General features: G+C 48.0%; 1 protein-coding gene across 1 annotated transcript; it reads right to left on the bottom strand.

The window, feature by feature from the left end:
• Positions 1–13,631: 13,631 nt before the first annotated feature.
• On the bottom strand, positions 13,632–64,727 carry LOC144669269 (beta-1,3-N-acetylglucosaminyltransferase lunatic fringe-like). The gene is made up of 8 exons (XM_078531596.1): positions 64,205–64,727; positions 29,905–29,953; positions 25,564–25,666; positions 24,523–24,676; positions 21,703–21,788; positions 19,722–19,887; positions 17,758–17,843; positions 13,632–14,322 (listed from the first exon to the last, which is right to left on the bottom strand). Exons 1-8 carry the CDS (start codon positions 64,619–64,621, stop codon positions 14,271–14,273), a joined length of 1,113 nt encoding a protein of 370 aa, XP_078387722.1. The 5' UTR covers positions 64,622–64,727; the 3' UTR covers positions 13,632–14,270.
• Between the last annotated feature and the right edge of the window lie 7,362 nt (positions 64,728–72,089).

The raw sequence follows: 72,089 nt of genomic DNA, 5'->3' as shown, positions 1-72,089 counted from the left end.
CTGTTGGTGGCGAATACCACATGTGTTGTTACTGCATAGTAGTAGTGTGAAACAGCTAGCTTCTTCACCTGCTGCTCAAATTTTTGAGGTACCTTGCACTTCCAGGGTAATCTAAAGTAGACTAGGCACTTTTCAGAGCCGAAAGTGGCGGCTGTAGGCCCATTCATGAGTTTGTGTAATATACAGCATGAAGTGATCTGATCAGGTTAGCCATTATCCTATAGGGTGCCTTGGATGTGCCCTATCTCAGCATCAAGCTTGCATGGTGAGCAAATGAGCTCGGGCCCTATTTACAAGGTTGCTGATAAGACCAATCATATAACGTTTCACTGGCAGATCATATCAAACAGCATGTCTTAGCCACTGTTTGCAACAGGCAGGGTAGAGACTGTTACCCAACCAGCCCATGCTTGCAAAACTCAAAGCACAGTGTCCAACATTAAATGTGATTCCACGATTGGGCAACATGTGCTAAGTACTCCTCAATGTGCTAAGAATTTAAGGTTGTCAGTCAGACTCGCAATATGGCTCATTTGCATGTACTGGAAGCTACATATATTAATACACAGGGCCCTGTTCTTTGCAGACAGAAAGAACATGTACATACACTGTTTCAGCCAAACAAAATAAGTGCCAGCCATTCACTGACTCATTCCTCAGGGCAATGCCTTGACCAATCAGGGCCAAGCTGCCTAGTTTAAATTTCAAACAGTGCTTGGCAGTTAACTGTCAGTCACCATCAGTGATGCATTCTCCATGGCAATGCCGCTTGCCAACCAATCAGCGCTCTCTTTACATACAGTATAAATTCATGCTTTCTTCCTTATATTGGTATTCTTGAATGTCCTGATGAGTGCAAGATGAAAAGATTTGACATGTCTCTTTTTTCGGCAATATTCAAATTCTGTACTACCAAATGACTATTTTTAAACAGTGGCTCCTAGTTCTAGATTCACCCACAAGAGGAAACATCCTCTCCACATCCACCCTGTCAAGATCCCTCAAGATCTTATATGGTTCAACCAACTAACAACAGAAAATAATTCTCCATCTTAAATATATGTTATTATTAACCCTCCAGTACCTCCCAATCTATCTATTCATATTCCTATCTTCAGGTTACACTGAGGTCAGTGATGAAAGAGTACTGCTTGGCTGCTGGCACAGATGCCCGCTCCTTTCAATGTTCATTTATAAGAATGTGGCGGACATTCTGCAACATTCCACATGTTCGCAGTTTTACACCAGATGTCAATTCCTCTCCATGGGAGTGACACTGGCAAGGCTGAAATTAACAACTGTCAAGAAGATATAATAATTCTCATAACGTTACTGGAATTTATTGTAAAATAGAGTAACCATGGGATGTGTCTGTGTGTCTATATGTGACTGTGAAACTTAATTGAATTAATCTGGTGCTTTGACCTAAGAAGCGAGGTTAGGTTTGAAATGCTAATTAGGTAAACATGGGGAAGTTTAGAACCATAGGTGTCAAGGGGACATTTGCATTTTGAAATAAACCAGACTAGATTGTTTTCAAAGGAGGGGTGAAATGTATCACTTAGCCAGGTGAAGTTTAGAAACAGTGTGTTTATTTTTCCCAAATATTACTGGTAAAACTTAGTGCTATGAGAGCGTTTTATTATTAGAGGGATAAAGTCCAAAGACATAGTGAAACAATGGGTATTTGCATTCAAAGGGGAAAATAAGTATAAAGGAGCAAGGGCTATGTGTAAGGGAAGACATTTTTAAGATCTCACAAGTGTGTGAAAAGCCTTCAGCATCTATGCCTCAGGTTGCTGTCTTCAAAGGACAGAAGTTAAGGAAACTCACTTGGAATTCCACTTGTTCAGGGCATCATGTTTCTTTGCCAGGGTCTTTTAAAATCTGTGTATCTTACTGTTGCCTTAACGAAAGTGTAACTGGGAGTTAGATTGATTAGGGGATTTAGGAGTTAAGGTAGTGGTAACTTGTGTATGTATTTAAAATCATTTCTCTTATTAATAAATGTTTAATCTAGTTTTGTAAAAACCTATAAGACTTGGTGGTCTTAATATTTACTGAATTCTAGGCATGCATCTCGAAATGTATACAAAAATTAGTTGTGACGGTTGTTTCAAGTTTCCCGCTGGGGTTTGAACAGCTCAGCATTTACCATCGGCTGTGCCATAAGACAACCCTTTAATAGTTTCCCCGAGGAGGCAATGATGAGGAGTGTCCTTGAACATCCCACCTTGTGCACCCACAGTAGCGTTAGGAAGGGGACTCCGGGAATTCAATGCAAAAGGGAACGATGACGAATGTGCACGTCAGGACCATGTGTGACTTGGAAAGGAGGAGATGGGATTTGGAGGTGATGACATTTCCATGATATGTCCTTCTCACAGTACCGGTTGCGGGACTGAGAAGAGCTGTTGAAGTGCAGTTTACCCTTTATAGCGGGGGTGAGGAACCGGATCCGGCCTGTTGCTCGATTTCTTCCGGTCCATGGCAAGCTTTCTAAAGATATAGACCTATGACAGTAGCGCCTTCAAAATAGCATTTATCATCACTGCTACGAATTTGCTTTGAATAAAAACGTTGGGTTAAATTGTTACAATAACACTTAACCATATGATATTCAAATTCACCCATCGCATTAAAACAGCGGGTGAATTGGAAGTTTCTGTATTCGCTCTTAAAATAACTAAATGAAGTTGATTTTTACGTGTGTTTGGCCCGCGACTGGTTTTGCCTTCGTGTGAATGGCCAGTCATAAGAAAAGGGCTCACCACACCTGCTTCATAGAGTACATACTCCAGCCACAGTGCACCGGCCGAATAAACACTGAGTTCAGTGGCATGGGCACCAAACAAGAGGGCTGGCTTGGACTGAAATAGTGTTGCAAAAATCAATAATTCAGTCACCTTCTCAGAATGAATTTCAGAGTAACCTCGGGACAGCATTCAGTAATGAGATGGCGGGCTCCATTATTAACTTTCCATATGCTTTGGAGATTAGCTCTCAGCAGGTAAATACGATGACAGGACACCAATTACAAGGCTGGCGGGTCAAACAGATAATAGGATCTGACACAGCCATTTTTTCTAATATTTGGAAATAATCAGCATTAATCAGGAAGCAGCAGAAATGCAAATAGCTTCATTTATGGGAGATCAAACACATTATCTGGGCTGAGACTCTGCTTCCATTCTCAATCAATTAGAATAATAGATTGAGTATTAGAACATACTTGGGGCTGGTAGTAGTAAGCTGCCTGGATGAGAAAAGCATTAGGTCCATTTTAGTGGCAAATCTTGCAGATTAGTGCTTAATTTTAAGGAGTCCACATCATTAATGATAAAGTTATTAAAAGGCCAAATGTATCTCACTTATTATTAACTCCTTGTCCTCTTAGGAACACAGGAAAATGTGCACTATTAAAAGTTAATTTGGCTGTCAACACTTCCATTGCCCTGAGACTAACGAAGAATTCGATAAATCTGAAATTAAGTGCTGGCATTAGTGACAGTGGCCATGAAGCCATCAGGTTGTGGTAAAACCCAACTGGTTCACTCTACTCCTCTAGGGCAGAAAAGCTGGTGTCCTTACTTTTTTTTTATTCATTCACATGATGTGGGTGTCACTGGCTGGGCCAGCATTTATTGCCCATCCCTAATTGCCCCTTGAGAAGGTGGTGGTGAGCCGCCTTCTTGAACCGCTGCAGTCCCATGTGGTGTAGGTACACCCACAGTGCTGTTTGGGAGGGAGTTCCAGGATTTTGACCCAGCGACAGTGAAGGAACGGCGATATATTTCCAAGTCAGGATGGTGAATGGCTTGGAGGTGAACTTCCAGGTGGTGGTGTTCCCATGTACCCGCTGCCTCTGTCCTTCTAGGTGGTAGAGGTCTCAGGTTTGGAAGATGCCATCGAAGGAGTTCATGTGTACATACATCTGTATGTATGTGCACAATTGTTATTTAGAGGGGAACCTCCAGGTGATGGTGTCCCCATCTATCTGCTGCCCTTGTCCTTCTAGGTGGTAGTGGTTGTGGGTTTGGAAGGTGCTGTCGAAGGACCCTTGGTGAGTTCCTGCAGTGCATCTTGTAGATGGTACACACTGCCGCTACTGTGCGTCGGTAGTGGAGGGAGTGAATGTTTGTGGATGTGGTGCCAATCAAATGGGCTGCTTTGTCCTGAATGGTGTCAAGCTTCTTGGGTGTTGTGGGAGCTGCACTCATCCAGGCAAGTGGGGAGTATTCCATCACACTCCTGACTTGTGCCTTGTAGATGGTGGACAGGCTTTGGGGAGTCAGGAGGTGAGTTACTCATCACAGGGTTCCTAGTCTCTGACCTGCTGTTGTAGCCACAGTATTTATATGGCTAGTCCAGTTCAGTTTGTGGCCAATGGTAACCCCCAGGATGTTGAAAGTGGAGGTGTTCAGCGGTGGTAATGCCATTGAACATCAAGGTGCAATGGTTAGATTGTCTCTTGTTGGAGTTGGTCACTGCCTGGCACTTGTGTGGCGCGAATGTTACTTGCCACTTGTCAGCCGAAGCCTGGATATTGTCCAGGTCTTGCTGCATTTGGACATGGACTGCTTCAGTATCTGAGGAGTCGCGAATGATGCTGAACATTGTGCAATCATCAGCGAACATCCCCACGTACTTGGAGTATGTGTGTACGTGGTTGACTTTTCACTACCCTCTGTGATGGCCAAGTGATCCACTCAGCTGTATCCAACTGCTACGAAAAGAATAAAACTGGCAGACACCCCATCCTCAGCCGCACACCCACCCCCCACCCTCTCAAACCCCATCCCATGCTTCTGACGATCAAATTCAGATACAACAAAGAGATCCCCAGCCCTGGGGGCCCTGCAAAGTCCTTCCAACGTCTGTGGACTGGTCTCACAGATCAGTTCGCAATAGCCCGACATAGGTATACTCACCTTCCAGCTGGTGGTCTGGGCCTACAGCAGCTCACCAAGGTGCCCTCGGCAGCACTTTGCAAACCCACTACCTCCACCACCTAGAAGGTCCAGGACAGCAGGTGACCCTCCATGTCGCACACCAACTCCACTCGGATGTTTATCGCTGCTCCTTTATCATCACTGGGTCAAAATCCTGGAACGCCATACCTCCACCCCGCAGACCAGGGAGATTTAGGAAAATGACTGGCTACCACCTTCTCCAGGAAAGCTAGGGATGCTGGCCTTGCTGGTTATACCCACTTTCCAGGCCACATCTTTCCAGAGGATTGACCTTACACCAAGCCTGGCTTCTCAGCATCTACTCAACTCCACTGTGGGGAAAGGCTTTTCTTATCTCTTATCTTACTCCTAACCTTACTTATGGCTTGTGAATGTTGCACTCATGTCCTCAGGTTCTTAAGTCCTGCAGGGCTAAAGGATATATAACATGATACAGTGCTGATAATGACCAGAAGATCCAAGGTTCAGTCTCTGGGCTGGGTCAAGTGAGCTGACCTCCTGTTTCAGGCAGTAGTTGTGATGCCTACAGTTACACTCGTCTGGACAAGAGGTGGTGAAAAAACTGTGAAATTGGTTCTTTGGTAAACTGTAAGTCACAGATGTGAAGGGCAGGGATGGTAATCTTTGGAATATTAGGGGCAGTCTGTCAAAAAAAATGAGTACATTCGTGTGGCAGCCACAGAGAAAGTTTGCACTCATTACAGCATGCCAAGGGCTTTATTTTATTCTTTCATGGGATGTGGGCATCCCTGGCCAGCATTCGTTGCCCATCCCTAATTGGCCTTGAACTGACCTTGCTAGGGCAGTTGAGAGGCAACCACATTGCTGTGGGTCTAGAGTCACATGTAGGCTAGGCCAGTAAGGACGGCAGATTTCCTTCCCTAAAGGGCTTTTTTTTTTACCTTTTGCCTTTTTTTAAGTGTAGAGCATTGTGGTACAAATAATTTTAGATCCTTGGAGTCCTGAAAGCCATTCCTACTGTGTGACCTGCAGATTGGACAAAGTCCAGCAGCTCCTTGGTACCTGGTTCCACCTCAATCATCTCTTGATCCACAGCAGAAACCTCTGGGACATAGTTATCTCTCCTCTCCTTCCTGCAGTTTGATAGAGATGCCTCTGACAGACCCACACTGAATATGCTTCATTAAGTGTGTCACATACCCTGCGATTTTGTTGTGAAGTTAGTCAACCAGATTGGTTTTCATGATAATTGATGGTCACTATCACTGAGACTAGCCTTATATTCCAGATTTATTAACCAAAGTCAAATTATACCAGCTGCCATTTGAACCTCTGTCCGCAAAGCATTAGTATGGGTCTCTGGGTTACTAGTCCAGTGAGATTACCACTACGCCATCATCTCCCCTAAACACATGCAGAATTATGACTTGCCAAGTCTCGTTTCTGTTCAGTAGTAGAAACAGCATAAAAATAACACAGAGATGCGCAGGAGATCAAGAGATTTTTTTTTAGGTGAGAACCTTCACTAGAACCTGCAATAGTTTAGTTCCAATGTTCTCACCTTACTCATAGGATCATAAAATGGATGCAACACAGAAAGGGGCCATTCAGCCCATCTTGTCCGTGCCAGCAACTCATCTAATCCCACCCCTCTCCCCACCTTTTCCCCGTAGCCCTGCAATTTTCTTTCCTCAGTTAGATGTCTTTCGACAACCTCGATCGAATCTGCCTCCACCTCACTCTCAGGCTGCGCATCCCAGCTCCCAACCACGCTCTGCATGAAAGAAGCCTTTCCCCATGGTGCCTCTGACCTTACTCAAGAGCTGGTTGTGGGCAATGGAAGGCTGGTGCAATGAGATTGGGTAAATTTACTCTCTATCTAAGCTGCCCTGGGAGTGGTGGATGCGGATACCAGGTACGCTTCAGATGGACAACACAGCAGTCAATTCCTTTGCCTTTAATAGCGCCAAATGTCGCCTCCTCCAATTCCAATTTCTCCTTCCGTTTGCTCAGGGAATTCCATTTCTGATGCCAGGACTGAACAGGATGAGCCAATGGATGATTAATAAGAGGTATTATTTTGGCTCATTTAGATGAACAATTAACAGACTAACATCTGCAAAAGGGAACAGGGGCCATTAATCCATATTTTTAATATCATTCATGAACGAAACTGCAGAGCGGTAAGATGGCTTTTTAAATTGGCTGATAGGTAATTCTCCTCGAACCAATATCCTCCAGCCTGTCTCTTGCTGGAACCTTTCCTGTTGGAAACATGTACTTGAAAAGGGAAATTTAAAAGGCAAATGTGGGAAACACAGAGGATTGTAATTAAGTAAAAGCAAAATACTGCGAATGCTGGAAACCGGAAACAAAAACAAAAATAGCTGGAAAAACTCAGCAGGTCTGACAGCATCTGCGGAGAGGAACACAGTTAACCTTTCCAGTCCATATGACCCTTCAACTGAACTAAGGAAATAGAGAAATGAGGTGAAATATAAGCTGGTTGAGGGGGGGTGGGACAGGTAGAGCTGGATAGAGGGTCAGTGATAGGTGGAGGCAAAGAAGAGATTGCCAAAGATGTCATAGACTAAAGGACAAAGGGGTGTTGACGGTGGTGATATTATCTAAGGAATGTGCTAATGGGGACATTAAGGGTAGCAAGCAGGACAGGCAAGAGGCAGATGGCCCTAGTGGGGGTGGGGTGGGGGGAAGGGCTCAAAATGATCAAAATAATTAAGTAGGTAGCTCTTTCATAGAGCCAACAGGTACAGATAGGCCAAATGTTACCAGATTCTATGGCCAATCCATTTATCCAATGCTACAATGATCATGAATCTCTGTACTTTCTCTTGTCCCCATAGCATTAGATGTGTCGGCCTACTCATTCTTTAATCTTGAAAAAGGCTGTATGTGCTCCACAATCTCAGAGGCTGAAAACAACTCGTAACATAGTAGGAACACAATAACATTTTTTTTGATTCATTCATTGGGTGTGGATGTCGCTGGCTAAGCCAGCATTCATTGCCCATCCCCAATTGCCCTCGAGAATATGATGGTGAACTGCCTTCTGGAGCCGCTGCAGTCCATGAGGTGCAGGTACATCCACTGTGCTGTTAGGAAAGGAGTTCCAGGATTTTGACCCAGCCACAGTGAAGCTACAGCGATATAGTTCCAAGTCAGAATGGTGAGTGACTTGGAGGAGAACTTGCAGGTGGTGGTGTTCCCATGTATCTGCTGCCATTGTCCTTCTAGATGGCAGAGGTCATGGGTTTGGAAGGTGCTGTCAAAGGAGCCTTGGTGAGTTTATGCAGTGCATCTTGTGGATGGTACACACTGCTGCTACTGTGTGTCACTGATGGAGGGGGTGAATGTTGAAGGTGGTGGATGGATGCCAATCAAGTGGGTTGTTTTGTCTTGGATGATGTCGAGCTTCTTGAGTGTTGTGGGAGCTTCACTCATCCAGGCAAGTGGGGTGTATTCCATCACACGCCTGACTTGTACCTCGTAAATGATGGACAGGCTTTGGGGAGTCAGGAGGTGAGTTACTTGCTGCAGGATTCACAGCTTCTGCCCTGGTTTTGTAGCCACAGTATTTCTACGTCTGGTCCAGTTCAGTTTCTGGTCAGTGGTAACCCCCAGGATGTTGATAGGAACAGGAGGAGGCCACTTAGTCCCTCGAGCCTGTTCTGCCATTCAATGAGATCCTGGCTGATCTGCAACCTGACTGTACCCCATATCCATTAACTTCCCTGCATAACAACAAACTAACCATTTCTGATTTAAAATTAACAACCAATCTTGCATTAATCAGCATTTGCGGAAGAGTGTTCTAAATTTCAGCCACCTTTTGTGTGTAGATGTGTTTCCTAACCTCACTCGCTTTGGTTCTAATCCCTCGCCTTATTCTTTCTCAGGGAGTCATAGTTGATGAACTCGTTGCCTCCCTCTGTTTTCCTTTCCCAAAACACTCTCCCAGGTTTCAAATGCAAGTTTGGTAAGTCCAGCTGTTTGACCTGCTAACCTTCTCCTCTACCCCGAGAATGGAAGAGAGGTGAAGGAGAAGGACAGAGCTTCAGGGCATTGGTAATCTGTTCTTGATCTCTGCTATTCTTGGTATCAGGGCTAAGTGGGGCCACTTGCTAAGGAACGTCACAGGATCACACAATTGTTACCTTACAGAAGGAGGCCATTCGGCTCATCGTGCCTGCACCAGCTCTCTGAATGAGCAATTGACTTAGTGCCATTCTCCTGCTTTCTCCCCATAACCTTGCACATTCTTCCTTCTCAGGTATCAGCCTAATTCCCTTTAGAAAGCCTTGATTGAACCTGCCTCTACCACACTCTCAGGCAATGCATTCTAAACCTTAACCACACGTTGCATGAAAGAGTTTGTCCTCATATCGCTATGGCTTCTTTTGTCAAATACGTTAAATCTGCACCCTCTCATTATCGATCCTTTCAGGAGCGGGAACAGTTTCTCCCTTTCTACTCTGTCCAGACCCCTTCATGCTTTTGAATACCTCTATCAAATCTCCTCTCTACCTCCTTTTCTTAAAGATAAACAGTTCCAACTTCTCCAATCTATCTTCATAACTGAAGTTCCTCATCCCTGCAACCATTCTCGTGAATCTTATCTGCACCCTCTCCAAGGCCTTCACATCTTTCCTAAAGTGCGGTGCCCAGAACTGGATGCAATGCTCCAGCTGTGGCCGAACCAGTGCCTTATCCAAGTTCAACATAACCTCCTTGCCCTTGTACTCTATGCCCCTATTCCATCGGTTTCATCTTTAAAGGAAGCAGAGCTTCTCAGTGCTTTCTCATTGTAGGTGTTTATTTAATTAATCTGTAAGATGGCAGCTTACAGATTTTGTCTCATGGCAGAGGTCACCTGACTCCGGCAAGCCAGATAGGACATGTAGCACTGTAGCATTTCAAAACCCAAACTCCATCTAATCGCTGCCCAGGCTTAATCTCTATTGCCTATTTTTGCCTCTCCTAAAGGCACAAATACAAGCCAAGGCACAATTCCTTGAGTGGAAACAGATGATATTTCAACAGAACATCCTTCTTCATAAGTGAACCTGAGGAATGACTGTTAGTTGGCTATTTAACTATAGTGTGCATCACAGCCTAATATCCAGTTGATATGTGTGTATGTGTGTGTATTGCCCTAATTAACCTTAGAATTTTCCCCATAGCCCTGCAAATCTTTTCCCTTCAGATAATTATCACATTCTATTTTGAAAGCCACAATTGACTCTGCCTCCCTCGGGAGTCCATTTCAGATCTTAACCACTCGCTGCCTAAAAAAAAGGTTTTCCTCATGTCGCCTCTGGTTCTTTGGCCAACCCCCTTAAATGGGTATTCGCTGGTTCTTGACCCTTTTCACCCACGAGAACCATTTCGCGCCATCTACTCTGTCGAGATTCCTTGTGACTGCAAGTGCAGCGAATTGCACAAAGCAAGATCCCACATGCTGCTGTCAAGCCTAAATTTTGTCCCAGAATCAAGGAGAAAGCATGGGGCGTAATTCCCATAGAGATTCCAGCAGGGAGGGCGAAGGCTTCTCCCAGTGGTTTCTGCTGATCTGTTGCCAAAATAATAACGAGTCATTGAGACAATTCCTGGGAGGATTTGGGTTGCCAACTCTGGGTGTTCATATTCCTGGAGATGTCATCACATGACCTCCTCCCTTCGTCACATGACCCCCTTCGACTGCCCCACCCCCACACTCCTGCCATTGGTCACCCATCATGTCAACCCTTGAGATGGCCTGCCTTCTCAGGCCAAATGGAAAGCAGGGAGACTCTCTTCATCAAATGATTGGCAGCTTCTTAACCAAAAAAAAACACTTGGTTTTAATGCCCCTCTCATTCTTCCCCTGGGGGATGTTTGAAGTGTTGCCCTGGAGATTGATCTTCAATTCCCGGAGGGTTGGTAGCCCTAATGGAAGCAGTGGGTGTCTTTGGTTTGAAAATAAAACAAGGGGTGAAAAGGGGAGGAGAGGCAATTGCCCTCAATTTTGCCCGCACACCCATCGAATACCAAGCAACAGGGGTGAGCAAGCCAACTTGTAACATTTACGCATGGACTCATAGATCTGAGCTTCCTGATGTACAGGCTGAGCTATTAGTTGTAGCTATGTGCGTGTCACACCAGCCATTCGGAGTGGAGAGCTATAACTAAGCCAGCAGGTGTCTTCATAAAGGAGCAGAGGGGACCAGTCGACCCATTTTACGGGCTCTTTGATTGAGCTATCCAATTGGTCCACCTTCCCCCGACCCCGCTCTTTCACCATTTCCCCATCGTACAACTAAAACCTCCACCATTTCAGGCAGCGCATTCCAAATCGCATTAACAAATATACAAGCAGGTCCTTCTAATGTGGTGTCTTTGTTTAAAATACAGCTCTTTTCTGTGATTTGTTCATGCGATTTGGGCATCGCTGGCAAGGCCAGCATTGAGTGCCCATCCTTAATTGCTGTTGAGAAGGTGGTGGTGAGCTGCCTTCTTGAATCGCTGCAGTCCCTGTGGTGTAGGTACACCCACAGCGCTGATAGGGAGGGACTTCCAGGATTTTGACCCAGCGACAGTGAAGGAACGGCCGATATATTTCCAAGTCGAGATTGGCGGGGAAACTTGCAGCTCCAGTCCTCCTGCGAGTGGCCTCTTTTGAACTCAGGGGTAGCGGCAGGTCTGAAGAGGGGCAATTATCTTTTAGATGCAGGACTGCAAAATTTTTTGGAAAGCACAAACATTCCCAGGGAGCGGGGGAAGAGTTCGATATATTTTACATGGTCGCATATGCGCTTGGTGTCAAATTTCAATTCATTATTAATCTACAATATGAGTCTATATTAGAGACAAATGAATAAAATATAAAAGTAGAAATGGCCAAGGGAACAAAATGATTAACAAATGCAATATTCCATGACGCACAACAATCCATTGTTCTTGTGTGGAAGCGATTGAAAATGAGGCAAAGAATATTGCCCATTTTTGAAATTTTAAAAATCACTCAGCGATCCTCGTGACTCTCTGACACCTCTCTGGTGTTAAGAGGGCCGATTTAAAGGGCCACTCCTGCAGTTGCGAAGGAAGCTCCTGATGCTACGACCTGACATCCTCTATGTGGCTCTGTGGGTAATTGCATTCAGACACACAGGCCCAGGGAGGTCCTCACTTCAGTCCCTCCTCTCCTCCGGCCAATTTTATTCAGGCCAGCCCTGCAGTGAAGGGCGACAACCACCTTTAGTGCCTCCGGGCTTAGGGTTGTTGGTGAAGGTGGGGGAGGGAGGGGGGAGGGGGTGTGGTTTGGGGGGTGATGTGGGGGAAAGCACCTTGTCCCTGATTCTTTGGCTGTCACCCACACTGAAAAACACCTACGTGCAGATTGTGACCTTAGTTGCGATCCTCCGCGTGTAGGGGAAGTGGTGGGCAATTTTTGCACAGTAAGATTCCACAAACAGCACTGTGATAAATGGCCAGGCAATTTGTTTTTTCTTTAATTCCTTCATTTCCACAGGACGTGGGCGTCCCTGGCTAGGCCAGTGTTTATTGCCCATCCCTAATTGTCCTTGAGAAGGTGGTGGTGAGCCGCCTTCTTGAGCCGCTGCAGTCCCTGTGGTGTAGGTACACCCACAGTGCTGTTAGGGAGGGAGTTCCAGGATTTTGACCCAGTGACAGTGAAGGAACAGCGATATATTTCTAAGTCAGGATGGTGAGTGACTTGGAGGGGAACTTCCAGGTGGTGGTGTTCCCATCTATCTGCTGCCCTTGTCCTTCTAGATGGTAGAGGTGGAGGTTTAGAAGGTGCTGTCTAAGGAGCCTTGGTGAATTCCTGCAGTGCATCTTGCAGATGGTACACACTGCTGCTACTGTGCGTCGGTGGTGGAAGGAGTCAATGTTTATGGATGTGGTGCCAATGAAGTGGGCTGCTTTGTCCTGGATGGTGTCGAGCTTTTTGAGTGTTGTGGGAGCTGCACTCATCCAGGCAAGTGGGGAGTATTCCATCACACTCCTGACTTGTGCCTTGTAGGTGGTGGACAGGCTTTGGGGACTCAGGAGGTGAGTTACTCATCGAGGGTTCCTAGCCTCTGACCTGCTTTTGTAGCCACAGTATTTATATGGCTAATCCAGCTCTGTTTCTGGTCAATGGTAACCGCCAGATGTTGATAGTGAGGGATTCAGCGATGGTAATGCCATTGAATGTCAAGGCGCATTGCTTAGATCATTCTTGTTAGAGATGGTCATTGCCTGGCACTTGTGTGGCATGTATGTTACTTGCCACCTGTCTGCGCAAGACTGGATATTCTCCAGGTCTTGCTGCATTTGGACAAGGGCTGCTTCAGTATCTGAGGAGTCACGAATGGTGCTGAATATTGTGCAATCTTCAGTGAACATCCCCACTTCTGACTTTATGATGGAAGGAAGGTCATTGATGAAACAGGTGAAGATGGCTGGGCCAGTTTCTTTTGGTGGAATTGGTTGAGAGGAGAATGCTGGCCAAGACCCTGGGAAAATGCCCTTCCAAATGTTCCCGTGGGATCAATTGTGCGGCCATCCAAGTGGGCTCAGGCCCATAGGGAATGCTGGAACCCAGAACAGGCTGAGATACAAGTGATACCAATCCAGTTAATCGAATATTCAGAAGAACGCGAACTTGAACACTACAAAACAGAGAGAACACCAACATCATGAAAACTATAAATCTTTAGCATTTTTAATTTAAAAAAAAATATATTTTCCAGGCTGTTGAAGAGATGTTCAACGTTGTGGTCAGGAAACAGCCAATCAGTTAGCTTCTTACTGCACGGTGTGGCATCGCTGCCTTTCTTTGAACCTATGAGAATTCATCACAGAGGCTCCCTCGCCAACAAACAGGGCCGACTTCATCATTCACTAAAAGGCACCCTGTGTGGGGAAGCTTCACTCAGAGGAGATCTCTCGTAAGTGAGGGGGAAAGAAATAAGATAATATATATTTTTAAAAAATATTTCCTCTTTCAAAATAGTCTCCGATCAAGGGCCTCGTTGAAGTCTTGTGCTTCTTATTTACTGTCGTATCTCATTTGTTCGTAGTTGAAGGCCACTAATGACGAACGCCATGGAAGAGCGGCCATTTTCTTGCCACAGTTCAAGTAATGATTGTCCAGCTCAGTCGAGTTGACTCTTTGAGTTTTAGTTTTCCTTCTTTCCTCTCTCTCTTTTTTTTAAACTTGAGACCATCTTCTGTAAATGGAAATGGCCCAAAGTGCTTTCGGAAAGTGCAGAGTTGGCAGTGCATGACCAGTTACCTTTAATCCTCACCATGACAGAGGTCAGGGCTGTTCTCTTAGGGACACCAAGGTGTTTCTGGGTAAAGTAAACAGTGAATGGACTTGAATCTGTAGAAGACATAAGAAGTTACATTTTTTTTTCCCCAAACGATTATAGTTTTGTTGGTTTAATCTGTTTTTCTGCCCATGTGCTTTCTCCCCCCCACTTCTTCTCCTCCCCAGGAGACAATGACTTCCTGCTGCAGTTTTCTTAATGTCTGTGCATCCTGTGCGTGTTGAGTGTCAGCAGGTTATTTGTCCACAGTGAGGCGGTTAATCACTGTCCCTCCCTCCCCCAATGCGCCACAGAACATACACACTCAAACTCACTTACATGGACACAGATCCAGGTACATCGACACAAACACACACACACACACACACACACAAAGACACATACATACACAGACAGACACACAGACACACACACACACAGACACACACACACACAAAGACACACACACAAAGACACACACGTGCACGGGACACACATGCGCGGGACACACGTGCACGGGACACACGTGCACACAGAGGAACACGCGCACATACACAAAGGCACAGAGGCATACGTGCACACACACACACACACACACACACAAGTGCATGCACACACACGCTCACACACACGTACGCGCATACATACACACGCATGCACACAAAGAAACGTGCGCACACACGTGGATGCGCAGAGGAACACGCACACATCACACACATAAACCCACACAAAGAGGCACGCGTGCACAAAGGCACAAGGACACACACAAACAAAGCAAAACTTCACTGGATTATAGACTCCTCAGAGTATTAATTGCAACATACTAATGCCAATCTGAGAGTATGGGAGCTCCAGAACTGAATGCTGTTGTCTTCCTTTTCTACTGATGGAAAGATGATTTTGAGGTAATGATTATTAACGGAGCGGCAGCAGGAAGCAAATCAGTCTCAAGGTGCCCTCATCAAACCAGCAGGCCAGGGAGTCGGCTACAAATGGGGAGCAGTGTGATACCCTACTGGCTTTGATAGCAAAGCTGAGGTATACCCGATTTGCTCCCCTACCTTTCTGGATTTTGTGTGTTTGATTTGTGCCACAACACTCAAATTTTACCCCAATGTTACAGAGCAAGGGCCCAGGCCTCACTTCAGGCCTCTAGCCCCGGCTATTTTGGACTACCCCTGGCCAGTGTCCCACCTTCCACCCTCTGTAAACTTGAGCTCATCCAAAACTCTGCTGCTCATTTCCTAGTTTGTATCCAGACCGCTGACCTATCGCCTCTGTGCTCGCTGACCTACAACGGCTCTCGGTCAAACAAACATCTCGATCTTAAAATTTTCATCCTAGTTTTCAACAGCCGCCAGGATTTCGTCCCTCCCAAGCAGTGTATACCCCTCAACCCTATAACATGCAGAGATGTCTGTGCTCCCCCAATTCTGACCTCTTGCGCATTCCTGATTTTAATCACTCCACCTTTGGGGTCTTGCCTTCAGCTGTCTGGCTCCTAAGCTCTGGAATTTCTTCCCTACACCTCTCTACCTTGCCTGGAGGAACAGCACCTCATCTTCTGATTAGGCCCTTGACAGCCTTCTGGGCTCAACATTACGTTCAACAGCTTCAGGCCGTGAACTCTGTCCTCCATTTTGAATTTCTTCCCCCCCACCCCCCCTCTCCCCTGCTATCCAAGTGCTAGTTTGTATCTTATTTTCATGCTTTTGCTTTCAGAGCTGACCTTCTATTAACACCTCCTCTGGACTATTGCTGTCTGTCTTTACTACTACCATTACCACTCACTTTGTCTTTCACTCCATGGCGCCTTTGCTATTTAGTCTCTCTCGCCCGCTAACCTTTGCCCGAACTTCCCCTAAGTTCCACTTGACTCTCCTCACTTTCCCAACAGCATAAAAACCCATCACATTCCAACCTCTCTTCAGTTCCGAAGAAGAGCCATATTGGACCCGAAACGTTAACTCTGTTTCTCTCTCCGCAGATGCTGCCAGACCCGCTGAGTTTTTCCAGCACTTTCATTTTATCTCTGCCTTGCTATCTCACTTTCCTCCTCTAAGACGCTGCTTAAAACCTAACTCTTCGAGCTAGCTTTTGGTCACCAACCCTGATATCTCATTAGTCTCAAACTTTGTCTGATGATACTCCTGTGAAGCATCTTGGGATGTTTTACTATCTTAAAGGCGCCCGTACGATGCAAGTTGTTGTTCATTTTTAACCCCCCCCTTCTACCCGACTGACCTCGAGCAGGCCGGGTTAAAATGAAACCCCCTCAAATGCCTGAAAACTGACTCCGAAGATCAATTCCGCCAGGCGACTAGAAAGTTGGCCAAAGAGTAGCCAACTTTTCCCATTGCCACACTCACCGGTCCTCGCAATTCCTTTCCTCAACTGCTCTGTCGACTGGGCAGAAATTCCCAAACCTCCAACTGGAGATTTTTTTTTTCCTTCCCATGGGTCACTTCCCAGAAAAGATGCTGTACGGCTTCCCTCCAATGAGCTGTACAATCAACAGCTTGCACAAGGCAAGTCACCAAGGGACTGCAGACTGTGCGGTAATGGGAAGGGTCTCTCTGGTCAGTCCTAATGTATAAGCTGATTTTGTAAATGGGCCAAGTTTGCCAACAGCAACAAAAGCTGCATCGAATCTCCAGGAAGGGAGAACAAAGCATTCAGAAAAGGCACCAGGCAACAAGTGTACCTTTCGTTTGAAAAGCTTACCCTTTGTTTCCCAGGGCGACCTGTCCCTGAGTTTTCAACTGTTGATGGGGTTGCTAGAGGCACCCAGGAGTGATTGCCTTAAAGAGATTCCCTTCCCTGTGGGCAAACCCCTGTCCATTTCCTTATGCTCATTCACAGGATGTGGGCATCGCTGGCTGGGCCAGCATTTATTGCCCATCCCTAATTGCCCTTGAAAAGGTGGTAGTGAGCTGCCTTCTTGAGCCGCTGCAGTCCATGTGGTGTAGGTACACCCACTGTGCTGTTAGGGAGGGAGTTCCAGGATTTTGACCCAGCGACAGTGAAGGAACAGCGATATATTTCCAAGTCAGGATGGTGTCTGGTTTGGAGAGGAACTTGCAGGTGGTGGTGTTCCCATGCATCTGCTGCCCTTGTCCTTCTAGGTGGTAGAGGTCGTGGGTTTGGAAGGTGCTGTTGAAGGAGCCTTGGTGAGTTGCTGCAGTGCATCTTGTAGATGGTACACACTGCTGCTACTGTGCATCGGTGGTGGAGGGAGTGGATATTTAAGGTGGTGGATGGAGTGATCACATCAGCTCCCCTCACCCTTCCCCTACCCTCAAAAAGGGCAAGGACTCAATAACCCAAGATCCGCAGATCGAACAAGAAGCCTCTCAGTCCATGAGGCTAGTCAACGAGGAGCCATCCATCATTTCCATCTTGTATACGTTATCCACCACTGTATGGAACAGCTGAGATCTCAGATTCTTAACCAGCCGAATATCTCTATTATTCACAATGAAGCAATACTGGGGGTACAATGTATTCACCTGGAAGGGTCCTCATCAACAGAAAACGCTCCTTTCATCTCGATGATATTTTTCTTGTTCTCAAAGGTCCCATAACTTAAAGTGACCTGGAAATAATCATTTTAAACAGTATTTGCAGTTAAGCAGCACTTGTAGTTAAATGTTAAATATAAACAATGTTAGATTTTTAGAAAGATATTTAAGTTTCCCTCAGCCCACTAAACTCTCCCACTCCCTTGAGGTCGCACCTCAATGGACGACCCCTAATTTTTAAACGGTGACCCTGGTTCTAGATTCCCCCACCAGAGGAAACTTCCTCGCCCCCATCCACCCTGCCAAGACGCCTCAGGGTCTTCCACGTTTCAATCAAGTCGCATCTCAAGTTCCACATGAAAGGCTTCCACGCAAGAGTGAGGCATCCTGGGTAAAACATGGAAGGTAGCCAAGGGCCAAAACAAAATACTGAAAACCTGAAATAAAAACAGAAAATGTTGGAAACACTCAGCCAATCCGGCAGAGAGAGAGAGAAAAACGGAGTTAATATTTCAAGGCCTATTGGCTTTTCCTCAGAGCCAGGAAGTTTGAATTGAAATAGGTTTTAAGCAAGTGAGAGGGGGTGAGGGTGGGGAAAATGAACACGACGGGAGGCCTGTGGCAGGGGGGAAGACAGGAGAGATTAAATGGCAAACAGTTTGGTAGGTGCGAGGACAAATGGGAGTGGAAATGGAGCAAGTAAAGAAAGCAGAAGAGCTGCCTAGATGAGGTGTGAATGGCAGAGAGGGATGAACAGCTGCTGCCAGAAAGCAACAACAAGGGAAGAGCGAGAATAAAACTGAAACCTGCAAAGGAAAAGGAAACAAAGTAGAGGCAGAGATTACAGGCTGAAATTGTTGAATTTGATGTTGAGCCTAGAGATAGATAAGGAATTGACTTTGAGATGGGGGGTGGGGGCAGCAGGTGCTAGTTAAGGGAATGATGTTGGGCTGGGGAGGTGTAGAGAGTGGACTGTCCCTTCTACTGCTGATCCGCGTCAATCCGCAAATTTCAGAAACGGTGTGTAAATCGGTTTTATACACAGACGGTATTAAATTATCAGGGGTGGTACAGTCTGCCAAAGCACCTGATCAATTACCAAAAGGTCATTGTTAAAAATTCTTTCATGGGATGTGGGTGTCGCTGGCAAGGCCCAGCATTTGTTACCCATCCCTAATTGTCCTTGACCCTGAGTGGCTTGCTCGGCCATTTCATGGGGCAGTTAAGAGTCAACCCCACATTGCTGTGGGTCTGGAGTCACATGTAGACCAGACCGGGTAAGGATGGCAGATTTCCTTCCCTAATGGACATGAGTGAGCCAGATGGGTTTTTAACAACAATCGATGATAGTTTCATGGTCACCATTACTGAGGCTGGCTTTCAATTCCACATTTTTAAAAATGTATTAATTGAATTTAAATTCCACCAGCCCCTGTTATGATTTGAACCCAAGGCCTGCAGGGAATTAGACTGGACCTCTGTATCACTATGACCACTATACCACCATCTCCCCAAAGGGCCAGCAGCGAGAGGTGGAATTCAATACAGATTCTTTACCCAGAGAACGGCTAGAATACGAAACTCGCTACCACAGGGGATAGCTGAGACGAATAGTATAGATGCAAAGCCAGATAGGAACATGAGGGAATAGGTGGATAGGCTGATAGGGTTAGAAGAAGATGGACGGGAGGTGTGGCAGTGACCAGCTGGGCCGAATGGCCTGCTTCTGTGCTGTAAATTCCAAGCAATGCGACGGACCAAAGGGTCTCTTTGGGAAAAATCACAGTTAAGAACTGTTTCCATAGCCATGGTGCACTGGTGCATCGTCAGTTTACTGAATCCGGAGGCAAGGAGAGAGAGGCAATGAATGTTCCATCTGTCGAACTGTGCATCTAACCGTGAACCCGGTCGGTGTCCTGTGATTCCGCTTGGAAGAGGGTGGTGAGACATACCTGGCTTTGAACCTGGGATTTAGAGACCAGCTGCAAGTTCTCGAGGTGGGAGTGGAAGAGTGGGCTTCGGATCAGATTCACGCCCAGGATGGCCTCAATGATATAACCGATGGTGCAGTCGTCAGGGAGACGAATCCTCTCTGCGGTGTTCATAAAATGTCCGTCGCTAATTGAAAAAGAAACCATAGTTTTTTTTTTTCAAATCGAAGTGTCCCAACATAATCACGATAACAAAATGGTGCAAATTTAACATCCTTAATAAGGGCGTGTTAGGTAGCAGTGTGAGGGCCCTGTTTCTTAGCCTCTATTTTTATTCTCGCTCTCTTTCTCTCTCAGGATGGAACCTGCTGCTGGGAACAGCTTACACAACACCCACAACGATCGGTCTCATCCCCTCCTAGGGAAACCTCCAGCCATTTAAAATGAAATTTTCATGTCCCCCAGAGATTGGGTTGCCAGCTCTGAAGCTCTTGGGACAGGAAGAGTCCTACATTCAACCAGAGGCACTTAGAATTAGAACTGCACGAACTGTTAAACATGGGTCCTTCATTATCTCTCCCTGGCAGACTCCCTCCGCTGGTACATGTATGTATGGGAGCCTCAAGTGGACAAAATTCACAATGCAATTTTCAGAACGCTAAAAACTCTGGTTGGGCGAATTCTAGAGGTTTCATCATATGACCTTTGGCCTCCAATGGCCCCGTCCCACACTCCAGCCATTGGTCGACTGACAAAACCACCCTCATAGGAAACCACCTTCCCACAGCCAATTGGAAAGTGAATAGGTATTTCATTAACTGATTTTTTAAGATCCTATTCTTTCATGGGATGTGGGTGTCACTGGCAAGGCCCAGCATTTGTTACCCATCCCTAATTGCCCTTGAACTGAGTGCCTTGCTAGGCCATTTCAGAGGGGCAGTTAAGAGTCAACCACATTGCTGTGGGTCTGGAGTCACATGTAGGCCAGAACAGGTAAAGACAGCAGATTTCCTTATCTAAAGGGCATTAGTGAACCAGATGGGTTTTTACAACAATTGATGATAGCTTCACAATCAACATTACTGAGACTTAGATGACTCTTAAATGTCAGTCAAACACCCCAACTCCAATATGTTTAGCACCAATGGATGAAAGCATTCAAAGGTTTGTTTTTTATTATCAAGGGATCTAGAGATGGTAGTGTAGTGGTAATGTCACTGGACTAATAATCTAGAGGCCCAGGCTAATGGGCTCAAATCTCACCATGGCAGCTGGTGGAGTTTAAATTCAATTAATAAAATTAAAAGCTAGTTTCAGTCATGGTGACCATAGGTCACATTCAAAGCAATTATCATTAAAAACTCATCTGGTTCACCTATTTCCCTTTTAGGGAAGGAAATCTACCATCCTCACCTAGTCTGGCCTACATGTGATTCCAGACCCACAGCAATGGTTGACTCTTAACTGGCCTAGCAAGTCACTCAGTTCAAGAGCAATTAGGGATGGGCAACAAATGCTGGCCTTGCCAGTGACATTCACAGCCCATGAAAGAACAAAGGAGAGATAGTGCAGGAAAGTGGCATTGAGGCAGATGATCAGTCATGATCCAATTAAATGGCAGAGCATGCTCGATGGGCTGAATGGCCTACTACTGCTCCAATGGTGGCTTCTACAGCTTTTCTCTTGGCCATTGCTCCCAACAATCTCCCAGGGATTGATCTTTAAGTACTGGAGGCTTCAGGTTGGCAACACATCTAAAGGCTGTTTCCTTCCTTTCTACTCCTTTTTAACCTTTAATCCTACCACTTGGGCCTCAGGCCTAGGCCAAGGTTTCACTATTTAAAGGAAGAAAGAATAAGTGACCGGTAAGAGTCGTAGAAAAACCGACATTAGACTAGGATCATGCAATGTTTGGATCTAGGGAGACCATGGGTCACAAAGTATTCCCCTCAAAAGAACACAGTCCACTTACACCCCCAATAATCTGCATTTGCACACCTACCTTGCCCAAGGTGCCATCTTCAGTGCCAGCCCCCGGTTAATACAAAACCCAGCTCCACCAGTGGCAAACCAAAAGAAGACCGATTTCTGTAAAAATAACAATCGAATGATTATTCGTGGTCACGTTTACCTGACATTCTGCTGTGTTTATTAAAATAAGAAAAGAGTCTCGCGTTCATAAAGGGTGATTTACGAGGTTGTTGCCGGGACTGGAAAATTGCAGCGATGACGAGAGGTCGGGTGGGCTGGGGTTGTTCTCCCTGGAGCAGAGGAGGCCAGCGGGGTTTTTGATTGAGACGTACAAAGTTGTGAGGGGCCTGGAGAAGAGGCGATGGGGAGGGCCCACTCATTTTGGCAGAGGGGTCAGTGACTAGGGGACATGGATTTAAAGTGATTGGCAGAAAGGTTAGAGGGGATAGGAGGAAAAATCCTTTTCATCCAAGTCTGGAACTCACTGCCTGAAAAGGGGAGGCAGGAACCCTCAACTCATGTTAAAAGGTGTCTGGATATGAACCTCAAGTGCTGTAACCTGCAGGGCTACGGACCAAATGCTGGAAAGTGGGATTAGGCCGGGTGGCCCATTTTTTTGAGCAGTGCAGACGTGATGGGCCGAGTGGCCACTTTCTGTGACTTTAATTTTCTGTGGGGAGAGTTTAGCCCCCGTCGGGCGGGCTCGGCGGGGGATGGGGGCGGGCGGGTGGGGGATGGTGAGCGGCGGGGGGGCAGGGTGGGGGTGGGGGTGAGCTCGATCTTCGCGAGTTTGCGCTTGAGAATCTCCCTGAGGCGATGGGGCTGTCCCAGGGAGATGAAGAGTTGTTCTTTTTTCTCTGAAAATGAATAATGTGATGTAACGTGTCCCCTCCTGTGGTTAAATTAAATTTTAAAAACTTTATTTTGTTTTTATTTGCTTTCGGGCACCTCATCCCATCCCCCCCGTGGGTGAGGCTTCCTAAAAAGTGCGAAGGCCGCTTGGCCTTTTCGCCCACCCACCCGCCGCCGTTAAGGTTGGACGGGCGGCGAAATATATCTTTTTATTACCTTGTCCATGGCCTTAACGGGCCTTTTACCAGTCGGCGGGCGGGCTGCTGGCACTGGCGCGGTCATGCTGACCGAAATATCGCGCGTCTGTGCGTTGGCGTCGGGACACCCGCCTGACGTCAATGGCGCCATTTTTTGCTCGGCCCACCCGCCGAGGTATAAATTTTGCCCCATGATTCTTTAAAGCTTTGAAGCCAGCTGCAGTTACACATCCCACCACTGGGTGGAGCTTCAGGCACCCTCCACTTCATTGCTCACAAAACACTGTGGGAACTCCAACCTCCCCCATAGGCAGAGGGACACTGGAAAACCTACCAAAACAGCCAGATAGGGTGAGCTGTTCTCCACGGCAAGCGGGCTACAATCTTCCACCACGGTTCCGGATTAGGGACAGGTAAAATAATTCCCGCCTACGGTTCAGATCCCAGCCGCGGCTCAGTTGGTACCTCAGTCACTTCCTAAGTTCAAATCCCTGTCTGGGGACCCGAGCACAGAAAGTTAGGCTGATCCTCCCCGTGTAGCACTGGGAGAGTGCGGCACTGTCAGAGGTTCCGCCTTTCGGATGAGACATTAAACCGGGGGCCCCGTCTCCTCTCCTCGGTGGATGTAAAAGATCTCTTGGCGCCGTGTTTGAAGGAGAACCTGGTGTCCTGGCCAATATTTATCCTTAAAATCAACGTCACAAAAACCGATTATCTGGCCGTTGTCACACTGCTGCTTGTGGAATCTTGCTGTGCACAAAGTGGCGGCTGTGTTTCCTATATTACAAGAGTGACTGCACTTCAAAAGTACTGGATTGGCTGTGAAACGCTTTGGAACGTCCCGAGGTCACGAAAGGTGCTATATAAATGCGAGTCTTTCTTTTCTGCCCAGCTCTGGTTCCTGCACAGTGCAACCTTCTAGAAGTATGATACCTGGTGGGGACAGGGTCGGACTGAATCTTCCATCGTCAGCGAGTATGCTAACTCAGGGTCAAGAAACAATAAATAGCTGCTCAATGGGCCACTGATGAGCGTGGACTGTACCCGGGTGAGGGAGCCGCTCACCAACGTTACTATGATTGAGGGAAAAATGTTGCCTAGAACAATGGACAAACTTCCCGCAATTGTGGAACCCTTAACCTGTAATGTGCGCCCACGGTGAAGACAAGGGCCTTTACCATGCCGGAACCCCGCGATCCCGCACTCGGACATCAGCCAAGATTATTATTCCCAATTCCAGGAGCAAGGCTTGAAGTGGGCAGCCTCCTGACTCAAAGCCAAGAGTCCTGCCAACCAAACCAGGCCAAGGCTTATTGTAAATCACCGGCATTGGCACTGACAGTGCCACCTGTGGGCACGGCGTGACTAAGGCAATGGCATGGCCATCTAACCTTCCCCTCCCTCGCCACCCACCCACACACCAGAACCAGAAGCAGCAATGCTTCAATTCCCTAAAGGGTGTGCTAGTGCGTACAGACCCGTGCTGTAATACCCACCTAGGTAAAGTGCCAGGTCAGGCAAAATGCCCAACCACATTAATTAAAATGAACCAAAACAAAAAGACTGGTTGGAGTAGATTCAATAGCAACTTTCAAAAGGGAATTGGATGAGTCTTTGAAGGAGAAAAACATCCAATGCTATGGGGAAAAAGCAGGGGCTGTGTGACTAGTCGTATGGCTCTTTCAAAGATGTGTCAAGTGGCCTCCCTCTGCGATGTATAATTCTACGCTTCTGTTATATTTCGCTATAATTGTGAACCCAGCGTCAATTTTTTTTTGAGAACATATTCTTAAGTCGCTCACTGTTTTATTGTTAGGCAGTTTTTCGGACGCCTCGATGGGTCGGTCCAGGCTGGGCTTTCCGATGTAGACGTCCTGCATGGGAGGGAGGCTTGACAGCAAGTTCAGCAGGGCACGTACGTTGACATAATTATCATCATCCACATGGCAAAACCACCTAGAGAATCGTTACAAGGAAGGCAGAGGTTAGAGCTGGGCAATTCTCACTGAGGTAAAGCGTGCAGGCACCAAATGGGCCAACTCAAGTGGAGCACCTGGAGCTCCATGGATGCCCTAAATGTTTTGGTGATGCCCCCCCTCCCCCCTCCCACCGCTCAAGCCAGTGTCACACTTGCAGCTGCAGAATCCTGGGTAGAGGAAGGGCAATGACAACCTGCTTGAGAGGCGATGTCTCCGAGCCAGGAGTCCTCAGGATCCCAACAACCGAAGGCGGGAATGTGGACCGAGGTCTGGACTCAAATAGAGGAGAGAAGCGACATTGTAAAGTAGTCGCATTGAGTGGGCAGTGGGGAGGGGGACATGGTCCAATGGGCAGAGAGTCATGAGGTGCCATGTCTTGTAGTGCCACATGTAGTGATGTCCGTGTTGCCAATGCTCACAACAGGCCTCACGGTCTCTTTACAGTGCAGAAGGAGGCCATTCGGCCCATTGAGTCTGCACTGGCTCTCTGAGTCGATTACAGCCTTGTTTTTGTTTTACTTTTCAAGGTTGTTTTCCAAGGTGATTCCTCTCCCCGGGAACTGATACACTTAGTCAGTGTTTAAATTTGCTCGAATCTGATATGGTGCCTTCCGGCTCTCCAGTAGGTTTCCGGTGTTACTCAAGCCATTCTGCTTCTCACCTTCTTTGATTTTTAATCTCCATGGCAACGGTGGACAGTTGTGTTGCTCGAGTTCAACGGGGGAGAAAGGAATATAGAAGGGCATGGGCTTCCCTCTGTGCCGTACCAGTCAATCATTTTTACTACTCACACTATGGTCCTTAACACTGACCCTCCTCGTTCACACAGCCTCCGCCAACATGGCCGCCAACCCAACAACTTACTTCAGACGCGACGCGATGAACACATCGTACTCGGCTGCCATCTTGCAGGACAAGGCTTGGCGGCTGTGGGCTGATGAGCAGTTGGTGTTGATCACTCGATGACCTGTGAGGGGAGAAGCCAATGGCGCTTTGTATGAACACGATGGACACGGAACAACTCGGAGGGCTGAGATTATGGCCGCTGACCAGCACAGACTCAAGACGGAACCAATCCGTACGCAGGGGAAAAAGAATCGGACAGCCGGCAGCTGAATTCCCAATCGCTTCGCCAGACGAGAACATTTCATCGACAGGAAAAGGCCATTCGGTCTGACCCTATCCCTTTCTCGCCTCAGCCCCACCCACCAACTCCCCTCATCTATCAACCTATTATCTCCCTAAACATGTCTCCCCATGACAAGGGCAACTAAATTTCATTAATAAAAAAGCGCTTTGGGGTTCCTGAGCTCCTGACGTTATAAAAAGACAAGTTATTTCCTTTTCTAAATGTATTCAGTCACCCGTTGAACCTATTTCATTCAAACTGTCTTTTCCTGATAAGATATTGCTCCCCTTACTATTCGCATTAAAACACCTCAAGACATTTATTTGCCTGGTTGTTCCTTTCAATGAGCAGCCTAGAACTGCGTGTATACCCGAACATTCCCTCATGGTACACTGGAGCTAGGAATTCTCTAAAGGACACTACGGCATTTCAGCCTGAAGTTTACAGAGAGATCGTCTGCACAAATGCCATGAGACCATAAGACATAGGAGCAGAAATTAGGCCAATCGGCCCATCGAGTCTGCTCCGCCATTCAATCATGGCTGATAAGTTTCTCAACCCCATTCTCCCGCCTTCTCCCCATAACCTTTGATCTCCTTACCAATCAATCTATCTCGGTCTTAAATACACTCAATGACCTGGCCTCCACAGCCTTCTGTGGCAATGAATTCCATAGATTCACCACTCTCTGGCTAAAGAAGTTTCTCCTCATCTCTGTTCTAAAAGGTCTTCCCTTTACTCTGAGGCTGTGCCCTCGGGTCTTAGTCTCTCCTACTAATGGAAACATCTTCCCCACGTCCACTCTAACCATGCCAGTCCACTCCACGCCCAGTACCCATACATACTACCACAGGTGGTGCGAGCACTATGCACCAAATATAAGCTTTGCACAGTAACTTGTATCTCTATATCATTTCTAATGTTAAGCAAAATGCCCCAAAGCACTAAAACACAAATAGTTACAGGGATGGATGCTGAGCTACCGTGGGAAAGATTGGAGGCGTCGCCAAGAGTTGGGCTGTGAGGATGGGTTTTGAGAAGGTTCTTTGAGAGGAGGGGAGTGGGGGTGGGGGGTGGGGGGAGGAAGTGAGAGAGTCACAGGGCAGGTGGCAGGCTTGGAAAGCTCTCTCAGTAGCAAGGTGGGACAATAAGAGGAATGACAAGCAGTGGGGGGCCAGAGGCAGGGCGCTGCCACAAGTTCCAGAGGGAGAGAGGCCCACGTAGATTTGGCTGAAGCGAATCGAAAGATATGTAGATAGGGTGAGAGCTGAAGGAGGGCGGGAGGTGACATGAGCAGAGCATAAACACCAGCACGTCAAGGGGTCTGAGGGGAGGCCGAGAAAATTGAGTGGAAGCCCAATATCGGCCATAATCGTATTGAACGCGGGAACAGACTCGATGGGCCGAATGGAGCACTCCTGCTCGTACTTCTCGTGCCCCTGCAGACCAGCTGGGCCCGATGGCCTGTTTCTGCGCTGTAAATTTTACGCATGTCCACGGGCATTTTAAATTTAATCCATTGGTCAATAGGGAGCCAGTGAGTATGAGGGTGACAGAACCAGGTATGGCAGCAGGGTTTTGCAAGTTTTGAAGTTTGCAAGGAGGGTGAAAGACCAGCAAAGGAGAAACATGGGGGTAATTGAGCCCATGGAGTGGATTTGAATGGCAGAGGTTAATTTTTTTTTTAAATTCACCATGGGATGTGGCCATTGCCCATCCCTAATTGCCCTTGAGGAGGTGGTGGTGAGCCACCCTCTTGAGCCGCTGTGCTGTTAGGGAGGGAGTTCCAGGATTTTGATCCAGCGACAGTGAAGGAACGGCGATATATTTTCAAGTCAGGATGGTGAGTGACTTGGAGGGGAACTTCCAGGTTGTGGTGTTGCCATGCGTCTGCTGCCCTTGTCCTTCTAGATGGTAAAGGTCATGGGTTTGGAAGGTACTGTTGAAGAAGCCATGGTAAGTTCCCACTGTGCATCTTGTAGATGGTACACACTGCTGCCACTGTGCGTCGGTGGTGGAGGGAGTGGATGTTTGTAAATGGGGTGCCAGTCAAGTGGGCTGCTTTGTCCTGGACGGTGCCCAGTGTTGTGGGAGCTGCACTCATCCAGGAAAGTGGGGAGTATTCCATCACACTCCTGACTTGTGACTTGTAGATGGTGGACAGGCTTTGGGGAGTCAGGAGGTGAGTTACTCGCTGCAGAATTCCTAGCCTCTGACCTGCTCTTGTAGCCATAGCATTTATATGGCTGGTCCAGTTCAGTTTCTGATCAATGGTAACCCTCTGATTCTATGACCTCCAACAACCGTGAGCATCTCTCTTTGTGCTGGGTATGACTCCAGCCTTGGTGCTAGGTATGACCTCATGTTATACAAATGGAAGGAGGGGTCTTGGTGAATGTGGGGATTTGACATGTATCTGTGGGTCAGAAAAGACTTGAAAGCTTTCACTCGACCTGGGTCATCTGAGCGAGCTTCAGGTGCTGGTTACAATGCAGCAAAACCCACACCGGAATCCTAAAACATTGGCCTTGTGCATCCCTGCCCTTCAGCTGCAGGAGGTGTGCGTGTTTTGAGTGGCTCTTGTACGTGACTGTGATACTAGTTCAACAAATGCTAACTTGCCCACCATCCATCCTCCTAATCTGCCTCTCCCAAAGAGTCACTTTGATACAAAGCTTGATCCCAATTCCGGTTAGCGTGCAGGTGAATTATAAGTCCTAAGGATCCCAAGTTTGGCCCCTGTTCCATGCTGAGCCAACTCAGCTCAGGCATCATAGCAGACCTTCGGGATGTAGGAAGAATGGGTCCCGGTCTCAACCAGCAAAACTGCAGGAAAGTTGGATGGGAACTGGATCTGGCTAAGCTGAAAAGGCCCCCCGTGGATGAAGAGCTCACCAAAGTCCTCAGTTCATTCATGAAGGATGATGCCTCTGATCTGTCCTTTGGTTTAATTCCACTGCAATATACTGTACAAGGATTGGGGCAGTACTTATATCTTCCAACAGACAGAATGCCAGTTTGTTGGAATTTATATCGACCCTTGACATTCGACGGCATTACCATCGCTGAATCCCCACCATCAACATCCTGGGGGTTACCATTGACCAGAAACTGAACTGGACCAGCCATATACATACTGTGGCTACAACAGCTGGTCAGAGGCTGGGAATTCTGTAGTGAGTAACTCACCTCCTGACTCCCCAAAGCCTGTCCACCATCTACAAGGCACAAGTCAGGAGTGTGATGGAATACTCCCCACTTGCCTGGATAAGTGCAGCTCCCACAATACTCAAGAAGCTCCAGGACAAAGCAGCCCCGCTTGATTGGAACCCCACCCACAAACATTCACTCCCTCCACCACCAACACATAGTAGCAGCAGTGTCTACAAGATGCACTGCAACAACTCAGCACCTCCCAAACAAGGCAGCACCTTCCAAACCCACAACCACTACCATCTAGAAGGACAAGGGCAGCGGGCACACGGGAACACCACCACCTGGAAGTTCCCCTCCAAACCACTCACCATCCTGACTTGGAAATATATCACCGTTCCTTCATCGTCGCTGGGTCAAAACCCTGGAACTCCCTCCCTAACAGCACTGTGGGTGTACCTACACCACATGGACTGCAGCGATTCAAGAAGGCGGCTCATCACCACCTTCTCAAGGGCAACTAGGGATGGGCAATAAATGCTGGCCCAGCCAGCGAAGCCCACATCCCATAAATGAATAAAAATATATATTCCAATGTGTGCCAGCAGCTCAAGCCACAGCCAATTTTGGTTAACCAGCCACTGAAATATAGGCAATGTGGATTCTATTTGTGCCCATATATTTCTCACTTGCTGGTTAAATTCCTTGAACCTAGAGCTTTGGAAAGAGCTGCTCTTAGGGCCTTCGTCTCACGAGTGGATAAAGCCTAACAGATACTTCTAGATCTGCTAGTAACAATAAAATTAAGGGAAACACGGATTGAAATATAATTTGTGCCCCACACTATTAGCTGAGGTGGTCCACGCACCCTTGTCGTGTACCCCAGAGCAACTGGTTTTCAACTAAGGAAGAGCAGTCCTCACCTGTCCTGATTGTCAGCTCCTTATCCTCGTCATCAGTGAAGATGTATGTCTGGGGACCAAAGGAAAGAGAAACTATTAGCTGTATTCTGATTTCAACTTTACTTCAATCCAGCACACGAATTAGACCATAAGACCATAAGACAGAGGAGCAGAAACTAGGCCATTCGGCCCATCGAGTCTGCTCCGCCATTCAATCATGGCTGATAAGTTTTTCAACCCCATTCTCCCGCCTTCTCCCCGTATCCTTTGATCCCCTTACCAATCAAGAACCTTTCAAGAATTGTTAGGCATTCAAGAAATCCACAAAAATGAGCATTGAATAACCCATCAAAACTCACAGAGTTATGGCACTAACTTGCCATGCACCTGGTATAAATTCTTCTCTTGGTTGTATCAGTTGCTGTGGAATGTGCTCTTGACGTGAAATGTTTAAAGGCGACGGGGAAAGAGCAGGGGGAGTGGGATTCTACCAACGAACTGGCGCAGGCAGGTGGGGCTGAATGCTCCCCCAACTGGGGGCCAAGTCATCCCACTGGACAACACGTCAACATCTTCCGCCACGTACAAAACTGCCATCGAACAGGCAGCAGCACGGGAAACAGGGCCAAGGCTTTTTATTTTTGCGTTCTGGGGCCTGCTTTACCTGTGCAGCCTGAGGCCTCCACAACGTGTTGCTCAGTTGTTTGGCGTCTCACTAAGAGTTCTGGAGAGTTCTGTGCAGTTGAACATCAACCGCTTATTGTTAACACACAACAATGTGCACATCTCCAAGGTGTGGCCTTACCTAGCTGCTGTCGTCGTGCCGACTGCTCTCAGGTTGTCCCTGCATCCCTCTGTCTCCCGTGTACTGTCACGTGTCTCTCTACAATACATCCTACCGCGGGCCAAACTCCGCTCCCACATTAACCCTCGCAATGCCGAACGCCCTTCTGCTACACAACTGATTGAATTCCCGATAGAAGGGCCAATATTTTTTAAAGAACGTTATGAATTCTGATTGTTTTGATTAAAGAATAGCAATGTGGTTCATTTTAAGGTGAATTCTGTCTTGAACTGCATTATTGGTTGGAGGCCAGGTTCAGAAGGCACCATTCACAAGGAGAAAGAAGGAACAATAAAAATGAATGTTGTTAGCTTCCAATTTCTCCATCCTATTCTCACCTGATGTGGCGATGACTCAAGATCGTTTGGATTCCAATTTTACCAGGCCAGGAGCAGTGGAGGGAGGGAGGGACTGGGAGTTAAAATTGTCGGGGGTGGGGGTGAGAACTTAATCACTTCTTTTCCAAGGCAATCCGACCTACTGCAATTTTAAATTAATTTAAAATTGTAATGACATGCAGCCCGGGCAGCTGGCCCAGCCAACAGGGTCCTTCTCTATATATGGACGTCAGGCTCTGCCTAGGCCATAGGCTCTGTGATTCTGAATTGAGGCCTGGGCAAGAGGGCAATGTTGGCTCCCTCATCAGGCCAAACCTGCCAGGAGCCAGTTCGAGGCTCAGAGAGGGGGCCCTACAAGCCCTCAATGATGCAGGAATGTTCCTACAGGTCCTGCCTGCAAACCTTGGGCCTAGCTTACTCCTGGCTTCCTTCATCTCCCCTGATCCCGATCAGTTCTAGACACTACGCCCGTCCCCCTCCGAAAGCCCCACCCTAACCACGCAACTGATGGCCAGAGTCCATTTGGGGGTCCCTTGCCTGTGGCCTAATCCTGCCCGAGGTCTAATCCTGCCCGAAAGCCTGCTCCAGGCAGCAGTTTTTGTGGGTTTGAATGGAGTTCACACTTTAAATGAGGTTTGAATGAGGTGGCTGGAGTCAAATGCTCTCCAGGGTCATGTGAGTTTGTCACTCACCCTTAGCCCCTCGCACAGAAAGATCCCGTCACATTAAGATTGAGACCTGAGAGTCCAGACCAGTGAGTGTCAGTCCACTTGACAAGGTGGGGTTATAGAGGAGTAAAATTTTGTCATCATTGGGCAATTGTAAACACAGACTTAAGGCAAATTTGGATAGCAGTCAGGGGCAGGAATCCTGGCTGAAATCTTTCCTCACCGAGCTATCCTCATAGAAGCGGAACAGGGAGAAACCAGGGAGCAAACTTGCGCTCAGTACCAAAGCTGTGATTTAGAGATTGAACCATCAGTAGAGGCCAGAGACCTATACAATCAGAAAGGTTATGGCACGGCTTCTGAGCATTACAGTATGATGGGCGATGCTGACTGCGCTCAACGCAAGGTTCCTGTTTCTCGGTAAGAACAGGAAGATGGGTAGCAACAGTGCATATGTCAAGCAACAGAAATAGCTGTGCCCGGTAAGCAAAGGCTACATGTTTCCTCATCAGACACTTTTCTTTGAGGCTGCTGTTCGCACCACAAGAATAGCATTTCCTCAGACAAGCCTTTCATTAGATCAGCTGCAATAGCGGAACAGAAACAAGGGGCTTTCGAAACACCCCACCCACCCCCCCGCCCCTCTTCCACCCCCACCCACCCGCCCACCCACCCTGACCTCTGCCTCACTGCCGGCTAGCTGTGCGGTTGGTTGGGGGTGGGGTGGGTGGGGTGGAGATTGCTCAATGCTTTCAAAAGAAGCAGAGCTGATCCTGTTAACGCTCTGGCCGGGGCCTCCTCCCACTTACAATGTGACAAACAGAAGGTTTGCGAATACATGGCGCTGCGTGGACTTTATAACCAGCTGACCGGCTCTCTAATACGAGGGACAGCTGGACCGGCCTTGGTTAAGCAAGAGGCGCCCAGTCCATTCGACAGGGTTTCCGCCTCAGTTCACCCTGCTTTGCCTGCGCATTCTTCAACCTTCTCCATGGCAACAGGGTTTAGGCCTCAGGGACAGGACTGCGACAGGCAACAGCAGAGAGAGAGAGGGACTGAGGCAGGCTGAAGAGGCCGCTGGCGGGAGAGAAAGGTCCTCAAAGGATGATCCAACGTCATCAACTTTGGCACCCTCTCTCCAAATAAGCAAGACGGGGTCATAAAGGCCTTAAAAAAAAAGGCATATATGTAGCACCTTACACAACCTCAGAACATCCCAAAGTGCTTTAGAAGTGCTGAACTCTGGTAATTTAAGGAACAATTTGCACACAGCAAACTCCCACAAACAGCGGTGTTTTTAGGCGTTAGTCAAGGGATAAATGGATAAGGACATCTGGAGGGAACTACTGTCCAAAATGGTGGCCATGGGATCCAACATCTGCCTGCATGGGATAACAGGCGGGCCTCCATTTAATGTTTCTCCTGAAAGACAGCACCTCTGACAGTGCAGCACTCCCTTAGAATTGCACTGGAGTGTCAGTCTCGATGGCTGTCTGAGAGTGGGGCTTAAACCCCAGACTCAGAGGTGAGAGTGCTACCTACTGAACAAGGACTGTCAATGTTGACTTGTACACTGTGTCCAAGGTAGTAATGGACATGAGAGTCAAAAGGAATGGCTCTGAAAGCCTTGGTCAGCTTCATACCTCATGATGGATCAGCACACCCTGCCCATCTCATCACTGTTCGCATCTCTATGCCTAGGTTGGACTGCTCCTGGCTGGATTAATTGACACTGTTCTTCCATTGTGACAGGCCAGAGGTGCAGACGTGAGAATGAATGAATAATGAGCTCAATAACCATTGGAAAGCAGTGGGTTTTTAGTCAGAATGTTCCTTTAAGTTGGCCCAAATCTCCATGCGGATGCTGCAGTACTGAGGGAGGGCAGCACTGTTGGTGCTGCCATCTTTCAGGGTGAGATGTCGATTCCTCAGCCAACATCGCCAAAGAGAGATTATCTGACCGTCATCATGTTCCTGTTTGCGGGATCTTGCTGTGCACAAAGTGGCTGCTGCATCTCCTTACAGCAGTGACGGCACTTCAGGAGTAGCCCATTGGCTGCAAAAGGCTTCAAGATGTCCTGAAGTGCTGAAAGGTGCCACGGAAATCCCAGTCTTCCTTTTAAATAGGATTAGGCAGAATGGGATTAATAACGCTGTGTTATGGTGCCTTTAAGTGATAGCAGGTTGCCATCGCTTTAAAGGCATATCACAACATCCCCCCTTTCTCACCGCTGCCACCATGTCCCATGTGTTATGGTGATATAAAAGGCACCAATCGCTCATAAGGGATTGTGCAAACATGTTGTGGGTTCATTCATTAAGTCGAGGCACATGTAAACATATATACGTGGATAGAAAGCTCGAGGGCATCAGGGGCTGCAGAGCTGTGTGTGCTGTGCTCTACTCCAGGCCAAAATGAAACCGAGGCTGGATCACATGACACACTTCCCTTAAAGTGATGGCGTACTGCTATCCTCTAAAAGGGACATTACAACAAATAAACGTACAGGCGTCGGGGCAGCCATTCAGCTTGGGTGACAGGATAACCGGGTTGGCAGCAAAACAGCCCGTGAGTGGACCAGCTGCTGATTCACTATCGCCCAATGGGCACTCCTGTCAAAGTCAAGTGGCTGCACCTGAATCAGGGGGGAGATAATCATAGGGGAGCCATGAGTTTAGTTCTGAAGCGGATGTTAACTTATGCAGCAGTTCACCATCAAAGAGAGAGTGTGGCCCCGACAGGGGAATTCAGTGCAGAGATCCTGAATCTATGGGGACGGAGACTTGACACCGCTCCAGATGCGATCATTCAACTAGCTCAGGAGTCTTTGCTCTCGCTGCAAGACTATCTTTCGTATTGTCACAGGAACCACCGCACCCCCAAGTCTCTCTCCCTCCCCGACCGACCAGGAGGAGTGGGTTTCAAAGCTTAACCTCTGTCCGACTGCGCTCGCTGAGGCTGTGGTTTTCTGTGAAACTGGCTCCCTCGTCAACCGCTGGAAGCAGCCGATGAGCAGAGCACAAACCCAGTCACGCGCCAAAGGGGGCAGGAAGGTTTTAAAGCGAGGCCCGAGTGCCAAGGAACTGCCAACCTTATCCCCGCTGCCTGACTCCGTGGAGGAGGATGGGATCAGAGCTAAGCAGTTATAAACCATCAGGAAAGGCCAGACAGGCTGTGGGTCCTTCCTTTAGGAAAGAGGGGGATGGGGGAAAAGTTGTAAAATTGCGAAAACATGGCAAAAACGTTTCAACTTACAGGGGAGTCCAAAACTAGGGGGCATAAATACAAGATAGTCACTAAACAAATCCAATAAAGATTTAGGACAACTTTCTTTACCCCAGAGAGTAGACAGAATCACACAGTGCAGAAGAGGCCCTTCGGCCCATCGAGTCTGCACCGACACGTGAGAAACACCTGACCTACCTAACCTGATCCCATTTACCAGCCCTTGGCCCATAGCCTTGAATGTGATGAGGTGCCAAGTGCTAGAATGCAGAACTTGTTACCACAAGGAATGGGAGTTGAATAGCACGGATACACATAAGGGGAAATTAGATCAGTACTGTGCATGAGAAAGGAACGGGAGGTGGGTACAGGGTGAGGTGAAAAGTCGGGTTGCCAACTATGATTAAATGCATTCCTGGAGGTTCCATCACATGACTTGCCCCCACACTCCAGCCATTAGTCGGTCAACACATCCATCCTTGTGACTTCACTGCCTTCCTACACCAATTGGAAAGCAAAAAGACTCATTACCCAATTGGATGATGCTTGACCATCACCCAAACATCTGTCATTTCCCATTTTTAATATTTCTATATCTGGAAAAGAGAAATGTTCAAAGAAAATGACAAAAATTTAATGTCCCGATGATTTTTCTCCAGGGTTGCGCACAGCAGTTGACCTTCAATTCTTGGAATCCACCCCCCCCAACTTCTCTCCCCTCACCTTAAACCAGCTTATATTTCACCCCTCTCCTAACTTTACTCAGTGATTCTGGCTGGCTGGCAATCCTAAGAAGCGGAATGGAAGGAGGCTGGTGTGGAGCTTAAACAGGCACTGACCTGTTGGGTCAAATGGCCAGTCTCCAGACTATAAATCCTAAGCAATTCGATGTCCCGTAATGGCCACTGCCTTAAATTGAAAAGATGCACATCTGTATTTCTTTCAAGCACAGATTGATATTGATGAATACACTGCCGGTGTGTTGATAGATCCTCACTGACAAAGTCTGAAATCTTTCCTCATCCAACAGGTTTTATTTCATTGAAGAAATGAGGGTGAAAGGCCAAGACTCAAAGTACGGCTCTTACCAAGATTGAGAAAGAGTAAAGGTAAGGGGTAATACTAACAGCAAGCCTGAAGATTCCTGAAAGGTCAGTTATAGTGGGGGTGACATTGGACCTTGTTGGACCCATTTTGCGGGCATATGAATGGGGTGAAAAGGTCCAATTTTGAGGGGGCGAGCTTGGCTTGGGCAATATTTAGGCATTCCTGGTGGCCACCTTAGCGAGGGGACTAATGGCTGTTTAAGGACCCCCCCCTCCCTGAACGTGGACAAGGAGCTGAGACAGGTTCAGGCTGGGATCAGGATCTGAGAAACAAGTGCTGGGGATTCATTTTACACAATTCTCTGGAAAGGAAGGTCGTGTCAAAACAAGTCAGCCCACAAAAACAGGGCACGGTTTTAATCCTTCTAACTTTTCAGGGAGAGAACTGAGATCGAAGAGAGTAAGTGGGATTTGTTTCATGCGCTGTATGTAAAGCAATCGATGTCCGGACTCACTCCATGGAGTCCTGCCTTCAGCAACCACACAAGAAGGCACAGGCAAAATTTAAAAAAACAACAACAAAAACAGTTCAGGTCACAAGAGGAATGATATAGTACAGACGAACATAGGAATTAGGAGCAGGAGAAGGCCATTTGGCCCCTCGAACCTGCTCCTGCATTCAGTAAGATCATGGCTGATCCAACTGTAACCTCAACTCCACATTCCTGCCCACCCCCCGATAATCTTTCACCCACCCCCCACCCCCCCACTCCCCCCTAGCTTATCAAGAATCTATCTACCTCTGCCTTAAAGATAATCAAGGACTCTGCCTCAACCACCTTTTGAGGAAGAGAGCTGCAAAGTCTCACAGCGCCTCTGAGAGAACATTTTTCCTCATCTCTGTCCTAAAGGGGTGACCCCCCCCTTATCTTGAAACAGTGACCCCCTAGTTCTAGATTCTCCCACAAGGGGAAACATCCTTTCCACATCCACGGAGTTAGAGCAGTTGTATAATTACTTATATATTTGCATTTATATAGCACCTTTAACAAAATAAAACGCCATGAGGCGCTTCACAGGATCATTATCAACCAAGGATTAATCATCATTTAACAATGTGGAGTTTAAGTTTCCCTGTAGTTCAGCTTCTTCATGTACAGGCACACTTCTGAATGTAAGGATGGTCAGATCACTTATGGGAGTGACCAGAGCCACTAAGAGGATATCTAACATAGTCCCAAAACTTATTACAGCCCTGTACACATCTTCAGAAATTACACCAAAGCTTTAAAATGCTCCCACCTCTTTGGTCACCTGTCCTAATATCTCATTACGTGGTTCAATGTCAAATGTTATTTGATAAGAGCCTTGCAATATGTTACTACACTAAAGGCACTATTTAAATGGAACTTTTTGTGTCCAGTTCTGGTCACAACACACAGGCCGGTGAGAGAACAGAAAGCAGCAAACATGAAGAAGCTGAACTACAGGGAAACTTAAACTCCACATTGTTAAATGATGATTAATCCTTGGTTGATAATGATCCTGTGAAGCGCCTCGTGGCATTTTATTTTGCTAAAGGTGCTATATAAATGCAAATTGTTGCTATTGCTGATACACCCGTTTACTCTTTATAATGTAAGCTTTTTCTCCCCCCACTCCTGAAAGTGTTGACTCAGATAACAGTCTAATTCCTTTTTGAATGTGCGAGGAACTAAGATCTTAAAACTGGACCTTGGCTGAACAAGATCCTTAAAATGGCTGAGCCTATGCCGGTCTGTGACCCCACAACCAAAGAAGCCGCTTTGCAGCTTTGGGAAAATTCACGCCTCGTTATCTCTGAGGAGCCACTAATGATCACTTTGGAACTGAACAGCCCAGCATCAAAGAGAGCTATATGAAGGCTATTTGCATTTGATAACCCCATGCTTAACAGCAGGGAATGGGTGGTCTGCTAAGAGAAAGGTCCATCAAGCATTCCATTCAACTTTGAGACCCAGCCAAATTCCAAACGATGGATATGCAGCCTTTGTTGAACGCCTGGTGGAGAGGGTGGAGGTCACGTGACATAGGTCTCTGGCTTCTTGAATACGTAATATTACCTTGTTGAACTGTATAGCTCAGTCTGCTCTTTAACACCTGACCAGCAGCCACACAGAAAGGAGATCTGTCCAGGTTGAACACCTGTCCCCAACTACACTGCCTATGTTGTAAGTTCTATGCCATCGCCTACAAGGCTGATTCATCTCGGCACACCTATTTCATTGTGTGAAATCAACACCACTGGAAAAATGAATTCTACAACTTCAATTTTCAGCCCACCGACCTCAGTGAATGAATACCTCATGGGACTTTGATTCTGGACTTTGGAACTCATGTGAACCAATATTTATTTTCTCTGTGGTCTCTGTACTGTAAACCCTTCTTTTCTCTATCCTTCTCTTTACTGTCTGAGCATGGAGGCGACATTTTGAACCCTCCTCCCGCATTTTGAGTATGTCAAATAAACTAACCTTTTGAGTTCATCCTATCACAGCTTTGCTGTGGGACTATTAATAGAAAATTGGATCACACAAAAAAACGTGGGGTTGTGAAATACTTATAAAGAGGGAAATTACTTATAAAGAGGGAAACAAATCCAAACACCTTTCTGTTTACGGACGGTGGTGAGAGGAGGAGAAATTAGTGCTGTTTAAATTAACCTCCCTCTTGTCTGTAACAAATGCTTCAATTGAACCTTCCTCCATCACACTCTCAGGCAAAGCATTCCAGACTCTAACCACTCGCTGCATGAAAAAGGTTTTCCTCATACCACGATTGCTTCTTTCACTAATTGCTTCAAATCTGTGCCCCCTCATTATCGACCCTTTCACGAGTGGCAACAGTTTCTCCCTAGCTTCTCCGGCCAGACCCCTCATGGTTTTGAACACCTCTATCCCTCTCAGTCTTCTTTTCTCAAAGGAAAACAGTCCCAACTTCTCCAATCCATCTTCATAACTGAAATTCCTCATCCCTGGAACCATTCTCGTGAATCTTTACTGCGCTCTGTCTGATGCCTTCACATCCTTCCTAAAGTGCAGTTCGCAGTGCTGGGCACAATACTCCAGCTGAGACCGATCTAGTGACTTATACAAGTTCAACATAACCTCCTTGCTCTTGTGCTCTATGTCCCTATTAATAAAGCCCAGGATACTGTATGCTTTATTAACCACACTCTCAATCCTCACAGCATTTTCCCCTCCCTAGCCTGAAGTACTCTGATCAGTTATGACAGCCTTAACAAGAGTCCCAACTTAAGTCAAGCTGGCACTGAGCAGGGACTGAACCAGAGATTTGGAAGAACAATTCGACACCTCTTGTAAGGAGCTTGTACAGTCACAATGGGCCAAATAACCTCCTCCTGACCTCCTGAGCTGTATCATTCTACGATTCCCTATTAACATCACTCAGTTTCACACCACCCGACGCCTAAATCAACTGGCACACGCAGATATCTTATGCTTCAGGAACAATGTGTATATATGTTGTGACCAACATACTCTGGTGGTGAGGGGGGGTGGAGAAGAGTGACTGGGTACGGCAGGGGGTGGGAGGGAGAGAGACGGTGGTCTCGTGGTAATGTCACTGGGCTAATAACCCAGAGCCCCAGGCTAATGCTCTGGAGACAGGGGTTCAAATCCCACAGCTGGTGAATTTTGACTGAAATGTGGAATTGAAAGCGAGTCTCGGTAATGGTGACCACGGGCAGGATATTTTGTCCCACAGGCGGGTGCACAAACAGGAGTGAAATCCCGCGCGATGACGTTGGGACAATCTCGTGACCTTTCGGTTGGCGGGCGCGAGCGAGATCCCGCCTCGCTGTGACCTCGGTGCTCCCTCGCTCCGGGCTCCATATTTAAAGTGCACCAGAGCGCAGCCGACTCCCTGTCTACAGACCAGGACTGCTCCAGGCGACAGGTACCCCCGAAAGCAAAGAAGACGGCAGCCCCCAAATTTAATGACGTCTCTCTGGGGTGCCTGCTGGATGCAGTGGAAGGCACCGGGATGTCCTCTACCCCTGCTCTGGCCACAGGAGGTCCACCAGAGTCACCAATCCGGCCTGGGGGACGGCGGCAGTGGTGTCAGCGCCAGTGGAGCACAGAGGAGGTCAACCATCCAGTGCAGGAAGAGGATGAATGATCTCATCCATTCCACCAGAGTAAGTCAATCACCTCATCACTCTCAACTCACACACTCACAAACCCATCACACATCCACAGGGATCTCACACCTCAAGGGACAACACCACTAACTCTCACACACACCCTCACATCTCCATCAGGCTCATATCCTCTGGAGCTCATCCCGTCCATGGCTCCGCTCACCACACAAACATTCCACTCAGTGCCATGTGTCCTGCTCACACTCTCTCCATCTGTTTTCATGCAGGAGAAGCTGGCTCACAACAGCAGGGAGAGGTCCCAGAACAGGGGTAGAGTGACCCACATTAGGCCCCTCACTCGCTTTGAGGAGTGTGCCATTGCGCTGACTGGTGAGGGTGTGGACTGTGTCGGTTGCGATGGTGAAGTCAGCGACGAACACCTTCCTGAGGATCCTGCACCACATCATCCCTCTCTCACCGCAACTGCGAGTGCTCTCTCTCTCTCTCTCCTGCTTTTGACTCTGCTGCCAGGCACTAATTATCTCTACTTTGGTTCACAGGGAGCTCTGCCAAGCGACCAACACCCTCAGCCAGCCAGTTCCTCAGCTCCATCCACATCCTCACCTCCAGCCAAGAGGACACCTCCTCCATTGAAGAGCTGGGAATAAGCAGCCTGGAAGACCCGTCACAGCGCTTACCCACACCCTCCACCAGCGCAGAGACACACACCTCGGTGGGACCTAGATCTGGAGCAGGCTCAGGTTCACAATCTGGTGGTCACCACACGGACACATGTCCACAGCAGGAGGAGGCAGGTTCAGCCGAGTTCCCCGGCACTCGGAGGGCTGCTGGGGAAGAGGCATCTGTGAGGCCCGAGTCAGGTGATGAGCCTCTGGATTCAGCCTCCCAAGTCATCCTGGAGAGTCAGCAGAAGGCAGGGGAACATCATGCAGAGCTGTTGGAAACCCTCAACAGAGTGGAACATCAGTCAGGGGAGTGCGGTCTACCTGCTCACTGATAAAGTGGTGCCCACATGTGCGCATATGGAGGTCTCTATGGGAAGGATGGCGAACACCATGGAGACCCAGGTCCAGCAGAACACAGGGATACGCGCAGACCTGCACTCCGTCGTGGTAGCCATGGGAGAGTTCTACAGTGGCAACACGACAGGGAAGCAGAGCACCTTGACATCCCTCTGGGTGCTCTCTCCCCTCAAAGAGTCAGACCGGGCCGTCAGGCACCGAAAGGAAGGAGGAGCGGCAGCTGGACACCCCTGGGTCACCCACCCGGGAATCTCAGAGGCTGTCCGCTCCCTCCGAATCCCCTTTGCCTGTGAACCGCTCAACCTCGTCCTCTGTCACCACAGAGGGAGCAGCAGGCCCACAGGTGGACAGCCAAAGTAAGCTGGGGCCCTCAAGGCCTCCATTACACAGGCTGTTTCCACCCCTGCTGCAGATGTCAGGGCAGCACCTAGAAGAAGTGGTAGGACTGTAAAAGTTAAGAAATTTTGATCACAAGTGGTTGCACTGGTGAACATGTTTTGTCATTTTATAAACTGAAAATATATTCACTTTCACTGAATAATGTGTAATGTTGTCTTTCAGCTTCATTGACAGGCTTCGCGAGTCCTCCCACTGCATCCCCCCCACTAGCAGTTCAGCTGCTCACAGCCGGACCATGAGTGACTCTGGGGGGAGAAGTGTGTGAGTGTGTGTGTGTGTGTGAGAGAGTGTGAGTGTGAGTGTGTGTGTGTGTGTGTGAGAGTGTGTGTGTGTGTGTGAGTGTGTGTGTGTATGTGAGAGTGTGTGTGTGTGAGTGTGTGTGAGTGTGTGTGTGTGTGTGTGAGTGTGTGTGTGAGTGTGAGTGTGTGTGAGTGTGTGTGTGTGTGTGTGTGAGTGTGAGAGAGTATGTGTGTGTGTGTGTGTGTGTGTGTGAGTGTGTGTGTGTGTGTGAGAGTGTGTGAGTGTGTGAGTGTGAGTGTGTGTGTGTGTGTGTGAGTGTGTGTGTGTGTGAGAGTGTGTGTGTGAGTGTGTGAGTGTGTGTGTGTGTGTGTGAGAGTGTGTGTGTGTGTGTGTGTGAGTGTGTGTGTGAGTGTGTGTGAGTGTGTGTGTGTGAGTGTGTGTGTGAGTGTGAGTGTGTGTGAGTGTGTGTGTGTGTGTGAGTGTGAGAGAGTATGTGTGTGTGTGTGTGTGTGTGTGAGTGTGTGTGTGTGTGTGAGAGAGAGTGTGTGTGTGAGTGTGTGTATGTGTGTGTGTGTGAGAGTGTGTGAGTGTGTGAGTGTGTGAGTGTGAGTGTGTGTGTGTGTGTGTGTGTGCGTGAGTGTGTGAGTGTGTGTGTATGTGTGTGTGAGAGAGTGTGAGTGTGAGTGTGTGTGTGTGAGTGTGTGTGTGTGTGTGTGAGAGTGTGAGTGTGTGTGTGTGAGTGTGTGTGTGTGTGTGTGTGAGAGGCAGGGCCTTTCGGAGCCTTGTGCAGACTCTCTCCCACACTCGCGGAGCCCTCCTCCATCACACTCATCTCACTGCCCCGAGCATTTTCAATGCTTCCTGCTGGGGTTCTCTCTCAGTTGTCCCTCGGAGCTGACCTGCATCTCCGCCTGCCCACTGATCACACTCCCATGCGGCACCTCTGCCCGTCCGACACGAGGGCTCCGCTCACTTTCGATTTCGACAACGATGGTCGTAGTCAGATTTTTGCTCAACTCCCCCCATCCTTTCCCCTCCTCTAGTCACCCATATCCTTTCCCCCATCACTGTCAACCCCCCCTGACATCACCTTCTACCTCCCCACCAACACCGACCAACCCGAACCCTTGTCTTTCCAGGATGTCCAGGTGAACGTGCACATTCCCTACCTTCCTGAGAGTCCCACCCCCATCCACATTGACCTCCCTGACCTCCTCCTTCCTACCCTCAGGGTCCGTGTCTGCCTCCAAGTCCCCACCAACCACCTTCGCTGTCCCTTCTACCGCCAGTGACACATCCTCACCTTCGCGGCTCCCTCTGCCTCCTCACATACTCACTATCGCTTCCTACCACACCTACCTCAGTTCGCTTCCCAGGAGGCAGTCATTGACTCCACAGGCCCCTCCCTTGCATATTTACCTGGACTTCCCCCCTCCTTACTCCCTCCTCCACCATTACTCCTCCCCATCTCCAGACAGATAGAGAGAGAGAGACAGAGAGAGAGAGACAGACAGGCAGGGAGAGAGAGATATACAGGCAGACAGAAACAGGCAGACGGACAGAGACAGGCAGACGGACAGAGACAGGCAGACGGACAGAGACAGGCAGACGGACAGAGACAGGCAGGCAGGCAAACACTTAGGAAGGGAATTCCGGGGGTTTAAAAGACTAGGCAACTGAAGGCACAGCCACAAATGGTGGAGCCATTAAAATCAGGGATGCTACGGAGACAAGAATTAGATGAGCGCAGATATCTTGGAGAATTGTGGGGCTGTAGGAGATGACTGAGATCAGGAGGGGAGAGGCCATGGAGGGATTTCAAAACAAGGATGAGAATGTTAAAACCGAGGTATTGCGTAACCGGGATCCCATGTAGATCAGCGAGCAGGGCAGTGATGGACGAACTGGATTTCACGTTGAGTGTGAGGTGACAGGCCACAGAGTTTTGGACGGCCTCAAGTTTACAGAGGGTAGAGCGTGGGAGGCCAGCCAGATGCACATTAGGATAGTCAAATCTAGAAACAACGGTCTTCGTTCTGTGTCAGGCAACTAGGGTGGCAGAATGAAGTGAGTGACTGAGTCACTACTGGAAAGAGAAGTGGTTTGGCAGTTTTACACTGACGTGGCAAACAGGAAACCGAGGCTGGTTCTGTACCCTGCCTGCTTCCTGTTTCACAGTGACGTTATACACCGCCTGCTTAAATTGTACAATTGGCTTCGAACATTACCGCCATGCAAGAGGAGATTGGGGGAGGGGAAATTCTCCCGCGGCCAGTAACACCGACAAACAAAACCACCCTGGAAACCCAATACTGGTTCGGCACCCCTGAAAAAATAAACTTTCGTTTTTTTTTTAATGACTTTCAAATATTTTTGAAAAAGGCACTTTGAGCAAGAGAAATAGGGGCGGGGTGGGATATGGGAAAGAACGTCTTCTCTTACGCAGTGAGCGGGAGTGACCTGGGATTCGCTGTCTATCGAGGGTGATGGAAGCAGAGGCAATGGCTGATTTCAAAGGGGAATAGGACGGACACTTGATGGGGGTGTACTTGCAGGGGTTAGAACAGGGGGATGGGGCTGATTGACTTGCTCTGCAGCCTGGACTCAACAGCCTGAACGGTCACCTTCAGCGCCATTATGATTCTAGTTATACTGCGCCTGTCACTCTCATCACCAATTCAGGTGGTGGCCGATTCAAATCCCACTCCAGACACTTGGGCACAAACTCCAGCCTGACACCCCCCAGTACAATACTGAGGGGGTGCTGCACTGTCGGGGGTGGGGGTGCCGTCTTTCAGGTGAGGAATTATACAGAGGCGCGGCTGACACTCTCAGGTGGCCGTAAAAGATCCCACGGCCGCTATTCCGGAGAAGGGCGAGGCAGTTTGCCCCAGTTTCCTGGCCGATATTTATCCCTCTACCAACATCACGGAGACAGAAGGTCAGGTCATTATCACCTTGCTGTTTGCGGGGGGCTTGCTGTGCACAAATTGGCTGCCGTGGCACAACAGGGCCTACCCACCAAAAGTATTTCGTTGGCTGCAAAGCGCTTTGGGTCACCCTGAGATCATGAAAGGCGCTATATAAATGCAGGCCCTTCTTCACTCACATGGAATTCACGCGTGTGTGTGTTGTGTTAGCCGAGAAGTTGGCCCATTTAAAATAAACGCGTGAACATTTAAATAAGCCCACAGAAGTTTACGGCATAATAAATGCCATTCGGCCCATCATGCTTGTGCCAGCCCTTCACTAGAGCAATCCAAATCGAAGCCCATTGCCAGTCCTGCCCAAGAGGAGTAGTGCCATGAAAAAGTGCTTTAAGAATCCACCTGATAATATCACCACAGTACTTTCCAGACTACTATTCTTAATTAAAGGTGTTGTAACCCCCATCCCAACAATCCTTAGTCCCAACTCCCCACAATCATGTCCTCTGTGCTTCTGCTCAGCAAGAGGCCCACTGGTGGCCGACAGCTCAACAGTAACCCTCATGTAAACATCCAAGGGCTTGACAGGGTCGGGAAAAGGCAGAAGGAGCATCCAGGGAGTCGGCAAAGTCAAAGGTCAAAGCCAGGGACAGATGTGGATCGTTGGAATCTTGGGGGACAGAATCCCAGGAGGCAGGAATCCAGCGAGTAAAAGAACCGACTGCAGAGATTGGTCGGTGATCCAGTGTTGAGAGGGAAGGGAGAGCGTGTGACGAGGTGTCCGGTGTCCGGCATGAGGAGATCATCAATTCACTTCATGCCAAGCATCTGTTTACTGTCAGTGGGACAGCCTGTCGCAAACGTTCAGCACAGCCCCATCCCCTCCCCCGCCATTGTGTGTGCTCGCCCAGCCTCCAGCACACCACACGCCCAGCATTGTATTAACTCACTCAACCCCCTGCCAGGCTGCCTGCCCACCAGCTTCCACTCCCCCCACCCCCCTCCCAGGCCCATTGTAGCCACTGTCAGATGGTTTAACTGCAGTTCTCTCCACACTTAATAAGCTCAAATCCTTCCTGAAGGAGCACCGTGTAAAATGTCTTTTGTCACTCATGCCTTTGAGAGACAATGGCTGGTTCCTCATTGGACGGGTTAATGCACAAACTTGCTTTATTTCCCATTTCCTCATATGGCCCAGTTTTGTATCCTCCACTATCATTTCAGGTCTCCTAACAACATCGTTCAACGGGGACAAGGAGCAGGTGAGAATCCAAAATACAGCCACAAAGGCATAAAAAAAAAACCTATGAGCCTCCTGTGTTCGTGCTGATTGTTACTACCTGAGATTAAGAATTGAAAATTCCTGGCACCATAGCTGTATATTTCAGTCACTTAGAATAGCGCTAAAAAGAGAGACACGTTGTTGAATCTTTTTTCATCTTGTGCTCATCAGGACAAGTGCAAGAATGTCAAATTTCAAACAATCACAACAATTTATACTACAGGAGAAAAGGGTGCTGATTGGCTGGCAAGTTGACTCTGATTGGCCAAAACATTGTGATGGAGAAAGCAATGCGGAACTAAAGGCTCCCTAAGCTCCCGGGTAATTCAAAAAAGTTCCAAGGCTCCTTGAGGATGGGTCCCTGTGTGTTGCTTCCAGCAAGTGTAAATGAGCCACATCATGAGCTTGACTGATTATCTTAAATTGGTTGTTAGTGTAGCTATTAGCGCACTCAGGATTGTTCAGCGAGTGCTGCCCAATCACAAATCATATCTAACAGTAGGCGTTTTGTTTTGTTCATTTGCTCATGAGTGCAAGATGAACAGCTTAGGCAATATGTCTCTCTTTTCAGCAATCTTTAACTTTACATTTACACAGTGACGTTCATGAAATAATGGACCAGTCGACCACTGGCTCCAGACAGTCCTGTCAAGTGCAGACGAGGGGCAGGATTTGGGGTTTTTGGTCGGGTCCGAATTCAGAGTCAAATGAGGGTCCCAACCCCGTCTCTGCGTAAGAAACGGTCACCCAGCAGTGATTTTCCCCACATTGACCAATAAAGTGGCCTTGGGGCGAGCTCGCCCTCCAACTGAGGAGGTCAAGCTGACCTCCAGCTCAGGAGGAGCTGCAGCCTGCAGTTTGGGTAAGAGGGAGAGAGAGAGAGTCTCCATCTGGAAGGGCCCTCTCACCAACTTTTCAAACTTTTGAACTAAAAAATGGACACAGCTGCCGGGCACCAGTATGGAGGGGGAGCCCCTCTACAGGACAGCCTGTGGCCGTAGCGTGGACAGGGAAACAGGGGAGACCTCATCGCCTGCCGGGAGCGCTAGCCCCTCAGTTTGCCATGGTGCCGCCTTTCAGGATTAAATCAAAGCCCCGTCCGCTCTCGAAGACGGATACAAAAGATTGCATCGCACTATTTCGAAGAGGAACAGGGGAATGTTCTCCCCTGGTCTCCTGGTCAATATTTATCCTTCGAGCAACATCATTAGATTACCTGGTCTTAATTGCATTGCTGTTTGTGGGAGCTTTCTGTATGCAAATTGGCCGCCCTGTTTCCTACATTACAGCATGACTACAATTCAAAAACTACTTCATTGGCTGCAACGAATTGGGACGTCCTAAGGTTCTGAAAAGCACCGTGTAAATTCAAGACTTTCCTTCCTTTTATCTGCTGAGCCCCGAGTCAGATGTTTAAGGGTTCGAACCCCTTTGAAGACAGTACTGGCCAGTGGTGACCAGAACGCTGGATCTGTTAACTGGCTTTATGACCAGTCGAGGTAATTGCGTCTGATGGGGAATGGTGACCTCTGCCTCCCATCCCCACCCCTTCCCCCCATCCAATCATGGGTGGTCTTATCCTTTGCTGCAGGGGAAAGATGGTGGCGTAGCGGTAATGTCGCTAGACTAGTAATCTAGAGGCCCAGACTAATGCTCTGGGGACATGGGTTCAAGTCCCACCAAGGCGGCTGGTGGAATTTAAATTCAGTTAATAAATCTGGAATACAAAGTTAGTCTCAGTAATGGTGACCATGAAACTATCATTGATTGTCACAAAGACCCGTCTGGTTTTTTGCCATCCTCACCTGGTCTGGCCTACATGTGACTCCAGACCCACAGCAGCAATGTGGTTAACTGCCCTTGGAAATGGCCCAGTTCAAGGGCAATTAGGGAGGGGGCAACAAATGCTGACTTGGCCAGTGATGCCCACATCCCATGAAAGAATAAAGGAAAAAAAAAAATCTTCCTAGGAGAAGGCATTTCGAAGACAAAAACAACGAAGAGGACAATGGAAAATCACCACAGCTTCTCTCATGAAGTGGCTCAAGAGTTGCATGTATGAGGCGTGCATTGAATTTACAGAACAGAGCAGGGTGATTTATCCACACCCAGTGTTGGTGCTCCACACGGACCCACCGTCATCTCTCTGCAGATCCTTCTACTACTCTGTCCCTCGACGAGCTTAAATCTCCTTAAATACATCGACACCATTCATCTCAGCTACACCATGGCCAGTATATTCTATGGAATTCATTGCCACAGAAGGCTGTGGAGGCCAGGTCATTGAGCATATTTAAGACCGAGATAGATAGGTTCTTGATTGGTAAGGGGATCAAAGGTTACGGGGAGAAGGCGGGAGAATGGGGTTGAGAAACTTATCAGCCATGATTGAATGGCGGAGCAGACTCGATGGGCCGAATGGCCTAATTTCTGCTCCTATGTCTTATGGTCTTATATTACGGTCCCACCGAACTGAACAGAGACTTAAATGTCTCGCCGCATCCACCGGTGAGGGGGAGACACGCCACAGCGAGGCCATTACACCCTGGCCCCTGTGGTGACAAGCTCCATATTCTAACCACTCTCTGGAGCGATAGATTTCTCCTGAACGCTTCGGTGGATTTGTTGGCGAGTGGCTTTTACTTCTGACCCCTGCTTTTGGGTTTTCTCACTCGGGACTGGAGTTAAGATCCGGGATGGAACGGAGGGAGCCGACGAGACCAAGGAGCTAGAAGGCAAACAAAAGCGCGGTCGGAGAAGCAGGTGTCCGGGGAGCTTTTAAAGGGAGGCGAGTGGCGGCAGTGTGTCGGGATTTAGGAGAAAATGCAAGCGTGAGGGGTGGTGGGGGGGTGGGGAGGGGAAAGCTAGGCCCCCTGCAAAGCAGGGCTGTCTGGTGGACCCAGACCCAGCCCCTTTGAACTCAGAGGCTGAGTCAATAGGCATTCTGGTCAGACTCCAAACATCCACTCATGCCAAAACAAAAACAGAAACAGAAATCCCTGGAAAAACTCAGCAGGTCTGGCAGCATCGGCGGAGAGGAACACAGTCGACGTTTCGAGTCCTCATGACCCTTCAACAGAACTAAGTAAAAATAGGAAAGGGGTGAAATATAAGCTGGTTTAAGTGGTGGGGGGGGGCGTTGTTGGGACAAGAAGCCAGTAATAGGTGGAGATAACCAAAAGATGTCACAGACAAAAGGACAAACTCATGCCGTTTTGTTCCTGCACTCCCATGGGGATGGGACTACGTTCGCCAACCCTTGGGCGGACGCACTCGCTCAACCCGTCCGTCTGCCTGCTCCCATCCAGTGGTTAAAGCAGACTTGGAAAGCATCACCCGATCGGACGGTGTCGGTGCAGACTCGATGGGCCAAAGGGCCTCTGCTGCCCTGTGCGATTCCGGACGATGGCTGAGTGTCAGTCAGACGGCCCTCACCTCCACCTTGGATATTCAGCTTAAAACAAGTGCTGAAGGGGAAAATGGGAAGCGACCAACAATTTATTTAATGATTTTTTTCTCCCAGGTTTGCTCGCCCCGCAATATCACTGCAGAACGATCAGAAACTTCTTTAGCCAGAGAGTGGTGAATCTATGGAATTCATTGCCACAGAAGGCTGTGGAGGCCAGGTCATTGAGCGTATTTAAGACCGAGATAGATAGGTTCTTGATTGGTAAGGGGATCAAAGGTTACGGGGAGAAGGCGGGAGAATGGGGTTGAGAAACTTATCAGCCATGATTGAATGGCGGAACAGACTCGATAGGCCGAATTCTGCCTATTTCTGCTCCTATGTCTTATGGTCTTATGATCAGTGGTTCCTTGGAGGCTCCAGGGAAAACCCGGGAGCGTCAGAAAACCTAAGGGAAACAGCGAAGGACACAAGTCTACATGGCAGCACTCAAGAGCCGCCTTTGGCTCTCTTGTTTCAAATTAAACTGCAGCAGGTCGGGACTGTAAGGAAGCGAGATAAGTGTGGGAGAAGCGAGGGTGGGAGACTGCAGTGTCATTGTCGGAGGCCCATTCCCCCCAGGATCCTTTAAGACCAAGCGAGAACTTTAGACAATATTGGAGCGTCTTACAAAGAGGTTGATTTAGTCACAGGATATATGTGAGTCATCAGCTGTTCTGGCTTTAGTTCTGAGAGATGTTTGTGAATCCCTGAACAGAGAATTAAAAAAACCCCCATGATTGAATGGGAAAACTGTGGGAACATTGATCTTTTGGATCAGAATTCTTTGGAGGGTTGGGGTGGGGGGGCAGTATGAGGCAGCCAAGCAGGATCGAGCCAACAGAATAACCACAATCATCATCTTGCTCAGACCTGACCTGTATAAAGCCAAGAGGAAGTGGAACTGAGGGAAGTTTAAAAAAAAAGGTCCATTTCCTCTTTCTCTACATACTTCATACCAACTCAGAGAGGAAGTGGCGTGACCACATTCAGCAGACACATAAACCAGACCAATTATTTATGGCCCTCCCCACCCCCCACCCCCCACCGATGTAAAGCAGCATTGGGTTTCTGGGCCCTCTACATTGATTTCCACATTCAGACATCACGAATTGGGAGAAGATATTAACCCACAACCCCATAGTGAACTAGGCAAGATAATATCTCCTTGTCTGGATTTGTGCAGCTCCAACCACACTCAAGAAGCTCAACACCATCCAGGGCAAAGCAGCCCCGCTTGATTGGCACCCCATCCACAAACATTCACTCCCTCCACCACCGGCGCAGCAGTGTGTGTACCCTCGACAAGATGCGCTCCAGCGACTTGCCAAGGCTCCTGCGACAGCACCTTCCAAACCTGCGACCTCTACCACCTGGGAAGGACAAGGGCAGCAGATCCACGGGAACGCCACCACCTGCAAGTCCCCCTCCAAATCACCCACCACCCTGACTCAGGAATATATCGCCCCACGTTCCTTCACTGTCGCTGGGGCAAAGTCCCTGAACTGCTGCCCGAACAACACCTACACCAGGAGGACTGCAGTGACTCATCCAGATCGCTCACCGCCACCTCCTCATTTTGGGAAAATGACAGCATTGCAAGCGATGCCCATGTCCTGTGACGGAATATCCAATAAGGCAGTTAAAAATGGAGCAGGGGGCGGGCTGGACTTACCCTTCATGGCTCTTCACTCAATCTAACTCACAGCGATATTAAAGCGGGCAGGGTCCTTCATTAAGTGTGTAGGTTGAACTCCAATGACGTCACTGGGGCCTAGTCTGCCATTTTAGCCTGAGGCCTGAGCAGCAGTTGGCTTGCCCTGCCAGACCAAACCTCCCAGGAACAGGAGGCGGGGCCAGAGGATGCCCAGAAACGCGAGTTTTTAATCACTTGGTGGATTAGGAGGAACAGGGAGTGCTCTCCAGTCCTGCAAAGAACCTCCAGGCGTCCCCGAGTGACCCAAGATTCTCCCCCACACCAGCCTTACAACCCTAACCAAATCGTTATAATGGATTGTCCATTACATCTTCCGCCCACCTTCCCTTCTCCAAAGACACAGGAACCCCCGTACAGCTGGGGTGGAAATAACTCGCAGCCATTGTCTACAAAATACTTCATGAAGAAAGAAAGAATATACTTGCATTCATATAGCACCTTTCACAACCTCAGGACCTCTCAAAGGGCTTTACAACCAATGAAGTATTTTTGAAGTGTTAGGAAACGTGTCAGCCAATTTGTGCACAGCAAGCTCCCATGAGCAGCAATGCGCTAATGACAACATTGTGCTTTTTGTGATGTTGATTGAGGGATAAAGATTGGCAAGATGCTTCTTTGAAATAGCCCAGTGAGATTTTTTTACATATATGTGTGAGGGGGCCGACGAGACCTCAGTTTGAAGTCTCATCCCGAAAGATGGCACCTCTGACCGAGCGGCACTCCTTCAGGAGCACTTGGTTTTTTTGTGTTCAAGGGCAGAATTTAGCCCTTGTCGGGCGGGCGGGAAGCTGGACGGCCATTTCTCGCTGGCGGGCCAATTAAGGCCCACCCAGCATGAAACGCGAGGGTCAGCGCTCAGCGCTGCCTATGAGGGTGGGGAGGAGGAGGGCGAGTGGGGCCAGCGCAAGTGCACGCTCGAGAGTCTCCCTGAGGCACAGAGCTGTCACATGATATGATATTAATTTATTTATTTTATTTTATTTTTATTTGCTTTTGGAAACCATATCCCACCCGTGGATGAGGTTTCCAAAAAAAGTGCGCAAAGGCCGCTTGACCTTTTCGCCTGTCCGCCCACCGTACGGTTGTGGGGGGGCGGCAAAAAAGGTCAGTCAATCAAGGCTTTAATGGCCTTAACAGGCCTTTGATTGTCGGTGGGCGCACTGCCGATTCCTGCGCGCGCCCGCCGACCGAAATATCGCGCAACCACGTGTTGACGTCGGCGCATGCTCATCCGGCGCCAACACGCGCGTCATTTTGCGCTCGAGCAGGTCAGGCGCGCGCCTGCCCACCCAGGTAAACATTTTGCCCCAAGTGTCTGCAGCGAGTCTCGAACTCCAAACTCGCTGATTCGGGCAGGAACGCTGCGTGGCCGAGTGGCAATGGCTAGCAGAGGAGAAGCTGGCCCTGTAAAGACTCTGCAATAAATATTACAAGGCTTTTTTTGGGGGGTTTCCATCCCCTTTCTTCCGAAGACCATCACAAAAATGCATGGGACAACAGCCTCGGAGCTGCCCGTGCCCAGCTGAGGTTAGGGTTCCCTCCCACTTTCTGATCATCTGCAGTGACTGATGCGACATCGCCCCATGACTGCCAAGGGGGAAATGAGGTGGGCTCAGACTGCAGGAAGACTTCAAAGTGCAGCTGCCGTCTCTCATGCTCGCCCACTCTCAACAGCAGCTTCGAAGCCAGACAACTGAGCCCCCGAGGTAGAAATTAAGACTCTGATGTGGGTCTCTCTTGTGCATCTTTTAGAATATATCGTGGGAAGGTGGGGGGCGGTGCGTGTTAGGATCGAAGACGTGTAGAAATTTACAGCACAGAAGGAGGCCATTCAGCCCATCCTGTATGTACCAGCTGAAAAAGAGCTATCCAGTCTAATCCCACCTTCCAGATGTTGGTCTGTTGTCTTGTAGGCTGGAACACAAGAAGTAGGAGTAGGAGTAGACCACACGGCCCATCGAGCCTGCTCCGCCATTCAAAACAATCATGGCTGATCGAGCGCTTCAAATCCACTTTCCTGTCCACTCCCCCATATCCTTTAATTCTCTGAGACACCGAAAATCTGTCCATCCCAGTCTTAAATGTATTCAACGCATCCACAACCCTCTGGGGTAAGAGAATTCCAAAGATTCACAACCCTTTGAGTGAAGTGATTTTTCCTCATCTCAGTCCCAAATGATCGGCCCCTTATCCTGAGACTGTACCCCCCGTGTTTTGGACTCCCCGACCAGTGAAAACAATCTCTCAGGGCCTACCCTATCAAACACCCTGAGAATCTTGTAGGTTTTAATGAGATTGCCTCTCATTCATCTAAACTCCAGAGAATATAAGCCCAATTTACTCAACCTCTCATCATAGGACAACCCCCTCATCCCAGGGACCAATTTAGTGAACCTTCACTGTACTGCCTCCCAGTGCAAATGTATCCTTTCTTAAATGTGGAGACCAAAACTGCACACAGTATTCCAGATGTGGTCTCACCAAAACCCTATACAACTGTGGCAAGACTCCTTTATTCTTGTGCTCATTAATGAGTTGACATCTCTAAGACCAATGCAGCTCTCCACAGAAGAAGTGAGCAACCGATGACGAAGGAATTTGCACCTTCCACATCCTCGGGCCAGCCCAAAGCAAGTTGCAGCCAATGGGTGTACCTTCAAAGTGGAGTCACTGTTGTAACACGGGTAAAAGCGGAGCCATTTTGCGCACAGCAAGATTCCAGAAGAAGCAATAAACTGAATACCTGGGTTAATATGGTTTCATTTTAGTGGCATGAACGGAGAGATAAACATTGATCAGGATGCCAGAATGCCCAGTTCATATATGTTCACATGGATTTTCACTTTAACAGTTCCTTCTAAAGTCAATGCAGCAGATTTTCAGCTGAGAAGGGTACAACACTGTTACAATTATGAGGTTTAGAAGGTCGCTGTGTTTTTGGACTGTACCTTTAATTGAAGGAGATTATGTGACCTGTTCAGAAGTCTGCCTGACAGCCAGCCTGGCTGATTTGATTGTTAGAGGTTAAAGGGAGCACAGGTTGTTTTACTGGGAAGAAGGTACAAGGTGTTTACACAGGGAGATAATGGCAACAGCCTGTGGGCTAACAGTGGATGAACTGTGAGTCTTCAAAGTCCCAGAAAAGTGTCAGGTTGTAAATAGTTGGGCTTTAAACTGCCCACTTACTTCCAAGATAGAAGAGAGTTGGGGCCTCAAGGATAACTAATCGACATTTCTGCCTGGATACAAGGCCCACGTGATTCACATTGCCATGAAGATGGACTTCAAGAGTGGAAGGGTCTAAGATATCCTTGAAAACTTATAGACAAGGTCAGTCTGCCAGGGAGAAGGAGAGCAACTATAGGGAAGCACAACATTGTGGTTCACCATGCAGTAATGTGGGTGGGAGCTCGCGCTCAGATTGGAAAGGCCAAATTTACTAGGAGTTAAAATGAGGCTGGAAGATTCACCAAGCTTGTGCTAGATATGAAATCCCTGGGGGAAAAAACCTCACTGTGAAAAACAGTTCTGAGATTAAACGTTCCCAGACTGAGAAAGGAAGTAAATCCTTGAGAGCTAAGAATCCCATTGGACTGGTTCCATAAGAATTGAATGTTTACTTAAGGAGCAGTGTAAAGTAAACATGTGAAGTGTGCTTTCAAGTGTGCTCAAAGAAAGAAAAGGGCAATGTTCTGCTTTGTGGTTTAAAATACTCGTTGCCGACAAAGATGGTGTTTAGTCAATAGTGCTTTTAGTCTTTTGTTACAATAGAAATCTTAAAATGTGAAATCCTGTTGTAAAGCTATTAATTTTGAATTTCTTTTTTAAAGTCATCAGACTTTTCAGGGATAGTAACAATGTCTTGTTTTTTCCAGCAAAAAGGCAGTTTGTTCTGTTTCCTCGGGGATTCCATCAACCTTCCATTGAGGGGTTAGAAGAAACCCCAGAACATTCACAGGGAAGCTCTTACACCACTTCTTCAATACTGGACTGAGGCAACAACGAACGTGAAATCATGTCCTAGGGCGGGGATTGATCCTGCAACTTCTCACTCTGATGGCAGGGGTCTGCCGTTAAGCCAGAGCTAGCACACTGGGGATTGCTGGCTGGGAAGATGGAGCCAAACGTCTTGGACTAATATCAGTGCCCATTGGGATGCCACGATGAGGGCTGGTGGGGCATTGGGCCTCCGGAACACAGGAACTACCATCGACCAAATCTCCGTCTATTCGAACAGAAAGCGCTGGAAAAGCCCAGCGGGATTGGCAGCATCTGTGGAGAAAGAAACCGAGTTCACATGGAGTCCAGCGTGACTGCTCTCCAGAACAGAAGGAGAAGTCCATCCTTTGAAGAGTCCGCAGTTCCGAAGGAGTCTTGCCGGACTTGAACAGTTAACTCTGCTTCTGTCTCCACGGATGCTGCCAACCCTGCCTAGTATTTTTTTCCCCCAGTACTTTCTGTCTTTAATTCAGATCTCCAGCATTGGCAGTGCTTTGCTTACCCACCTTGTGATTCACATCGACACTGCGATCGTGTGAAATAGGTAAAAGAGTGCAGCTGCTATCGTGCCCAGTAACAGGATATAGCAAGTACGCACAGGGTATGTAAAAGTGAATCTCTTAATGCTTCAGATACTCATCTGTTCCTGTGAAACATGGCTGATAAGAGAAACGGAACATTTTCTGTTTTGACACTTGACTCATCTCAGCCATTACTCACCCATTCTCCTCTTCAACAGCTTTCCTTCCAAAAAGCATTTTTTTAAAAAAATTAAACACACAGAAGAGAAAATATGTCAACCGGTTGGGCTGAAGTAACTTTGTCCTCGAGCCCCCACTGCCACAGAGCGCTGGGGACCCGCGTCCCTCCGATTCTGCTCGCTTCAGGATCCCTGGCCGGAATTTTCCAGCCCCTCACGCCGGAGGGGTCTTCCGGTCTTGCCGGTGCGAACAGAGGTTTCAATGTCTCGCCAGCCCTGCTGTGGGGGTGGTGGTGGGAGGTGGCCGGGGGTGGGGGGGTGCAGTGCAGGGCTGGAAGAATCCAGCCCCTGATTTTCATTGCTGTCCATACCTTCAAGAGCTGGATTTCTCTCCCTAAACCTTCTCTTGCCTCCTTTAAGATGCTCCTTAAAACCTACCAGTTTAACCACCTGTATTAATATCTTTTTAGGTTGGCCCAGTGCCAAATGCTGTCCGATAACTGTGAAGCGCCCCTTACATTGTTAAAGGCGCCAATATAAATGCACAAATACAATCAAAGGTTACGGGGAGAAGGCGGGAGGATGGGGTTGAGAAACTTATCAGCCATGATTGAATGGCGGAGCGGACTCAATGGGCCAAATGGCCTAATTTCTGCTCCTATGTCTTATGGTCTAAGACTTGTTGTTTTTGCATCATGTGACACACCCCAGGATTTGGTAAGTCATAGATTTGCAAGTAAAGATGGATATTGTTCCCTTCGGCAGGCCCTGGTTCACTGAGGAATGAAAAACGACGAGGGAAACCTCCTTCTGCATCATCCAAGCTTAACACAGAGCAAGGTTTCAGGGTTCAAATTCTCCTCCAGTGCCCCTTCCGGCACTCCTGTTCGAGGGAGATGGGGAGACAGTGACGCGGTGGCCATCTCGCTCCAGGTGCCCAGCCGGCTAAAAGCAAAACACTGCGGACACTGGAAATCTGAAACAAAACCAGACAATGCTGGAAAAGCTCAGCAGGTCTGACAGCATCTGTGGGGAGGAAGACAGACTCGAAACGTTAACTCTGTCTTTCTCTCCACAGGTGCTGTTAGACCTGCTGAGCTTTTCCAGCATCTTCTGTTTTTGTTTAAAATCCTCTGCGGGCATGGGTTCAAATCCCATCACAGCAGCGGGTGGAATTTAAATTCAATGAATAAAATGTCTGGAAAATAAGGCTAGTCTCAGTAATAGTGAGCGTATTGTCATAAAAATCCATCTGGTTCATTAATGCCTTTTAGGGAAGGAAATCTGCCATCCTTACCCTGGTCTGGCCTACATGTGACTCCAGACCCACAGCAATGTGGTTGACTCTTAACTGTCCTCTGAAATGGCCCCAGCAAGGTCAGTTCAAGGGCAATTAGGGAGGGGCAACAAATGCCGGCCTTGCCAGCGAAGCCCACATTCCATGAAATTTTTTTTATTAAAAGATGCTGAGTTGCAAGTTTCCACTCGTGATACTTCCACTCCCCACATCAGCTATCCTGTATCGCAAGTCAGGAGAAACTGTTGCCAACAGGAGAGGGGTCGGTAAGCAGAGGATATGAGATGATCGGCAAAATACAAAAAAACGAGGCAACATAAGGAGACATTTTTGAGCACAAGCGAGTTAGCATGGATCTAGAATGTGCTTCTTGATTGGCTCCACTGTAGCTGTTCTAAAAGCTTCTCCGTCTCCCCACAACATTGTACCTTAAGTTCGAGAGAAATTCCCAAAGTATATTGGTTTCGGTTTACAATTGAAAAGTAAATAAAATACATAAAAGTGGCGGCGGAAGCAGATTCAATCATACCTCTCAGAAGAGAATTGGATAAATACTTTAAGTGAAAAAGGAATGACAGGGTTATGAGGGGGAGTGAGATAAATTGGGTAGTTCTGCCCAACAGCTGGCTCAGGTATGATGGGCTGAATGGCCTCCGTTTGTGCAGGGCAATTCTAACAAAATTGCTGAGCTAGTGCTGAGGTAGATCAGATTGTAGTATCCATAGAAACATAAAGCTCAGCATTCTGAACTACTTCAATGGCAAGATCTATATTCATTGATTTTCCTGTCTTCCCTTCGGTCTGCTCGTGATATTACAAAAAGTTTATTTAACATAGAAAATTGAATCATTGAATAATTTGATTTAATTCGGATATGCAACAGCAGCAACTTGTATTTATATAGCACCTTGAAACATAGTAAAATACCCCAACCGTGTTCCACAGGGGCAAAAGCAGACAAAATTTGACACCTGTGGCTACCTGTGTCAGCAGCATCTCAGGTGGTCGCACTCTTGCCTTGCCAGAAGGTTGTGTGTTCAAGTCTTGCTCCAAAGTCTCGAGCACAAAAAAAATCCAGGTCGACACTTCCAGTGAAGCGTCACCGAGGGAGTGCAGCACTGTCAGAGGTGCCGTCTTTCAGATGAGACATTAAATGGAGACCCCCCCATCTGCTCTCTCAGGTGGATGTTAAATAGAAAACACGTGGCACTATTTCGAAGAAGAGCGGGGAAGGTATTCTCGGCATCCTGGCCAATATTTACCCCTTAACCAACATCCTTTTGGTGATGGGAGCTTGCTGTGCCCTGCCATTGACTTTCAAAGGGGATGTTAAACCAAAAACCCAATTTGCTTTCTTAGGAGATCCTATGGCAACTATACAAAGAAGAGCAGGGCAGTTCTCCCTGGTGTCCTGGCCAATATTTATCCCTTAGCTAACAATAGGAAAAAACAGATTACTTAGTCATTATCACATTGCAGATGGTGGGAGCTTGCTATGTGCAAACTGGCTGCCGGGTTTCCTGCATTATGTTACAATTATGAGGTTTATGACATTGGTATGTTTTGGGACTGTGCCTTCAATTTAAAATAAAATTAAGGTGGGGGGGGGTGGGGTCAGGAGGCCTGTTCAGAAGTCTCCCTGACAGCAAGCCTGGGTGGTTTGGTCTTTAGAGGTTAAAGGGAGCCCAGATTATTTTACTGGGATGAAGATGCAAGGTGTTTACATTTGCTAATAATGGTAGCGCCTGTGTGCCAACAGTAAATAGACTGTGAGTCTCCAAAGTCCCAGAAAAGTGTTGAGAATGTCAGGTTGTAAACAGTTCTGCTTTAAACTGTCCATTTACTTCCAAGATAAGGGAGAGTTGGGGGCCTCAAGGATAGCTAATCAGCATTTCTACCTGGATACAAGGCCCCCGTGGTTCATGTTGCCATGGAGATGGACTTTCATATCCCTGAAAACTCACAGACAAGGCAAGCTTCCAGGATCCGAGAGAGAGAGAGAGTAACTAGAGGCCGGAAGTCTCTTTGGCTCATCCCGCAGGACTGAATGTGGGAGCTCACGCTCAGATTGGAAAGTCTGAATTCATGATGAGTTAAAATGATGCTGAAAAATTCGCCTAGTTTGTGCTAGAGGAAGAACATCAGGGGGAATAAACATCCCTGTGGATGACTGTTCAGGGGTTAAAAGTTACCAGGCTAGGGAAAGAAAAGAGTGGAATTAAACCCTCAGGAGTTAAAGATCACTTTGGACTAGTTCTGGGAAAACTGAAGTGGGATTTTCATTTGTGTTAAAGGCAAAAGAGGAAAGTTCTGTTCGATAGTATGTGTTGCCGGCACAAATAGTGTTTAGTCAATGTTGCTCCCATTTTTGCTTGTTACAGTAAAAGTCTTAAAACTTAATCTTGGTGTGTTATCTTTTCAGCTATCAACTGAATTTCTTTTTGGAAGTTACTGGCTCCTACAGGGATCATAACAATAACAACAGTGACTACGCTCCCACAGTGCTTCAATGGCTATGAAGGGCTTTGGGACATCACGAGATTGGACAAGTTGCTATATAAATGCAAATCTTCCCTTTTGTTGGGTCAGGTGACCAGAGGCTTATTCAAAGAGGCAGGATCTAACACAGCAAAGGTGAGAACTTACTGCTAACAATTTGGGATTTTCAGCTAATTTGAATGAAGTGCAGTTTGACGTTGAATTAAGTAGAGACTGAGCATTCCATCCCAAAAACCAGGGGCGCATTTTGACGTTTGTGTTACCCCAGACACAGCAACGAGGCCCTCCCTTGTTAGTGAAGTGTCTCAGGCAATCTACAGGGCAGCATAGAATCATAGAACGATTACAGCACAGAAGGATGACATTTGGCCCATCATGTCTGTCCTGGCTCTTTTCAAGAGCAACTCAGCCAGCCCCGCACGTCCTTTTCTTTTCAGGTTAATGATCCAATTCCCTTTCGAAAGCCTCGACTGAACCTGCCTCCGCCACACTCTCAGGCAGTACATTCCAGATCCTCACCTCTCACCGCGTGAACAGGTTTTCCCTCGTGCTGCCATCGTTCTTTTGCCAGTCACCTTAAATCGGTGCCCAATGGCTTTCAGCCCTACTGCCAATTGGAACCGTTTTTTTCCTTATCTACCCTGTCCTAATTCTGCTCGCTGGATTGAGGCTTCAAGGTTAGGCCAGGCAGGCATCAGCAAGGGGTGAGGGCGGGGATGGGGTATTTGGAAAGTTTCTGCCGTCACAAATGCAGTTATTACACTACAAATAAAATGACTAACTGAGCCAAATGCTCAGAGGTACTTAGATGTCTAAGCTGATAAGGATTCACTTAATTACCCAAAACAAAAACAAAAATACCTGGAAAACCTCAGCAGGTCTGGCAGCATCTGTGGAGAGGAGCACAGTTAACGTTTCGAGTCCGAATGACCCTTCAACAGAACTATGTAAAAATAGAAGAGAGGTGAAATATAAGCTAGTTTAAGGGGGTGGGGGGGTGGGACAAGTAGAGCTGGATAGAGGGCCAGTGATAGGTGGAGATAACCAAAAGATGTCACAGACAAAAGGAAAAAGAGGTGTTGAAGGTGGTGATATTATCTGAGGAATGTGCTAACTAAGGGTAGAAAGCAGGACAAGCAAGGTACAGATAGCCCTAGTGGGGGTGGGGTGGGGTTAGGAATCAAAAAGGCTAAAAGGTAGATTTTTTGATTCCTTCATCCCACCCCACCCCCACTAGGGCTATCTGTACATTGCTTGTCCTGCTTTCTACCCTTAATTAGCACATTCCTCAGATAATATCACCACCTTCAACACCTCTTTGACCCTTTGTCTGTGACATCTTTTGGTTATCTCCACCTATCACTGGCCCTCTATCCAGCTCTACTTGTCCCACCCCACCCCCCTTAAACTAGCTTATATTTCACCTCTATTCTATTTTTACTTAGTTCTGTTGAAGAGTCATGTGGACTCGAAACGTTAACTGTGTTCCTCTCCGCAGATGCTGCCAGACCTGCTGAGTTTTTCCTGGTATTTTTGTTTTTGTATTGGATTTCCAGCATCTGCAGTTTTTTGCTTTTTTCACTTAATTGCCCATGCTGGTTTTTAAATAGAAATGTAATTAATAGATACTAAAGTGTCTATCATCCAGAAAACCTCTTCTGTATTGTGCACACTTCCTGTGAACACCACACTTGATTCCTGTCACGCTTTCATTGTCACACTTCAACATATCCTCTTCGCAATGCCACACGAGGTCTTCCAGTGGAGTATTGACAAGGCCCTTTGCTGTTTTAAAAACAACATTGTCTACTGAGCTGATAAGTGGCAAGCAGAATTTGCGTGATAACAAGATATGTGATACATGATATCAAGAAACAGCTGAAGGCACTGGATAGCAAAGGCTATGAGTCCTGACAATATTCTGGCAATAGTACTGAAAACTTGTGCTCCAGAACTTGCCGCGCACCTAGCCAAATTGTTCCAGTACAGCTACAACACTGGCATCTACCTGGCAATGTGGAAAATTCCCAGGTATGTCCTGTACACAAAAAGCAGGACAAATCCAACCTGGCCAATTACCGACCCACCAGTCTACTCTCAATCATCAGTAAAAGTGATGGAAGGGGTCATCAACAGTGCTATCAAGAGACACTTGCTTGACAATAACCTGCTCACGGATGCCCAGTTTGGGTTCTGCTAGGGTCACTCAACTCCTGGCCGCATTGCAGCCTTGGTACAAACTGGACAAAAGAGCTGAAATCCAGAGGTGAGGTGAGAGTGACTGTTCTTGACACCAAGGCCGCAGTTGACTGAGTGCGGCATCAAGGAGCCCTAGCAAAACTGGAGCCAATGGGAATCAGGGGGAAAACTGTCCACTGGTTGGAGTCATGCCCAGCACAAAGGAAGATGGTTCTGGTTATTGGAGGTCAATTATCTCAGTCCCAGGACATCACTGCAGGAGTTCCTCAGGGTAGTGTCCTAGGCCCAGCCATCTTCAGCTGCTTCATCAATGACCTTCTTTCCATCATAAAGTCAGGAGTGGGGATGTTCACTGATGATTGCGCAATGTTCAGCACCATTCGTGACTCCTCAGATACTGAAGCAGTCCATATCCAAATGCAGCAAGACCTGGACAATATCCAGATTTGGGCAGACAAGCAGCAAGTAACATTTGCACCACACGAGTGCCAGGCAATGACCAACTCCATCACAAGACAATCCAACCATTGCCCCTTGACATTCAATGGCATTACTAGCACTGAATCTCCCACTATCAACATCCTTGGGGTTACCATTGACCAGAAACTGAACTGGACTAGCCATATAAATACGGTGGCTATAACAGCAGCTCAGAGGCTGGGAATTCTGCAGAGGGTAGCTCACCTCCTGACTCCTCAGAGCCTGCCCACCATCTATAAGGCACAAGTCAGGAGTCTGATGGAATACTCTCCGCTTGCCTGGATGAGTGCAGCTCCAACAACACTCAAGAAGCTTGACATCATCCAGGACAAAGCAACTCGCTTGACTGACACCCCATCCACAAACATTCACTCCCTCCACCAACGACGAAGAGTGCCAGCAGTGTGTACCATTTAAAAGATGAATTGCATAAACTCACCAAGGCTCCTTAGATAGCACCTTCCAAACCCACGACCTCTACCTAAAAGCAGACGCATAGAAACACCACCACTTGTAATTTCCCCTCCAAACCACTCACCCAACCTAACTTGGAACTGTAATCACTGTTCCTTCACTGTCACTGGGCCAAAATATGGGAACTCCCTCCCTAACAGCACTGTGGGTGTAGCTACACCACATGGGCTGCAGCGGTTCAAGAAGGGAGCTCACCACCACCTTCTCGAGGGCAATTAGGGATGGGCAATAAATATTTGCCTAGCCAGCGACGCCCACACCCCACGAAAGAGTTTTTAAAAATTGCGGTTGGTCTTTAATAATATTTATTCTGTAATTTTTATAAATTTAGTCCTTTGAGACTCCACCTACTGTTCAATGCAGTAGGGTCCTCCAAAGGGGATGGGCACAAACCCTGCCCTCTGACCTTTGCTCTTGGTTAGCAGTTAGCTGACCCCCACTTTAACCCTTTCACTCACTGTTATTGGAAAACATCCCCATTCCTGCTGTGTCCATCCCACCACCACCGCAGACCTGACCAAACCAAGGACAAGCTTGAATTCCCTTGATTACAGAAGATTAAGCGTTGACCTAAATGAGGTGTTCAGCATGATTCGAGCCTGAATTCGACAGACTTGTGATCGACAAAGGAGTCGAGGCTTATGGGGGTCAAGCAGCAAAGTGGCGTTAAGGCCAGAATGAGATCAGGCATGATCTTATTGACTGGGCAAGCAGGCTTGCTGGGCTGAATGGCCTACTCCTGTCCTAATTTGTATGTTCTTAAGACTAAGAAGCAATCTAATCGAAGTGTTTAAGATAATTAAAGGGTTGGGCAGGTAGAGAGAAATTATTGTCTCTGGTGTGGGGGGGGTAGTCCATTATAAGGGGAGGAGGCATAACCTTAAAATTATGGGCAGGTAAGGTCAAGGGACTCATTTTTACACAGAGTCTCGTGCTAATTGGGGACTCTCTTCAAAAAAGCTGCTGTGTCTGCACATCCATTGAAAGTTTCCAAAGCTGAGAGATTTTTTTTGCGCCAGACCAGATGCTTACAGAACCAAGGTGGGTCGACAAGAGTTAAGAAACAGATCCCGCGGAACAAGCTCAAGGGGCTGAATGACCTCCTCCTCCAGTTTCCTAAATGCCAAAAGCCTAGGGGGTGCTGGGGGAGTAGGAGGTTCCCCTGGACTTGGGGGACACAGCAGCATTCATCGTGTTTGGAAAGCAGGAGGTCAAAGACAAGTCAGAGAACAGTGTATAATGAAGGCCCCAGGGAGGCTGCAATCTCATTACCACCCACACCAGTTGTCCAAGTGGATCCTGGCTCAAGATGCATTGCACATTAGAAAACAAAACACACTCAATCAAGACCGCCCACCTGCTCCCAAGCTCTTGAAATCCAAGTTTTTAGAAGCAGTTCCAGTCTGGCTTTGTGGAATTTGCGGGTCGTTTTGATGGCGATGAAGATGTCCCTCAATTCCACCTGATGCCCCAGGCGGGCGGCAACCCCGCCCGGCGGCTGCTGGGAGCCGGCGGCTTGCTCCTCCGGCTCATGCTGAGACACCAGGGCTCCGACGTCGCCCGAGATCGCCCGCAGTGGGTCAGCCAGCCCCCGGCCACCACCCAGCGGCTCCTCGCTCAAGTCGGGGCCGCCCGGGGCGGCGGGGAGCCCGCCAGCTTTCACCCTGACCCCGCTCCAGTCCTCACGCCTCTGGCGGTCCACAAAAGCGACCAGCAGGAAAGTCACCGTAGCCCCAGATATTGCCAGGAAGATCTTCTTCAAACAGGGGCGCATTTTTCGCTCTAAGCTCTTAAAATCCCAATTGTAAAAGGTCCAGGCACTGGAATGAAGTCCAATTTAAATGGCATTGACACATCCTCTAAGCCAGTGAATTTAAAGGGGAGATTTTTTATTGACAAACCACGTTTGGCATTCTCCAGAATAAAATCTCCCTCTCCCACAAATACAATTATTCCAGAAAACAACTCGAGGTCTTTGCTTATGTTTCAATAAAATTATAATTTCACCCCCCCACCTCCCCCCCACCCCCAACCTCTCAATGTTCACTCGGTTTTAAGCCAAAGTCGTGCAATTAAAGAGTAAAGCGGTTGTAAATTATCTGCAGCGTCTTGTCTTGGCTCGGTGAATGTAACTGAGCTTTTCCATCCCCGGTCTATCACCTGTCGCCTGCAGCGAGGGTCTGAAATTGTCACAAAACTTCAGAGCACTTCTCCTGTGTCAATTTCGTGAAATAAGAGGAGGGGGCGGGGTTACAATGAGTGACAGGCGAGCTGCACCAATCACAGAGGGCAGGGGGTGGAGTGGCCCCCCTGCCACAACTGAGTGGGAAGCATTTTTTTTTAAATTTTTTAACCCTTTCAGGACTCCTGGCTCTGGCCATGCCTTTGGAGAGCTCAGCTGACTTACCCTTGCCTCTGCTTTTAAGTTCCCTTCAAAGCGGACGGGAAGAGGCAGAAGACAAAGGCAACAACAACAACAAAAAAATTGCTGGAAAAACTCAGCAGGTCTGACAGCAACTCTGGAGAGAAAGACAGAGTTCATGTTTCGAGTCCGTATGACTCTTCTTCAGAGCTAAAGGGAATTAGAAATGTGGTGAAACATAGAGTTTTTAAGGGGTTGGGGGTGGGGGGGGCGTTGTGGAACAGATAGAAGACCAGCGATAGGTGGGGGCAAAGGAGAAATGGCAAAAGATGTCATATACAAAAGGTCAAAGGGTTGTTAATGGTGGTGGTGGTGCTGGCTAAAGGAGGTGCTAATGGTGACATTAAGAGTGGAAAGCAGAATGTGATAATGGCTGGACCACTCTTTCCACTCTTAATGTCACCATTAGCACCTCCTTTAGCCAACACCACCGCCACCACCATTAACAACCTTTTGACCTTTGGTTTATGACATCTTTCGCCATCTCTCCTTTGCCTCCACCTATCGCTGGCCTTCTATCCAGCTTCCCCTGTTCCGCACCCCCCCTTTAAACACTATATATTTCACTACATTTCTACTTCCCTTTAGCTCTGAAGAAGAGTCACACGGACTCGAAACGTTAACTCTGTCTTTCCCTCCACAGATGCTGTCAGACCTGCTGAGTTTGTCCAGCGTTTTCTGTTTTTATTATAGGAAAAGACAGACATTTCATTAGCCAGAATTTGCTCGTAAAAGGGGGACTTGCCATGCTGGGAGCCCAAAAAGCAGTTGCCAACGGTGATTAAATATATTCCTGGAGGTTTCATCCAATGACTTGCCCCCACGCTCCCAGCCATTAGTCGGCCAACACATCCATCCTTGTGACTTCACTGCCTTCCTACGCCAATTGGAAAGCAAAAAGACTCATTACCCAATTGGGTGATGCTTGACTGTCAACCAAACAGCCTTTTCCCCCCCATTTTCAATATTCTTATATCGGATGGAGAAATGTTCAAAGAAAATAACAAAACAAATCCAATCTTTTTTAATGCCCCGATGATTTTTCTCCAGGGTTGCACACAGCAGTGTTTCTGGAGATTGATCTTCAATTCCTGGAGACTTCTGGAGGGTTGGCAACCCTAAATTCAGATAATCGCGACACAGAAGTTGGCCATTTGGCCCATCCAGTCCATGCTGGCTCTTTGTTGAGCGATCCAGTCAGCCCCATTCTCCCTTGCCCTATCCCTCCAGCCCTGCAGGTTTATTTTGCTCAGGTGCTCGTCCAATTTCCTTTTGAAATCATCGATCGCCTCCAGTTCCATCACCCTGGTGGGCAGAGTTCCAGGATGTAGCAACGTGTGGCGGGGGAGTCAAACCCTTCTAGAATTGCAACAAGTTGTTGGTCAGGATGTTTACCCTCCACCTCCCTGTGAGTTTCAAGAAATTGCTTCATTTGCACATTCGTTGCCAATTAAACTTGATGCAGAAAGTTAGGGCTAGCACTTACAAGGGTAAGGACCCTATACTGATGAGCCTTACCTCCCTGCCAACCAACCTCTGCAGCTCAGAGAGGGACAATTGTTCTTAGAAGTTTTCAAAACATTTCCATTTTTTAATTTTCAATTAACTTCTTACTTTTCTCTCTCTCTCCCTTAATCCAATCTTTCCCTCCCTCTCTTCCTGTGCCTGTTTAGACTCTAATTTCCTTCTTCACCTTTTCTGTTTCTTTCCTAATCCTTGGTCCTCACAGTTGGTCCCATCATTTATCAAGGTCCCAAATGCCCCCACTGCCCCATTGCCCCTGCTGCCCCTGCTGCCCCCATTGCCCCTTCTGCCCCATTGTTCCTGCTTCCCCCATTGCCCCTGCAGCACCCATTGCCCCTGCTACCCCGCTACCCCTGCTAACCCGCTACCCCTGGTGCCCCGTTGCCACTGCTGCCCCCATTGCTCCTGCTGCCTCCATTGTTCCAACTGCCCCATTGCTCCTGCTGCCCCTGCTTCCCCCATTGCCACTGCTGCGCCTGCTGCCCCCATTGCCCCTGCAGCCCCCATTGCCCCTGCTGCCAATTGCACCAGCTGCCCCATTGACCCTGCTACCCCTGCTTCCCCATTGGTCCTTCTCCTCCCATTGCTCCTGAAGCCCCCATTGCTCCTGCTACCCCGCTACCCCTGCTTTCCCATTGCTCCTGCTGCCCCATTGTTCCTGCTGCCACACTGCCCCTTCTGCCTTGCTGCCCCTTCTGCCCCATTGTCCCTGCTGCCTCACAGCCCTTGCCCCTGCTGCCCCTGTTGCTTTTGCTGCCCCTGCTGCCCCTGTTGTCCCTGCTGTCCCCATTACCCCTGGTGCCCCATTACCCCTGGTGCCCCCATTTCCCTTCTGCCACCTTGCCCCTACTTCACTGCTATCAACTTTCACTCAGAAATTTGTAGCATGAAAAGTCTTGAAGGTGAAGGGCCTGGGGATAAAGTCCATCAAACATGGCATGCCATGAGTGTTGTGATATGCCTTTAAGGGATACCAGCATGCCATCACTAGAGGGGAAGTGTGTCACGTGATCCAGTCTCAGTTTCACTTTGGCCTATAAGCAGAACACAGCAAACACAGCTCTGCTGGAGATGTCTTCAAGTTTTCCACCCATATAATAAATATTCCCTTGTGCTTAGTTTTAATAAATGAACCCACGACGTGTTTACACAATCCCTGATGGGTGATTGGTGCCTTTATATCGGTATAACAACATGATAATGAGATGTCCTGTTCCAACATGGTCATGGGAATGGTAACGCGATGGTAATGTTACTGGACAAGTAATCCAGAGGCCTGGACTAATGCACCACCTACAAGGCACAAGTCAGGAGTGTGATGGAATACTCCCCACTTGCCTGGATGAGTGCAGCTCCCACAGCACTCAAGAAGCTCGGCACCATCCAGGACAAAGCAGCCACCCCATCCACAAACATTCACTCCCTCCAACACTGACACACTGACGTAGCAGCAGTCCTGGTACAAGGTGCACTGTGGGAACTCACCAAGCCTCCTTAGGCAGCACCTTCCAAACCCACGACCACAGCCATCTAGAAGAACAAGGGCAGCAGATAGATGGGAACACCACCACCTGGAAGTTCCCCTCCAAGTCACTCACCATCCTGACTTGGAAATATATCAGCTGTTCCTTAACTGTCACTGGGTCAAAATCCTGGAACTCCCTCCCTAACAGTGCTGTGGGTGTACCTACACCACATAGACTGCAGCGGTTCAAGAAGGCAGCTCACCACCACCTTCTCAAGGGCAATTAGAGATGGGCAATAAATGCTGGCCCAGCCAGCGACACCCATAACCCATGAAAGAATTTTTTTAAATGAGTTGAAATCTCATCATGGAACTGATGAATTGAAGTGTGTTTGATACATTTGGAATTTTAAAAGCTACTGTAAGTAATGGTGACCATGGGCGGAGTTTAATGCCCCTATGCTGGATTTGGTGACAGGGGACATTTAATTAGAGGAGGTAGTGGGGCAGCAGCAGCAATGGGGGCAACAGGGGTAGGGGGGGCAACAGGGGCAGCAAGGGCAATGGGGTAGCAGGGGTGGGACCACAGCCCAAATTAAGCCCATGGTGGGCAGGCCTATGGGCGGTCTTCACGCCTTGCCATCAATTGACCCACCATATTCACCCAGCAGGGCACTCGATATGCAGGGAGCTCAAAAGGCAAAGCCTGGCGTGTTTGCTTGCGGGTTCCCCGGGCAAGATGCGGGGGTGTGGGGGGGGTGGGGGGCATGGGGAAGGGGTTGTCTGGTATTCAGCGCCTGATGTAGAGAGCCAGCATTGGGAAGGGAGGGCGCAGGGTTGGCAGGGGGTGCGGGTGCACAGTGATGAAAGTCACCCTCCCACCCTTGCCAGATAATCCATTTGCGTCCTGTTGGTTGAGGGATAAATGTTTAGTCAGGACACCAGGGAGAGCTAACTCCCCTGCTCTGCTTCAAAATAGTGCTCTGTGAGCTTTTATATCAACCAAGACAGGGCCTGGTTTAAAATCTATAAATGACAGCATCTCCCTCCACCAGGGTAGGAGTCCTCCTCTGCATCAGAGATTTGAACCCCTAACCTTCTGGCTCAGAAGCAGGAGTGCTACCACTAGGCCACAACTGAGCATCACAGAGCTGCTGGCCCTTCCTCAAAGCAGAACAGAGGGCCTCTTCCAGCGTACTAGACAACATTCAAAGCTCAATAATGCTCGTGGGATCTTGCTCTGTGCAAATTCGGCCACTATAAGTCTACTTTGCTCCTCAAATACTCAGTTCCATCCTCAGGAGTTGACTGTCTTTCCTTTATATATTTATAGACTTCAACAAATCAGGAAAACAATTCATAATGAGGCCGAGACAGTTCGAATTGTACAGCAGACTGGGGCAATAACTGATTTAATGCTGAGGGAGAATGAACTAAACTCAGAATGAGATGGTACTAAGCAGACTGGGTCAAACTCCTTACTGTCCAATCTCGTCAAGTACAAAGGAACGGGCCGGCCCACGTTAATAAGGAGCATTGTAGAGGAGACCTGGAAAACCCTTAGAAACCCCAAAACAGGGAATCAAATCATCAAGAATCCCTCTAAAATGAAGAATCTTATCATCAGGAATTTCCCCTAAAAGGGGAACCAATGGTTTCAACCGCAACTAGTATTTAAATAGCACTTTTAACACAGCATGCCAGGGCACTCCTGTGAAGTGTAATGAGATAAAAATAAATTCACACCAATTTACCCCGCAATCAAAGTTACTAAAATTCAGATTATCTGGACATGATCATCTTGTTGTTGGTGGGACCTTACCATGCGCAAATTGGGCACTACTGTTCCTGCACTACAACAGTGACTGTACTTCAACAAAATATTTCATCCTAAAGCATTTCGGACATGCTGAGGTTGAGAAAGGTGCTACACAAATGCAGGTCCTTTCTTCTTTCTTGGAGTAACGCAGCAGTCTTGGTGTCAACTCTAAGCTTCCAGTAGGATATCAGGAATGGGGGCATATTGCTTGGCTGAGAGAATTAAAAAGATTAGGTTTTATTAACTGGAGCAGACGGGATAAAGGATGATCTGATTTGAGTATTCTAAACCAGGAATGGATTTGTGAGGTAAACTATGAAGGATTACATTCGATGGTTGGTGAATGAGTAACAAGGGGTATTGACAATGGATTAACACTGGGAACAATTGTCCCGTATGTAGTGCTACTGTTGAGAGATGCATTTCAATTAAACAGCTACAATAAGCCATAAGTTCTGCAAACTATTGTGACTTTGGGTCCTCCTTGTCTAATGGATGCAGCATCTTCCCTGGCAGCTTCACAACAATATCACTCCGAAAGACAATGTTGCATGGGTGACAACGGGACTATTTCATTGACATTCCCAGAAACCTATTGAAGCATCATCTGAATTCACTGAGACATCCAATGTTTCTTGCAGGCAAGCCAAAGTCGAAATTATGATTAGACCTGACACCACATTGGCCCCATGGCTCGGTAGGTAAGTGCATCACTTGCTGTGGTGTTTAGGCATACAGGCCAAAGAAGGTCCCCACCTTGACTGCAATGTGTTTTTAATTAGCTGCGACAGTCTCTCGGGCAATCAGGTTGACTTCTACATGAAGCAACATAGAGAAAACTAAGCGTGCAATCATTACTGATTGCCAATGTCGGACACCATGGGCTGAATTTCCCAGAGACGGACAGGGGGCCAAAATACCAGTGCCAGCTGCCATGCCAGTATCCTGATGCCATTTGCAGCACCAGCAAGTTTCACCTGGGTGGGTAGGGATTCCACCCAATCCAGTTAGAAGGCCAATTGTTATGGTTGAGGAGTTCATCGAGAGTTCTTTAAAGGGCATCTTGTCACATACACGGGAGCGGTCAGGCTGCTTGTGCTGTCCGTGACTGACCGGCTGAATGGAGGTTGACACAAACAGTGGGGAGTTCGTCATAACCACCCCGGGCAACCAGCGGAGTTCCATGAAAGGGTGAACGCCCACAAAAGGGGGCCCAGCCACTGGGAAACGGGTGACATTGGCTGAGCAGAGGTGGGAGAGAGAGTGGGGAGTCAGGGCTCGGGCAGTGCAAGGGGATGTCACCTTGCCTGCACGGTGAGGCGATAAGAGGACAGGACCGGGCCTCCAAGTACAATTGGGGATATCCACCCCCCACCCCACACCGAGCACAAAAAAGGCAGCCAGCTCTCTGGCTCTGCGTTGGTCATTCTAATTTCCACACAATGGCCAGAATTCTATGGTTCTTGAGCAGGCGCACGCCCCTGACACAAACTCATGTGAAATCACGCGAGGAGATGTCGGGCACGCGCCCCGACCTCACCGTGCCCTCTCGCGATATTATGGATGGCGGGCACAGGCGGGAGATGGGAGCGCGCCCGTTGACGATTAAACAGGAAATTAAGCCCTTTACGAAGGCGATTGACCTGAATTTTAAGTTGCTCGCGCAATTTTGCGCCTGTCACACGGGCAACACGGGCAGGCGGCCATTCCGTCTATTCACATCCCTCATCCAAGGGCAGAATGAAAGGAAACCGGATCGTTGGCTGTGTGAGTTGTTCAGGTGAGAGTTTGCTGCTGCTTTAGCGCGAGATTTCGAACCTTTCCCTGTGGTTTCTGCTGAACTCTTTTCTTTGGGAACGTTTTTTTTTGAGGACTCTTTGGTTTTTCCAACTCTCTTGGAGGATCTCTGCCCAGTGCACCCTGGGTCGGCAGAAGACGCCACTATCCAGCAGCCAGGGTCTACAGGCAACACTCCAGCTACCTCAACATGTCTGAGATCCAGTGGCAAAGGA

The sequence above is a fragment of the Cetorhinus maximus genome, chromosome 29, assembly GCF_964194155.1.
Source record: "Cetorhinus maximus chromosome 29, sCetMax3.hap1.1, whole genome shotgun sequence".
In the NCBI taxonomy this organism is placed as follows: Eukaryota; Metazoa; Chordata; class Chondrichthyes; order Lamniformes; family Cetorhinidae; genus Cetorhinus; species Cetorhinus maximus.
The sequence above is the reverse complement of the archived record's forward strand: the minus strand, read 5'-3'. Positions and strand labels throughout refer to the sequence as shown.

Bases quoted from the DNA above. Each gene is read 5' to 3' on its own strand.
- LOC144669269 (XM_078531596.1), bottom strand. From the start codon at position 64,621: ATGCGCCCCTGTTTGAAGAAGATCTTCCTGGCAATATCTGGGGCTACG. The intron at 17,844-19,721 runs GTATGTCTCACC...GATTATTTCCAG, and splicing joins AATCCCAGGTTCAAAGCCAG to GTCACTTTAAGTTATGGGAC. The intron at 14,323-17,757 runs GTGAATACATTG...TGTCTTCTACAG, and splicing joins GTTGATGAGGACCCTTCCAG to ATTCAAGTCCATTCACTGTT.